A 72,089-nucleotide genomic window follows, 5' to 3' on the forward strand; every position below is an offset into this window, starting at 1 on the left:
GCATGGAGCCTGCTTGGGATTCTCTCTCCCTCTGTCTTTGCCCCTCCCCCCACTTATGTGCTCACTCTCTCTCAAAAAAATAAACTTGAAAAAAAAAGAAAGTCATTCTCTCTACAGAGTATATGCTGAGCAATTTTCTGGTGCATACATTAGTAGTCTCTTGAAAGGAAGTAAATAATTTTAAAAGACCTAGATTTCTCCATAGGTTTTATGAGGAAGTGAAGGATTTCTGCAATTCTTCGTGTATAAACACAGCAAGCATTTTTCCCCTTGAAATTCAAAACAAATGATTTTGGTGATTATGTTGGTTCTTATTGGTTTATATCTATATTGATATCAATATATATAACAAATATACTATATATAATTTATATTTTTTGTTTATAAACTATATATATACATATAACAAATATATATAATTTATAAACAAATATAGTTATATAATTGTTATATATTATATATTGTATGTATAACAAATACATAATTTATAAGTTTACAGTAACTCATTATTAGTAACAAATATTGTGATGCATTAAAACAAATGATCGAAGGCACCCTAGGATCTTACACTCTGAGTGGGAGGTTCCTGTCATCGTCTTCCTTCCCACATTTTAGTAACATTCACATGCCTAAATTTCATAAGATCTTTCCCTAAGAATCAGAAAATATTCTCTTTGTATTCCAAGGGCCACAGTATTGATTTTACTGAAATCTCATTAACAAGACATTTTTTGTGTGAAGGAAACATCTTTTGACTAAGGTGAATTTGAGAGATGTGAAATCAAACTCAGAATAAAATGTATTTTTCACAGTTCACATAATTAGCAAGGGGTCAATTGGACACAGTGCCACTACACTTTATAACACTCCTTCTTCCATAGAAGCATAAATGTCTATTCTTAGATATTTTAGGGTAATATAACCAAGAACCCTGTGCTGCTTACAGGTCTGGCTCCAGGTCTCTGCGGTGTCCCATGGACAAAATTTCCTTGGGCTCGAGCAGCGCTCTGGTCATAATAATCTCCTCGAGCATAGAATTCATAATTAGTACTCTGCTAATAATCTCCTTGAGCATAGAATTCACCAATGTTCCTTATATATCAGCTGATCCCTTTCAATATGTGTAAATATTTCAATCTGATTCAGCTGAACATAACCTGAATTAGCAATTTATTTTTTTTTAAATCTCTATTTATTTTTGAGAGAGAGAGACAGAGCACAGGTGGGGGAAGGGTAGAGAGAGAAGAAGACACAGAATCTGAAGCAGGCTCCAGGCTCTGAGCTGTCGGCACAGAGCCCGACGCGGGGCTCGAACCCATGAACCATGGGATCATGACCTGAGCTGAAGTCACATGCTTAACCAACTGAGCCACTCCGGCGCCCCAGCAATTTATTTTGTAAACAGTGAGCTGTTGTAGCATTTTGTGTATGACACTGTGTTTCTGTTAGAGTGCCTGATATGTGCTAGGCTGCAGAAGTGATCTAAGAAAATGAATTGGATGTAGCCTCTGACATTATTGGCTTGTAACCAAAAGGAATATTTAGGCTGAAATGTACCAAGTTTGCTCCCATGGGACACATATTTGGTGATGTAATAATAAGAGATGCAGTCTCAGTGCTGAGGGGTCAGGGACACTTTTGTCTCAGTCAGTCAGGGAAACCTGTATAAGGAAGGTGACCAGGAGGTGGCTTCACTGGTAGAGAAGATTAAGGTGCAAAGGTTTTGGAAGCCAGAAACTGCACGCTGCATGGAAAGCTGTAAGCGTGGGAAATGAAGTGGTGTATTTGAGAGTAATCGTGAGTCTGTGCAAAGTCACATCCAAGACGAGGGCTGAGGACAGAAGTAGGGCAGGTTGGGTTTGGGCAGATCGGGAAGGGCTGAGGATGCCAGCCCAAATCATCTGCATGTCATTTCAGGAAGTTTCAAAGCATTTTGAACAAGAGAATTGCCTTGTGTGAACTGAGCTGTATAAACACATCTGAATACCGCGGTAAGACTGTGGAGACAGGAGACGCAGGGAACGAGGCTAAGTCAGACACGAGGTGGAATTGTACTTGAAAATGAAAGCCCAGAGTCGTCTTTCATTTCATAGGTCTTTGGCCCATGGTGAAATGAACAGACAGAAGTGTTTTCTCTGACATCACGGTTGCATCAAAGTCAGACGACCTTTCTGCCCTCACATAGCCTATGTTGCCTGGAAAGCACGTTTTCTACCCTTGTTTTGCCAGCATGTCCACCCTGGTAACAAAGTTAGCGCCCCCTAAATGGGGATGGGATCTTGTTATGGGATCTTGCTGCCTGGTGTCTGTCAGTTCCCTCAGGACAAAGGGACACAAGGCTAGAGTGGGCGAGTAATCTTAACCCTGATTCCTTAACTTGGTCAAATCCAACCACACGTACCTGTTTCTGTCACTTTATGAATCGCTTCAACACAAGGAGCTCATTTCTATTTTCTTTGTTTTTTTTAAAATTAATTTATATTTTCATTTTTAGGGAGACAGAGAGAGTGTGTGCAAGTGGGGAGAGGGGCAGAGAGAGAGGGAGAGAATCTCAAGCAGGCTTTGCACTGTCAGCACAGAGCCCAATGTTGGGCTCCATCCCACGAACCCTGAGACCATGACCTGAGTCGAAATCAAGAGTCTGATGCTTAATGGACTGAGCCACCCAGGTGGCCCAGGAGCTCATTTATGAACCAATTTTATTGATACCTAAAGTGCCTGTAACTTAAAACAACATGGAAAGGATATGAGTTATTGAAAGCAGTTTGCAGGAAAGCAATCTAATCTCATAATGATTACAAGAGTGCGGTAGTCCTACTGGATTGCCCCAGGTAAGTACCGTTATAGAAAATATTTTTGGTAGTTTGACTGAATGGTTACTTCACTTGAATATTTAAGAACAAGAAGGAAGTAGTAATAACGAACATTCATTTACAAGTAAAGATGGTTCAGACACTACCTTAAATGATGTGCATGAATGATATCTTTTAATGTCTTCATAATGAGTTCATGGGCTCGATGGAATTAATACACCCATTTCACAGTTCCAGAAATCAAAGCATACCGAAAACTGATTATCACAAAAATCACAAATCAGAAAAAAATGCATTTCCTGGTATTAAAGTGTCTCCTCACAGGAACTTCTTACAAACCATTAGGTTCTTTCCTCTGCATTAATTTTCCATAGGTCTCAGGACCCGCCACTCTCTTTGACTGTCACTCTACGTTTTGGAGACACCACACTGGCGAAGGGATTCTTAAATGCTGGTATTACCAGGGATTTTTTTAGGTATGTAACATATCACTGATGATCATAATGATGCGATAAAAGGGTTAATATTTATTGAAGATTTAACACACAGTGTAAATAGGTCCCATCCATTTCAGAGCTGCAATGCAAATATGAAAACAGTCCTATAAATGGTCACATGGGAATTAGAAGTGTTTATTTTTTTCTTAACTAGAAAACATTCTATCCTTTTGTTGTCTATGTAATTCTAGCTGAATCTTCATGCTTAGCTTAGAAATCATCCCTCCAAGCAACCTATGTGTCGATCAGTGGAGTGGTCACCAATCCTGCCCTTGTTACATTTACACCCTATTTGGCCCATATAGATCACATTAGTGCCACTGCTATTGAAATGACTCCCTCTTCTCCTTTGTGTCCAGTATGCTGTGAGCACCAAGAAAATGGGGGCTCACCCATGTTGTACTATTCCAAGAGACAAGAGATAATAGGTAGTTGATGAACATAGGTTAAATCCATAAAACAAAAAGGTCTACATTTCTGTTGCCTCTTCATCCTTGGGCATTCAACTTACAGACACTTTCTACTTTAGGGAAGCTCAACAGAGCTGGAGTAACATTTTCTTGGATGCTCTCTTGTCTCAGCTAGAGTCGTGAGGGCACACTTGGCGTCGCCCTGAGGGCCAGGTCCCACTCCATCATGGTTGTGAACCTGGCGGCCCATTTTTCTCTCTTGGGGTCCTTCGGAAGCCATGGAGATGCTCAGCATATGCAAAAGCACAGGTTGGAAATGGGGGAAGCTCACCACAGGTAATTTCAACTCCCCATCAACTGGATGAATCATTCAGGGAGATATTCTGAAACTTGCTTCGAGGTGCTGGTATCATTTTTATGGGTTGCCTACCCTGGTGTCCTCACTAGTGCACATCTTTTCCTCTCGAACTCCCTCAATAACCTCTTTACTGCTCCTTTGGATAAAGTCTTAGACAAATGACCTCACCCAAATCCTTGACTCAGGCTCTGCTTAAGAGAGCTGTCAAACCAAGACAACTCAGGAAACATAAAACTCTTTTTAATCTAGAGCAATTTGAGCTGTACCTCCCCAAATTTCTTTTCCCATACTGCTCTCAAGACCTGAAACCATGTCCCATGTTGCTTGAGACTCGACGATGGTACCAGGACAGCCGCAGCGGCAGGATGGTGACATGAATGCAGCAGAGACAGAGTGTACCCCTGAACTGTTTCTTCAACACCTCCTCCCACCCACACCCTCACAGGTGGCCCCTCATACAGCCTCGGACCGGCTCTGCTAGTCACTACACAACTGTCCCTCTGGACACTGCCATGGAACACCAAGGCAAGCTGGCCTAGAGCAACAGAAGGAAGGGGCCACTGCAACCAAATCCTAATCCAGACATCCATTACTATGACTCCCATAGGGCTGTTATTCATCAGTGTCGCTGGGCAGTCTTTGACTTCTGAGTCATCTAAAAAATATTCTACATCCTAGGAGAATGGTACAAGCATAGTTGCAATCGTACATCATTGGTATGAAGAGGAAGAGACAGCCATGGAGAGGTCCAAAAGGAATGAATGCTTCCATCGCAAAGTTGGAGAAAAGAGCGATATATTTGTAACGAACCAGTGGAAAGGGAAATCATCCAGGTGCAGTAGAGACAAGCCAGAGGAAGAAAGGCTGGGAAACCAGCCCCTGAGGCAGAGGGCCAGAGACCGCAGGTGAAGGGAGGGTCAGCGAAGATGACAAAGTCTGTGAGGGGCTCGCTCTGGCCAAGTTTTCCCAGCATCACCAGTGTCATTCACCAGCCACCCCAGACTCCGTTTGCATGGCTCCCACTGCCTCCTGGACTCAAGAGTGCTTCTCAGTACTGAAGTGGCACACAGTCCTTCAAGACACATTTATTCCCATTTGTCGCCACCCCATCTTCCCGGAAGCTCTACTCTGGGTTCCGAGGCGCCTTCAGTGGCTCCATGTTGGGGAACGTTCTTCACTGTTACTGCCTAGCTGGTAGAGCTGCATGGACAATGGAGAAGCTCCTGCAGCTGGAACTTGGGGAAATGTAACCCCAACATTAGCAGTTAGGGGTCCCGGGGAGCCTGGGGGGCTCAGCCGGGTAAGCGGCCGACTTTGGCTCAGGTTATGATCTCACAGCTTGTGGGTTCAAGCCCCATGTCGGGCTTTGTGCTGACAACTCACAGCCTGAAGCCTGCTTCGGATTCTGGGTCTCCCTCTCTCTTTGCCTCTCCCCTGCTCATGTTCTGTCTGTCTGTCTCTCTCTCTCTCAAAAATAAGTAAACATTACATTAAAAAAAAATAGATGTCACGAATCCCTATTTTGTGAGAAAACTGGGTTAGGTGCTATTCCTCAAAGAGTTTTGTTACATCCTGAAAATGCACCTGTAAAGTAAGTATTTGCCATTTTTCTCAACGATTTTTCTGAAGCCTGAGCAAGGTGTCACGACTTGTTCAAGATAGACATAGCCTTCAAACTTAGGCTCAGTAAGGGGGTTAAATAAATAGGTAGGACGTCTTTAGAACCTATTTGCCAAATGCAGAAAATGGTTTCTTTGGAAAATAAGCACAAAAAGTTCAAAGAGAAACCGTCAGAAGCGATGAGAGAGACAGAACTGGAGGTGCAGAGAGACAGAGAGAGAAAGAGACAGAGACAGAGAGACAGAGAGACAGAGACAGAGAGAGATAGAGGCAGAGACAGAGAGACAGAGACAGAGAGACAGAGAGAGAGACATGGAGACAGAGACAGAGATAGAGAGAGAGAGACAGAGAGAGAGAGATATGGAGAGAGACAGAGACAGAGATAGATAGAGAGAGAGAGAGACAGAGACAGAGAGAGAGTACAGAGGAGCAGAGGGCACAGATGAGAACGCCGGGAATAAAGCATCCTTTACCACGAATGGCACAATAAGGCAAAATTAAAACATATTTACTTCTCTCAAACCCTTCTTATTTTTTTCTTATTATCTTTTGAATTTCCTTTTTCCCCTCCTTTCACTCTCTATTTTTTATAAGGAATTATACATGATGTTTATCTGATGTGTGTGTGCACACTTTTATGATTTCACTTTCAAATTTGAAATATATTATTTTTTTCTCTCTCTTTTCTGAGTTCTGACAGTTCTCTTTTCCAATCATGCTGGTCTTTATCTCATTTCTGAGCTTTTAGTTCTTATTCATATTGTTCTCAGAGCTTCTATTGTCTTCTTAAACTGTTTTAGCTTGTTTAAAACATAGTCTTAGCCTAAAATTATGATAAATTTTGTGGGCGAGTTTTGTGTGCCTGTATTATCTTTAGATTTTATGTTCATTATTCCCTTTTTTACTCACAATGGCTTTATTTTTGTAATATATTTCGTAATAAAAAAATTAAAATGCAGGCATATTCACTGACCTCACAAAGCTCAAAGAACAGTAGAAATATAGAAACGTAAGCATGCATGTTATAGCCTCTATAATCCTGGGCATAGCACTGATCATTCTATGTGATCAGTTTTCAATTTTACCTTAATGAAACAAAACAAAATTGTTCAAGTCCTAATGGTGCTTTTCCTGCCCCAGCTCATTTGGTGTTGATATCCTGACCTCAAGAAAACAGCATTTCCTCCCTTTTGTTTTGATCACATCAAACCAAACCATAAGTCAACTTTCAACACTTCCATCTGAGGGCATATCATCAATATTATCTGAACACAGTCTATCATGCTAAAGGCAAGTGATATGTTTATATAAGAGTATCCATTAACCTCTTCTCAAAATTATTTGGAAATGGCACAATTTCCTACTAATCAGTCAAAAATTAAATGTGAGAGAAGACTTTGGAAAAATATATTTTAAGACAAAGCATTAGTTTGTCATTCCCGTCAATCCAGAAAATACGTAAGGTAACTGCACCATCAGGGCAACAGCTATAAAAGGAATTTTTGTTACACCTCATAGTCTATGATTATTTGGCTGTTTGTGTGGTGTTTCATAAGTAAGAGCGATGAAGACCTGAAAATGTTACATCTTTCTATCAAGCAATTGCTGACATGCATCTGTTAGTTTCAAAAACAACTGATAAAATATGAAGAAGAAATCCTGTGTGCTAACTACAGTTTTATGGAGTGGTGACATTTTACTCAGAGGACAAAATACTAAAACGAACTGTACTCAATGATAAGGTGTCGTGAGCACCTGGAAACCAAATCTTTAAAAAAATGTATTTTTTCTCTCAAATAAGAGTATTTCACACTAAAGCAGCAGCGTATGTGTGCATGTGTGTGTATGTGTGCATGTGTGTGTTGACTGCATGTGAGATTTTAAGTTGGTGTATTTTATATTTTGAACTTCTGATGCATCGCAGATCCTCTGAAAGAGGGAAAAATAACAAATATCAATGACAAGGAGAACCGGTCTTGTCTAACAGCTAGATGACTTTTGTATCCCCCCCCCCCAAGGAAGTGACCAGTTAAATAATTTGTAAATGATGCATATCCCTGTAAAATTGCTTTCCTTCTTTTCAAAGCATTCCTATTAGCAAGCTAATGATAATCTTCACCGCTTCAGATAGCCCAAAATGCCATCAATAAAAAATAAAACAATTTTTAAAAAGGCATCTGGAAGCAGAAGGATTATTTTCTTTGTCCCTGGATTGATTGATTACATTATTTCTAACCAAATAATCTATGGAACCCATGAAATGCACACATTTTCTACAGATGTTGTGCAAGAGTGGACCACTTTTAGCTGTGTGTCACTAGAACCAGTGTGCAGGAGGGAAAATGAGTAATCGTCTCTATTTTACCAATGAATGAAGTTCAGCATGTTGGTCTTGCTCAAGGTCACAGCACCTATTTGGAGACAATGTCAGAAAAGTGGTCACTTACAAAGTGAATTTTGAGGATAAAATGATGAAAAGTACTACTTTTTTCAATTGAAAGGTAACATTTGTTTATATATTTTGTGTGTAATTATACATATTAATATACATGTAAATATAAACATTTTAAAACATATTTAAAAATATATTTATATGTATAAATTATATAAATATGTGTGTATAATATGTTTTTAATCTTTCTTGTAATTAGTGTCCTCAAACTTGAATACTGTATGGGTGATTCCAACTATATATAATTATATATATAATCCCTTAATAGTGACTTAAATTATATTTATTTTAATGTTAACGTCACATGTATAAACACGTGTATCAACACCTCTTACATGGGGCTTGTTCAGCTACAAGACCAAAATAAATTTACAAATTAATCATACACAAATAACCAATGCCTGTTAAATTCTAATTAAGAACAATATGTTAGCATGATGGATGATTATTTTAATTGGAAATAAATCACCAATTTAAGACAAAAATTTTAAAACATCTTGTACCGTGTACTATTCTGTTTGACTTTTTTTCTTTTCTCTGACTTCAATACTATTACACTTTATCTTCGTTATACATCTATGTCATACCACATAAAATTGATGTTAAGTCTGTTTACTAGGGAAAAATAAAAGTTAGGGTTCAAACTTATCAAAACCCCATTAAGAAGAAAAACTTTTAAGGATTTGCCATTTAATAACACTAAAACTGTATTTCCACCAACATACCATTAAACTTTAGTGTCAATGCAAAGTATATACAATGAATATCTAATCCAAATTTTGTTTTAGGAGCAAAATATCTATTACATATGTAATGCCACTTTGTAAGAAAATACAGCAAATTGATACCTCTCGGTAGGTGATAGATTCCAGAACTGTACCAATTCAGAATATAAATCAAGTCTGTTATTTGAAAAGCAAGCTTTATTTAAGATTTATTGAGGTATAATGTGCATAGAGTACAATTCACCAACTTGAAGAGTACAATTTCAATAATGTTCATAGTTCTTTTGCCACCAAAACAATCCTATGGTTTTCAGCCATCGCACACACAGAAATCCTATGTCCCTCAGTCAACCACTCACACGGCTCCTGTTCCTGGCTTTCTGTCGTGACAGTTTGACTTTGCTGGATTTTAAGACAAATGGAATCAGAGTATGTGGAATGGGCTGTATGTGTCTCTGTTCACCTAGCTGACTAGTTTTAAGCTGTGTCCATTTAATCTCATGTGTCACTGGTCTGTTTCTTTTCTCATCTTTCCAGATTCTTTCTTCTCCAGTTCTGAAGGAAGAAAGTTGTTATGCATATATGAGTAAATGCTTTTCTGTGGACATATTTATTTTTATTTCTCTAGATCATATGATATCCTCGCTTACTGAGAGAATACACACTGTTGTCAAGGGGGTGGCAGCAGTAAGCATTCCCACACACGGCACGGGAACCTTCCTCCTGCCCTATGATCTCAACTGTTATGGCAATTTGTTATTTTAGATGTCCTGGTAGATGTACAGAAAAATACATTGTGGCTTTCATTTCTTTAGTGACGAATAATGTGGACACATTTTCATGTGTCATCTTGTCATTTAAAAATATTCTTTGGTAACATGAAAACAAACATTTACTCATTTTTAAAAAAAACTTTTTACTTTTTTTTTTTAATTTTAGAGAGAGCATGAGTGGGGAAGGGGCAGAGAGAGAGAGAATCCCAAGCAGACTCTGTGTTCAGTGCAGAGCCTGACACAGGGCTTGATCCCACGAATTGTGAGATCATGACATGAGCTGAAATCAAGAGTCAGATGCTCACCTGACTGAGTCCTCCAGGTTCCCCTGTCTTTTATTGTTGGGTTTGTGCCTTTTTAATACTGGCATGTGGTTTTTTTTATATATTCTAGGAGCAGTTCTTCACTGGATATATATTTAGCCAACATAATCTACACCCATGACTTGTCTTTTACTCTTTACAGTGTATCACTTTAACAATAAATTTTTACATTTTAATGAAGTGCATTGTATCGGTTGTTTTCCTGGTGATTTCTTCATTCTGTACCCTAGCTGGGAAAACTTTTCCAACTCTTATTAGTTAAAACATCCTGTCACTTCTTTTAAGTGTTATATTTTCAGCTCCTTACATTACATTTGAGATCCATTTCTAGTTAGGTTTTACATGGAGTGAAATAAGATTTCAGCGTTTTCCAAATGATCCAAACCATTTGTTGATTATTGTTTCTCATAATGTCTTGAACATTCATAAGATCAATACCAAGTGGTAATATAAACTGAAATCTATTTGTGGACTCTTTTTTTCTGTTCCACTGCTCTACCCAAGTAAACGTATGCCAAAAACGAACTGTCTGGATTTCTGTAGCTTCTTGGAAATCAGCCATTTGGCTACACCTTTTCGAAACTGTTTTAGCTAGCTAGTTCCTCGGGCTCTACAGAAATTTTAGATTCGACTTGTGAATCTATACCAGAATAAACTCCTGGGATTTGGGTTGGGCTTTCCCTGGATATACATATCGTTTTCATGGAACTGATTTCTTAATAAGATGGAGTCTTCGCATATAGCATGAGTCTGCTGGCATCGGCTTATCTGAATTTTGTATTGTTTTTGTTATTTGAGAAAGTCTTTATTGTCCCTTAACTTTTAAAGAGATTTTGCTAATGGGGAGCCTCGGTGGCTCAGTTGGTTAAGCCTCTGACTTTTGCTTTTAGCTCAGGTCATGGCCTCACGGTTCGTGGGTTTGAGTCCCATGCTGGGCCCTGTGCTGACCATGTGGACCCTGCTTGGGATTCTCTCTCTCCCTCTCTCTCTCTCAAGGTAAACAAATAAACTTTAAAAAAACCACGTAATTTTGCGGGGTAAAAAATAAGTTGACTTCTTCTCCAGAACCTTAAAGATGTCTCTCCTCTGTCTCCTGATTCATATGATATCTGACGAGCACATTTTCACTGTCATTCTTACTGTGTCTCTGTGTATAAGATGTCTTTTCTTTCTGCTACTGATTTCATTTATCACTTGTTTTCATCAATTTGATTATGGTATTTATCACTGGAATTTTATAACTTAAGTTGTTTCTAATTCATTGAGCATCTTTTATTTGTGGTTTTCATCAGATTTGGAAAAAAATTCATCCATTGTTTCCTCAAATATATTTGTAATGCCTTCCTTCCTCTGGGACGCTATAAATGTCTGTTACATACATGGAACTGAAGCTCTGTTGATTTTTTAAAGACTTATCTGTCTGTTCTTTATTTTGTATAAGACCTTTGCTTTCTTTTCAAGTTCATGAGCCATTACTTCTGGAGTATTCTTTTAATCTCTATATATTGATTTTTTTTTCAGATGTATTTTTAATTTCCAACAATACCATTTTCTGAAAGCATCATCCCCATATTACTTATGTTTCCCTGTGTATTCTTTTTTTAATGTTTTATTTGTTTTTGAGAGTGAGAGAGACAGAATGTGAGAGAGCAAGAGACGCAGAGAGGCAGAGGAAGGGAGACACAGAATCTGAAGCAGGCTCCAGGCTCTAAGCTGTCAGCACAGAGCCCGATGGAAGGCTCGAACCCATGAACTGCGAGAGCGTGACCTGAGCGGAAGTTGGATGTTTACCTGACTGAGCCACCCAGGTGTCCCTTTCCCTGGATATTCTTGAACATATAAAGTCACTTATAATGAGTTGACTAGTTCTTTGAATACCTTTGATTTGCTAGTTCCATCATTTCTGTGATTTCTATGATTTGTATGTATTTCTATTAATTGTCTCCCAATCATTGGTCCTATTTTCCTGGTTTTTTTTTTTGTTTGTTTTTCTGTTGGGTTTTTTTTTTTTGCATGAGTGATAAATACGTGTTTAGATGCCAGACATTGTGAATTACACGTTAGTGTTTGCTTAATTTTATTGTGTCCCTTTCCAGGTATTCCACTTTTTCCTGGCACAGAGGGAAGTGACTTGGCATTAGTTACATGCCTGTGAGGTTTCCTTTATGAAGGTTTGTTAGGGTGCCCGCCTACTAGTCTGCTTAGGCAACACACTTCGGGGACTTGATCTGACATCTTCCTGTGTTGTGAGTTCTTTCCCCTGACTTACAGAAAGAGAAAGCTGCTAGCCCTCTGCAAGCTCCAGAAAAGGCTCCGCCTCTTCCCTTTGTGGCTTCTTCCTGCCTAGAGAGGTAAGGTACCTCCTTCCAGCACACACGTGGCCAAATAATGCTGATACCTTCATGCAGATCTCTGGGAACTCTCCTTCCGTGCGGCCCGTTGCTCTCCAGGATTCTCCACACATTCTAGCTGTTCTGTTCTTTGGGACCTTCGAAGTCAATCTCCTCAACCCATCATGAATGTCAGGGTCTCTGGGTTCCCCTTTCCTGGTGTCTGTGCCAGAAATCACCTCCAAAGCAGCTACAGTATTTCTCTAGGCTTCGCTTGCTCCCCCGTCCCAGGAATCACACTGCTCTGCCACCTGCTTTCTGGTGTCTGAAAACCACTGTTTCACATGCTGTGGTGATTCGCCTGGCTTTTGGAGATAGGAGAATGAGCACAATTCCCATTACTTTACCCCATTCTGTTGTTTTAACAGTCTGCCTGCACGTCTGTCTTGGCCAGATGAACTAATGAAGAGCTTTCTTGGCACAGTGGGCAATGTTTTCTGGCTCTTACTTCACCTAAGTTTGATTGCAAGCACACAAATTTGGGCAATGCCATATACAGTACAGATCTGTAATGTAATATTCAATATTGGGGAAGAGTATTCGTCAGCTGTACACACAACTTTGTAAAAAGATGGAAAGACTTCATGGAGCTTCAAGTGCATTCCTACTGGGCCAGAGAGGAGGGGAAAGAACACCTCTTTCATTAGGTGTCAAACCACAGCGAATCTATGGAGCTCGGTGTGAGCAAAGCCATTCAGAGCCATACTGAGTCTTGATGGAAGAAATTATTGTTTCATTAATATTAATGTGAAGCAATTAGAAGACAGTTTCCTCTACTATATTATTACTGTTATCATTTTAATATGTACTCATTTAATATCAGAGTGGGAACAGCACCAGGGAGACTTCTATTGTCAGAGTAATGAATGTCTCTTGCTTTTCAAAAATCAATATTCCTTACTTGAATGATTTTTTCTTTCAATCATTTTTTTGAGAGTATATATCTTCTCTAAGTGTCCTTTTGATGAAATAGGAATAATTATATTGGTCTCAGGAGGAGGCCACAAAAATATCATAAAATATCTTCTCAGAGGAAGACTGAAATATGATAGTTTTTTCTTTGCTCTCTAAGGGAGGTTTTTATAGGGCTACATAAGAGGGAAACTGGTCCTTTCGAAAGGGTGATGTAGAAATAATGTAAATAGAGAAACTAAATAGAGAAAAGCTATTGTGCGAATAGTATAAATCAATTAAATGAGGTTTTCTTCTCCAAGGAAAATCTTACAAGGTAGGCTTTGCATTTTCAAACTTAGGAGAAAAGATACATGATATTTTTAGGTAGAAAAGAGAAGAGTACCATTTGAACAAAAATGCATCATTCACCCAGCTTCTAAAATCTCCTCAATCAACAAAATAAACTTATCAATTGATATCATGAAGAAATAAGCACAGTGGAATTCATAATCAGATATACAGTAAAAAATATAATAATAATTACAATATATGAATAGGGTTTGAAGAGCTACAAATAATTAAAATGAAGCTCCAGTTAAAATTTCTACTTGCCACTCGACAACATCAACAACGTCTGCCTCCCCGTCAAGATTATCACAATTACTCTTAAAGGATCCTCAAGGCAAACTCTGTTATATTGGACGCGGCATAAAGGGGATCACTTATCATAATGACAATGGTGCAGAATATTCTGTGTGGGTTCACGACCCTGAGCATCAGCCGGTGACTTTGCAGTGATACATAGCTCTAATAAATAAATAAAGTGACTTCTCTGCTCGGCAGTGTTCTTGTGATAGGGGACACTTGGCGATCTATTATTAAAGAATCATTGTACCCGTGATGTATTGAAAGAAAACACCAGAGAGTCATTTCCTTGGTGATGTACTGCCCCTTCCTAGGGTCTTGGAGATCCAAGAATGCATTTCCAAACCCAGGCCAGGGCCCGTTTGAAGAACAAAATCAATTTTTTTCCCTAATAATTTTAAGATTGCAATGACTGCCTATGATAGCTGTAATCTTAGGCAATCCAAACTCATAAATAATTCATTGTGCTTGCATTGTGTCTATCTATGAAAACCTAGTTAACTTCTGGAGGAAAAGGAGCTTAGACTGAAGGACAGACACAGTGGACAAGATGAAGTGTGATTATGGTCCAGGAGATTTATGAAAGCAGTATGCACGGGCACAGGAAAAACTGTCTCTGTAAGAGCTCAAGCTGCCATGAGGAAGAAATGATACAGTGGAAGGTTTTTAACTTTAAAATAAGTTTGAAACCTCTCTGCCCAAAGCGTATTTTGAGGGTGAAACTCAGAGCACCACAAAACAAATGAGGACAAGATGATTAATTCTGTGTGCTTAGAAGAATATGAGATATGTCAAGGTTGTGGCTTCTGCCCTGGCTGCCCCACGGTTGCTAGGATAGAACCTTTCATAGGCTGGATTATTCTGGGCCAAGATAACCAATTACTGCCATCAACACAGTCAGACACTGACTGCTGTGCAGAAAATGTGGCTCATTACAGTCACTGTGTACAAAGGTGTGGGTTATGTCCTGCATAGAAACGCCTGTGCAAGGTCTCGGGAGGTGCGGACGGCGACGGCCAGCAAGCCTGTGAATCCAAACGAGGCTCTGCTTTACAAGTCCTTGGCTTTGGGGTCCAGCTGAGAGGATGGCACCATTCTTTAGGTTTTCTGGATGAGGATGATTTGGGGTTTTGGTTCCCCCAGAAGGAGTGTCCTTCTGTAATTTTAACAAAATGTCCTAACTCCCTGGGGAAAGGGGATTGCTGAAGTTTGTGGATATGGAAAAAATACATCGGCTATTTAACATCCTATTAGTAAAAAGCACCTAATAGATCTCACCTCCCTTTACGAGGTGCCATATTGATCAGTAACCCCACAGGAGCCAGGAAAGAATTGATGATCCGAGGCTGCAGCCTTAGAAGTTGTCTATTATCTCCCACCGCCCCCACTGCTGCCACACACACACACATACACACACACACACAAACACACACACACACACACACACAAACACACACACGCACACACACACATTACCACTTCTCATCTGCCTTTCCTCTAATCCCTGCGATCCAACTTCTAGGAACTAAGTAGCTTGTTTTCCTCAATTCAGCTTTCTACTTAACACTTGGCCTTTGTTTTACGAGCCTTCCCCTCCCCGCTCCCCCGCCCCCCTCCATTAACCAGGGAAATGGGTTAACATCCCTAGGCCAAGGCCATGCTTTAACTCTGCACCTGTCTCAGGGGACTAGGGCTGGTGTCCTTCAGTATACCACATGGGTTTGTACCCATGGCACAGAAGGGACAGCTGGAGCCGGCCACCCTGAGCCCCTATGTCAAGGTGAGCCCCAACTGACAGCTCATGGAGAGTCACCAGGTTCTTAGAGAGAATGTATGGAGGTTTTGGCAATAAAGGGACCTTGATGGGCTGAGAAAGAGCAGTATTTTTTTTTCTTTTGCCAAGAATATAAAAACCATTTAAATATGCTGGCAACCACTAGAGCTGTTTCAGCACATATGGGCAGGACATCAGCCAATACGGAAGTGTCTTGGTCCCTCTATATGCCAGCTTATTCTCTTTATGGTTCAGCCTTTTTGGCTGACATTCACGATTCTTCATTAGCATCGCTCTTACATTTTCTTAATTGGCAAAATCTCAATTCCTTTCATAACTAGAAGTTGTGAGTCAAATATTTCCTTCTTACATATATATATATGTATATATATATGTGTATACATATGTGTATATATATGTGTATACATATATATGTATATATATGTGTATACATATGCATACATATGTATGCATATGTATATATGTGTATACATATACATGTACATGTATGCATATATACGTATATGTATACACATATATATATTAGATTTGGCTTTAATTTAATTGGGAGTTCTTCTCATGAGATACAGTTTCCTGACTAATGTACCTTCCTGGCACCCAGGACTTTGATCTAGCAATTATGTAGTTTTTGTTTTATATTTCTGTTTTTTCCCTCTATGTTTATTTTCCCTTCTGCCTAAACACAAAATCAACTGTACCCCATCCTAAAGTTTTCCTTTACCCTGGCCAAGACACAGAGAGGTGTCGAGCACATTTGGAGTGGGAACCACAGTGTGAAGAACCCATAGGGTTATTGTAAGGATGTGAAATTGAAGGCAAATAGAGGAGTAATAGTTAAACTACAACAACGGTTCATGTGACAAGTAATAAAAGCTGGCCATTGCATTTACTGAGACAGTTTTTGTCGAAACCAGATATCAGCAAACTACGTCCCATGGGCAAAATTTGGCTCTCTGACTGTTTTTATAAATATAATTTTATTGGAACACAGCCATGCCTACTAATTTATGTCATATTTCACTGTTATTATGCTGCAAAGGCCGAGTTGAGTAGTTGTGACAGAGACCATATGATCTTCAAATCTAGAAGATTTATTACCTGGCTTTTTACAGGAAGTTTGCCAACCCCTTGTCTGAACTCTCTCTCTATGACTTTAGCACTGACTATATCTACCAATCTCGCTTGTCCAGCCACACACTCTGCTATGAGGTACTGAATTTGATATAAAACTGCTTATATTATAGAGACACAGAAAGTGGACTAGTGTTTGCTAAGTATTATATATCTCATATGATCACTTTTCAGTCTTCTTTTGCCCTTGCTAGACTGTGAGCCCCAGGGAATAAAAGAACTACGCACCCATCCTATGCTAACAGGTGATACTTAACAAATACATGTTGAATGTATATTTAATATTGCTCAGAAATATGCCATCTGTTTAAAATATGCATTATGGAGTGAAGATTCGTATACCTCCAAAATTAATATGTTGAAGACTCAACACCCAACGTGATGGTATTTGGTGGTAAAACCTTTGGGAGGTAGTTAGGGTTAGATGAGGTCACGAGGATGGTTATCCTCACAATAGGATTAGGGCCCTTTTAAGAAACAGAGATAAAGATCTCTCTCTTTCACTATGTGAACAAAAGTTATCAACAAGTTAGGAAAGGACCTTCGCCAGAACCCAACTATGCTGGCAACCCAATCTGGGACTTCCCAGTCCCCCAAAGTGTAAGAGAAAAACTGCCTGTTGTTTGAGCCATCCAGTCTATTTTCTTTTCTTTTCCTTTCTTTTTTTTTTTTTTTTTTTTTTTTTTTTTTTTTTTTTTTTTTTTTTTGTTAGAGCAACCTAAGGACATGAAGACAACATGTACTCTAGTAACTGGTTATTTTTTTTTTTTTCACTACTGGTTTTGAAAGAATTCTACTTCTATCAAATAAAGAACATTATTAACTGAAACAGATGATCATTTAAGTTTATTGTATAATATAGCTTTGGGAAGTCAAAGCATTAGTGACATGAAAACACAGGGTTGTTTTTTGTGTTAGGTTGGTAAATTACCCGTATTGAAGCAAGTTATCTAGGAAGAAATTCTACCACTCCTGAGATGACACCCATACCACTTTAGGCACCTATGCGTTCTTGTAAAAAAATATGACAGCATTAGAGCCTGACTGCATTCATGTTTTTCCCCTTGGCTTCTGAAAATTAGAGTACCTATAGTGAAATGTGTGAGACACACTTTGAAGGGTCTTAAAAAAATGAGATCTGTTAAAAAAATTTTAAGGGCCTAAAATTTCCATTTTATATATTAAGATGACAATAATTTATTCACACTAACTACACTCTAAGACATCCTTGTGGATAAAATAACCATTTGTGTATCTAACTCAGATTATTCATTTATCTTTCCATCTGTATCCAAGAAGAATATTTGTTAAAATGATATTTGGATTGCTCACCTATGTTCCATCAAAGGACACAAATGAGAAAAAAAGAGAAAACACAGATATTTTAGCATTTACTTTCCTTCTGGTTCTACTAAATTTTTCTTTTCATAATTAACAAAAGCATTTATTTTTCTTCTGGTTCAATTAGCAATTTTCCTTTCCTGTTAACTAATTATTATTACAACTAATAATGCCAATTGTTTCTTAAAAAAGAAAATAGAATTGAAAAGGTGGGGAAATCTTTGAAATCATACCACAATTTGACAAGGATGTAGATAAAATCAACTTTCAAAGACAGCCATCATCAAAGCTAAGAAAATAAATGTTCTTTTCTATATATTATGCTTTTACTTGAGTATTCAAATTCTCTTTCTTTGCTCTGAGGTTTCTTTTTTCCTCAGATTGCCACAAAGAGATTTGTGTTCAGTATGAGTTAAAACATTTGCAATTATTCACTTGGGCTAAATCTCTCAGCGTATTAAACATCATAAATCTTAAGATGACTATTGATAATGAACACATAAGGCAGAAAGGAATAAACATTTACTAGAGAGTCAATTACGCTCAACAGTAATTGTCATCAAAATTGTCTTAGAGATTTCTGTGTCTATAGTACTGACATGAGGATTTCATGCCAAAGACCCTACTTTCCAGCCAGTTCATTATATACTGTCAGCCATACTACTTGTAAGGACTCTTTTATAACTGGATAGAAACAAGAATTAAGTCAAAGGTAAGCAATCTGTTATCGGTAGAAAACATGGGCTGAAAATATCCAAATTCTTCCCTCTATGGCTTAGTAATTTTCGCCTCTGCCAATCCATGTTACAACTGTTAAATTAACATTTTATGAAAGAATGTTTTATATTATTGTTTGTTACTTATTCAGCATAAGTAATGCTCTCTCCTCAAATGTTTATGAGCTTACTGAAGAAAGAGCTTGGTCAGGTAATTTTGTGCATTTTTATCCAATTTCTATTGCCTATCCCTAAACATATTTCTAGGATGCAAGCTAAACAATCATATTTGCACATGCTTCAGATAAACATGAATTAAAGTTCATCATCAGAAATTTGGCCACACAGTTAAGAAAGGAAATATGGCGAAGGATGTGATTACAAGATAAACAGACATGTGTCTCTGAGAGTCTGTCAGTGCTTAATAGATGCACATCCATACATAATACATTTGCACATCATAACAGATGTACATCCCTACATCTCTGCATATTGTGGCAGGATAAAGTACATCAAGAATAGATTATATTTCCGTGGATTTTTTGCTCAGTAATTTGTAAACCCATGTTCCCAAATCACATTTTCATGTCAAAGTTCACAGCATTCCACGAACACACCTGCTGTGCAAAGTGAAGATGTATTATTATAATGATAACCCAGATTTCTACAATAAGTGGCCTGCCAATGTTTACAAAAGAGTAGTATATTTGATACCCGAGATTTTGTGCAGATGAAATAACACAAGGTTAATCGTTAATATCTGTGCATGAAAAAAATTATTCTTGTACAGGTCATTTAACAAAACAGAACTATCTTTCTCAAATATATTTGGAATAAACATAATAGAAATGATTCCAAATATGTAGAGAATTGTACCAAAGAAAAAAAAAAGCAAGGATCATAAACAAAATAATTCTTTTGCTGAAAATATCTTCACTTACCAGCAAATAATTTAATGCATGGTCATCTGAAAGGACTTTGATTGGATTATTCCTTCCAAAACCTTGAACACTTTGATAAAATACATACATCAGATGGAATCAGTTTGATGAAGAAAAAGAAAACCATATCTGGTATTTAGAAACATTGGCAGCCAATGCACTTTAATTTACATCAGTAAACATCTAAATCATTAGGAATCTACTATGTGCCAGGCATTTTACCTCACATGGATCACAAAATGCCTGTCACAAAATCACAAAAACAAAAGTAAAACCACATATCCCATGCATAGAACTAACAGTAGAGGCAGAAAAACAGAAATAAACAACATAACATCTGAAGCAATGATCTATGTGTGTGATAGCAAAAGAGTATTACCTTCTTTGCAAATTTAAAACTCCTGGTTTTCAGAAGTGTAAATAAATCACAGATATACTTTCCTCAGTGAAAAATCTGTTAGTGACTCATTAGTATGACCTATCTTTATTCAAAGCAAAGATGACAGATAAGAAAATGTACCTTTCTCTAGAGAATTCTTAATTCACGTGTTATCACTTCCCAACATCTTTCACCTTATTCTAGCATTGTTTCTATTTAATTACACGAAGTCTTTGCCAATACCCTGTAATCGAAGTATCAATCTTTGTCCAAAGCCAAATGGGTAGGTAAGCTTGATATCCTACTTACATCCCCCCCTACTTTCATAAATTGTCAGAAAGAAGAGATCGTACATACTTAAATTTAAGACATTATATTTGATGTTGTAGGACATTGCATTTTTCATCAAGTCCACAGCCAAAGAGAAAAGCAGCAATTCTATAAAACCAAATTAAAGGATGTCCTTCTGTGATGTTCTTGAGCTTTAAGGATCTGAGTATCACACAGATTGAATTATAGTATTCAGAGTGTACTGAGGAGACTCCCAGGGAAGATGGCGAGTAGGAGGACCCAAAATTCATGTTGTCCCATGGATACAGCTAGATAAGACTGACATGAGTGTAAATAACCCAGAAAATGACCCAAAGACTGATAGAAAAGACTTTCTACAGCTGAATGTAGCGAGGAGGGTCCTCTGAAGAGGTAGGAAGGGCAGGAATGCAGTCAGTGCTAAACTTCCCGTGTGACTGTTTATAAGAAGGAAGGATTCATTAGGCTTGAAGAAGGGAAAGGAACACACCCTCACACCGAGCACCCCAGGCAGGGGACCCACACAGGGAAGGCAAATCCCAGTAACATTTGCTTGGAAAACTAGAGGAGCCAAGTTCTGAGAGTTCTTACAGTCAGTGAGGCTAAATATTTGGAATTTTAACCACCAGCAGGCTTGGTTCTGGGAGAGTTGGGACGGCAGAGGAAACTGAGTCCCTGCCCTTAAAGAGACAGCATACTAAACAGCCTGGAGACACAGCATGGAAACAGCAGTCTGAGAAACACGTGGGTGTGCAGGGGGGACCTGTGTTAATTTAATGTCTTAAATTTAAGACAGGTGTTCAGTGACCTCAGAGAGTCTGCCGGAGGGCCAGGGATCTTGGGAAGAGTCCTCCGGGAACAAAGGAAGTGACAGGTGCCATTTCTGTCCCGTGACCCCAGCCTAGACACGTGGACACCCGTAAGAGCCCACGCAGCACTAACACTCACCACCTAAAATGCGAACACTATGACTCCACCCACCCTTTCCCCTGTTCACCTGACCCTTCTGCTCTGCCCTTGTGGGGAACCCCCCCCCCAAGTGGTGGCACAAGCCCGGCAGTGTGCAAGCAGCCCTGACAGGGGCCGGTACCTCTGCAAGTGATTCCTGCCCTGGGGAGAGGGGAACATAACCACACACATCTGTCTGACTGTGACCCCAGTGTTCTGGGGACAGGTATCTGGTCTGACTAGAGCCCCACCCACCAAAAAAGGTTTCTCAGGGGAACATACAGGTAGAGCACCGTGCAGTCTGATGCTACTGCATCTCTGGCGAACTTAGTCTGACTCAACTTAAGCCCAGGCGGCCACAGTCTGGTCCACTAACAACAAGGGCAAGACACTGCCCAGAACAGGCAAAGAGAGACACTGCGGATGACCGCACTGAAGGCGAAAGCGGCTCAGTTGCAACAGTAAAGCATGTGCAACACACACAGCAGACACCCCTATGGCACCAAGCTCTGGGAACAGGGGGCGTTGCACCGCGGGGCACTGCAGGACCTCTTCTTCATTAGGCCACGACTTTCGAGAGCAGGAGACGTAGCTGACTCTCCAAACACACAGAAACAGACGTGAGGAGTGAGACAAAATGAGGAGATGGATGAATATGTTCCAAATGGAAAAGAAAAAGAGGACAAAACCACAGCAAGAGACCTAACCAAAATGGACATAAGTAATACGTCTGATAGAGAAGTTTAAGTAATGGTCATACAGGGGCGCGTGGGTGGCTCAGGTCTTGAGCGTCCAACTTCAGCTCAGGTCATGAACTTGTGGTTCATGAGTTCAATCCCTGCATCAGGCTCTGTGCTGACAGCTCAGAGCCTGGAGCCTGCTTCAGATTTTGTGTCTCCCTCTCTCTCTGCCCCTCCCCTGAGCACGCGCTCTCTCTCTCTCTCTCTCTCTCTCTCTCTCTCTCTCTTTCTCAAAAATCAGTAAACATTAAAAAAAAAAAGAATCAAGCATGAGAATCACTCCATTTGGGGTCACATGTAATGTCCAATCTCATCATTACTCACCCCCTCCTCTAGATGGTATTGAACCGAAAGCTTCGAACTAAGTTTACATTTGTTTGTATCAACTATTAATTATGGTCTATGCTCCTAATTTATCATGTTTCCACATTTACAAAATTCCAAATTTATGTGCTTTATTTCTTGTAACCTCCCAATATTCACACTACTAATGATTATAAGACTACCAATCAACTGTTGCTCAAGCATGAGCAGGGGAGCCTGGGTGGTTGAGTTGGTTAAGCATCCGACTTTGACTCAGGTCACAGTCTCATGGTTTTTGAGTTCTAGCCCCACATCGGGCACTGTGCTGACAGAAAGAAAATAAAAGAAAGATAAAGATTTAAAAAATTAAAGTAATGGTCATACTCATTGGATTTGAGTAAAGAGTGCAGAACTTCAGTGATACCCTTAACAAATAGATAGAAAACAGAAAAAAGAATCATTCAGAGATGAAATACTTAATAACTCATAGTAAAAATAAATTAGGAGAAGGAATAAATATCAGGCTAGAGGAAAAAGAAGAATTAATCAGTGCCCCAGAGGACACCATAATGGAAAATAATCAAACTGAAAAGAATAGAGGCAAAAACATAATGAAATATGAAAATAGAGAACTCAGCAACAACATCAACATAATAACATTTGCATTATAGGCATCCCAGAAGGAGAAGAGAGAGAAAAGGGGATAGGAAATTTATTTGAAGATATAACAGCTGAAAACTTCATGTATCTGGGGAAAGAAACAGAAATCTAGATCCAGGAGACACAGAGAGCCCCCCAAAAAAGTCAATCCAAGGATGTCAACATCAAGATACATAGCAATTAAAATGGCAAAAAGTAATGAAAAAGAGAGAATTTTAAAAGCAGCAAGAGAAAAGAAAACAGTTACATACAAGAGAAACCCCATAAGGTCATCACTTAATTTTCAGCAGAAACTTTGAAGGTCAGAAGAAAAGGGCATGATATAGTCAAAATGTTGAAAGAAAAAAAAGTCTGAGCCAAGAATACTCTATCCAGAAAGGCTATCAATCAAAACAGAAGGAGAGGTAAAGAATTTCTCAGACAAACAAAAGTTAAAGGAATTCATCACCACTAAACCAGCCCTACAAGAAATGTTAAGGGGGATTCTTTGGAAAGGAAAGGACATAAATAGAAGTAAGAAAAGTAGGAAACACATGAGCAGTAAAATTAAGTGTATTAAAAAAAATCATTCAATGGAATCACAAAATAAAAAGGATGTAAAGTTTGAAACCATATACTTAAAACATGTTGGGAGAGGAGTAAGAATGGGTCTAAGATGAAGTGACCATCAACTTAATATAGACGGCTAAATGCATAAGATGTTATATACAAATCTAATGGTAACCACAAATCAAAGACCAATAATAGACAAGCAAGTAAAGAGAAAAGAATCCAAATATATCATCAAAGAAAGCCAACTAATTTGTGAGAGAAGAGAGCAAGAGAAGAAAGGAACACAGAATAACTACAGAAACAACCACAAAACGAGTAACAAAATGGCAATAAGTACGTACCTATCAATAATTACTTAGAATATAAATGGACTAAATGTTGTAATCAAAAGACACAGGGTGACAGAATAGATAAAAAAGCAAGACCCATTTATATGCTGCCTATAAGAGACTCATCTTAGACTCAAAGACACCTGCAGATTGAAAGTGAAGGGACAGGGGCACCTGGGTGGCTCAGGTGGTTGAGTATCCAACTTTGGCTCAGGTCATGATCTTGCAGTCTGTGAGTTCGAGCCCCACGTCAGGCTCTGTGCTGACAGCTCAGAGCTGGGAGCCTGTTTCAGATTCTGTGTCTCCCTCTCCCTGTGCTCCTCCCCCACTCATGGTCGCTCTCTCTCGCTCTCTCTCTCTCTCTCTGAAAAATAAATAAACATTAAAAAATCTTAAAAAAAAAAGAAAGTGAAGGGATGGAAAAGCATTTATCATGCAAATGTAAGTGTAAAGAAAGCTGGGGTAGCAATATGTATATTGGAAAAATAGACTTTAAAACAAATACTGTAACAAGAAACAAAGAAGGACACTATATGATCATAAAGGAAACAATCCAAGAATATGTAACAATTATAAACATTTATGCATGCAACATGGAAGGACCCAACTACATAAAGCAGCTAATATCAAACATAAAAGAAATAATCAAAAATTACATGGAGAGGAGCACTTGGGTGGCTCAGTCTGTTAAGCATCTGACTCTTGCTTTCAGCTCAGATCATGATCTCACAGTGTGTGCGATCGAGCCCCATGCCATGAATAGCCAAAGCAATCTTAAAAGAGAAGAACAAAACTGGAGGTATCACAATATCAGATTTCATGTTATACTACAAAGCTGTAGTAACCAAAACAATATGGTACTGGCACAAAAAGAGACACATATATTCATATACAGAGAGTCCAGAAATAAACCCATGATTCACATGATCAATTAATCTTCACCAGAGGAGGCAGGAATATGCAATGGCAAAAAGACAGTCTCTTCAACAAATGATACTGGGAAACTTGGACAGCAGCATGCAAAAGAATAAAACTTTCTTACCCCATTCACAAAAAGAAACTCAAAATGGATTAAGGACCTAAATGTAGACCTGAAACCATAAAAATCCTGGAAGAGAGCAGAAGCAGTAATCTCTCTGACATCAGCCATAGCAGCATTTTTCTACATCTGTCTCCTGAGGCAAGGGCAACAAAAGCAAAAGTAAACTACTGGGACTTCATTAAAATAAAAAAGCTGCACGGCAAAGTAAGTAATCAACAAAACTAAAAAACAACCTACTGAATAGGAGAAGATATTTGCAAATATATGATATATGAGAAATATTCAGTATCCAAAATATGTGAAGAACTTACACAACTTAACACTAAAAAACCACAAATTAGTGGTTAGAATGGGCAGAAGTGTTGGTGAGGATATGGTGAGAAAAAGGAACCTTCATGCACCATTGGTGGGACTGCAAACTGGTGCAGCCATTCTGGAAAAACAGTGTGGAGGTTCCTCAAAAAATTAAAGTTAGAGCAATGAGACGGTCCAGTAATTCCATGATTGGGTATTTCCCAATAATATGAAAATGTGACTTAGATACATGCAATCCTATGTTTATTGCAGCATTATCTACAATAGCTAAATTAGAGAAGCAACCCAAGTGTCCACTGATAGATGAATGAATAAAGAGGAGGTGGTATGTATACACAATGAAATATTATTCAGCCATAAAAAAGAATGAGATCTTGCCATTCGCAACAACATGGATGGATCTGCTAAGTGAAATAAGTCAGCTAGACAAAGACAAACACTGTATGATTTCACTCATGTGGGGAATTTAAAAATTAAAACAAGTGAATTAAAAAGGAGACAAGCAAACAAACAAGATCTTAAATACAGAGAACAAACTGGTCGTTACCAGAGGGAAGGTAGGTGGGTGGATGGGGAAAATAGATGGAGGGGATTAATAGAATATTTATCTTGAGCACTGAGCAATGTATCGAATTGTCGAGTCACTACACGGTACTCCTGAGATGAATGTAACACGATACTGGAATTAACGTTTTTAAAAATGTTTAAAAAGAGGGCACTTGAAGGAAAAAAACGGTCAAAGTAGGTCAACAGTGGTGAACTCTATTCAGGACCATAGTTCTCACATGTCACACTGAAGCAACACAAGGGGAAGTAAGTCATGCTGGCTTTGGAATGAATACACTATGGGAAAGACATCAGGCAATCATTGAAGTTGGACTTTTGCAAAATCCAGGCAACAGAAAGAGCAGCACTTTGTTTTCACGTAATGTAAGAAATGGAAAGATCCTCGAGTAATGTGATCTAACTGCCTCGAGGAGTTGTGGGTATTGTCTCAGGCAGATGATGGTTTCCAAGACTGTTTCTGTTCACAAAATGGGCCACCATTCAAGTAACTGCTCCTGGATCCAATAAGTCGTTGTCAGCAATATCAAATGGGAACCTCAAATGTGATACATTCTTTCACCTTAACTTTTCCATCAAAAAGTAACTCAGTTTTCCTTAAGAATTCAAAGCTGTTTTGGCACAAAAACAGACACATAGACCAATGGAATAGAATAGAAACCCCAGAACTAGACCCACAAACGTATGGCCAACTCATCTTTGACAAAGCAGGAAAGAACATCCAATGGAAAAAGGACAGTCTCTTTAACAAATGGTGCTGGGAGAACTGGACAGCAACATGCAGAAGGTTGAAACTAGACCACTTTCTCACACCATTCACAAAAATAAACTCAAAATGGATAAAGGTCCTGAATGTGAGACAGGAAACCATCAAAACCTTAGAGGAGAAAGCAGGAAAAGACCTCTCTGACCTCAGCCGTAGCAATCTCTTACTCGGCACATCCCCAAAGGCAAGGGAATTAAAAGCAAAAGTGAATTACTGGGACCTTATGAAGATAAAAAGCTTCTGCACAGCAAAGGAAACAACCAACAAAACTAAAAGGCAACCAACGGAATGGGAAAAGATATTTGCAAATGACACATCGGACAAAGGGCTAGTATCCAAAATCTATAAAGAGCTCATCAAACTCCACACCCGAAAAACAAATAACCCAGTGAAGAAATGGGCAGAAAACATGAATAGACACTTCTCTAAAGAAGACATCCGGATGGCCAACAGGCACATGAAAAGATGTTCAACGTCGCTCCTTATCAGGGAAATACAAATCAAAACCACACTCAGATATCACCTCACGCCAGTCAGAGTGGCCAAAATGAACAAATCAGGAGACTATAGATGCTGGAGAGGATGTGGAGAAACGGGAACCCTCTTGCACTGTTGGTGGGAATGCAAATTGGTGCAGCCGCTCTGGAAAGCAGTGTGGAGGTTCCTCAGAAAATTAAAAATAGACCTACCCTATGACCCAGCAATAGCACTGCTAGGAATTTACCCAAGGGATACAGGAGTACTGATGCATAGGGGCACTTGTACCCCAATGTTTATAGCAGCACCCTCAACAATAGCCAAATTATGGAAAGAGCGTAAATGTCCATCAACTGATGAATGGATAAAGAAATTGTGGTTTATATACACAATGGAATACTACGTGGCAATGAGAAAGAATGAAATATGGCCTTTTGTAGCAACGTGGATGGAACTGGAGAGTGTGATGCTAAGTGAAATAAGCCATACAGAGAAAGACAGATCCCATATGGTTTCACTCTTATGTGGATCCTGAGAAACTTAACAGAAACCCATGGGGGAGGGGAAGGAAAAAAAAAAAAAAAGTGAGAAGAGGGGGGGGGAAAGCAAAAAAATAAAAGAATTTTAAAAAAAGAAAAACAAAATGGGGGTTGATGGGGGGTGGGAGGGAGGGCAGGGTGGGTGATGGGTATTGAGGAGGGCACCTTTTGGGATGAGCACTGGGTGTTGTATGGGAACCAATTTGACAATAAATTTCATATATTAAAAAAATAATAATAATAAAAAATAAAATAAAATAAAAATAAATAAAAACCATTGATGGCTAAGCTTTAAATCCCCAAAAAAAAAAAATAAATAAATTAAATAAATAAATAAATAAATAAATAAAAAAGAATTCAAAGCTGTTTTAATAAGTGGTGAATTTCAGTTCAGTTCAGTTCATTTCAGGGAGTTTGTAACTAGGCTGCACGTTGAGCCCAGGCTGAGCAGTTTGCAATAGCTCTTTGTTCCTAAACAGGACTAATCTTGCACATGTATGCACGCCCACCCCCTCCCCGGGCTACGGGACAGGAGTGAGATCATACAGGTTTCCTCTTTGGCTGACTCAATCTTCAGATCTCTCTGTTAAGTTTCTGACTGAACTGCAGAACTGTTTGTGTGCCTTTGCTACTATCACAGAGAAGTTGGCTTTCCCAGGCTGCTCACCACCGGGATCCCCACTGTTTGCAACAACACCCTCATACTTGTAGGCTTCCTGCCTCTCCTCTATAAGGTCAGCTCCCTCCTCAAGATGACAGACCACCAATGTTTGTGGTGGGTCACATCCACGCCGGGCAGAACTCTACGACAGGGCGCTGGAGCCAGGGGGAGCTTGGAGGCTGACGTGAGAACACTGGGTGCCTGGTGTAGAACTTTTGCAACATAGATGTATGGAAGCCTGTGGTTTAAAATCATGGACTCCCATTGTCCTCATCAATTCTGAATAGATATCTGTAAATAACTTCTTCTCTATTTAATACATGCCCTTTGTGATAAATTTTCAGAAACCTTAAATGGTTGTTTTTTTTACATTTTTTACATTTTTATTGATGCTTTGGTGAAAAGACTTGCCAAGCTCCTTGAATAGCCATTTTGGAAGTCCCACACTAAGGCCACTCATATATAGGGATGTGTACAGAAAGTAGGAATAGACAGAGAATAAATCCATGTGCCCTGCAGAAATAAATATCACTTAGTACTATATGAAAATATTAAAATTCAAATATATAGAGATAACATAAATAATAGTAAAAAAAGTCCAACATTTTGTTAAACAAAAAGAGACAAAAGTGTTTTTCGTTTTACTTTTTAAAAAGCACCTGGGTTTTCTTTTTCTTGATAAACACAAAACTTCCTAATTTGTCAAAGTAGCAAGATAATTGAAACCTCCTCATTCTTATTGAGTATAAGTACTTTTAATACTATTCCAATCCAGGTAAACATTTTTTATTTACAAAATTCCTCTTGAAAACAAAGCAGAGCTTGAGTGTTAAGAGTTCACAAGTGAATTTCTAGCAGCATTAAAATATCCTAAAAAAGTGAAAGTAACAAATTTTTAATATTAAGATTGTTCACTTTATCAAAAATAATCAAATACTATTTAATATGGTTGTCTGTCTGCCTTTTTTTTTTTTAATTTTTTTAATGTTTATTTTTGACAGGAGAGACAGAGAGAGAGAGAGACAGAGCATGAGTGGGGGAGGGGCAGAGAGCGAGGGAGACACAGAATCCGAAGCAAGCTCCAGGCTCTGAGCTGTCAGCACAGAGCCCGACGAGGGGTTCGAACTCACAGACCGCGAGATCATGACCTGAGCTGAAGTCGGATGCTCAACTGACTGAGCCACCCAGGCGCCCCTGTCTGTCTGCCTTTCTATTGACAGACCATATACTTTATAGTGAAATTCTTATCTTGGAAATGCTAATTATGATGCAACCAAAGACACGCAGAGGTTTTATGTGTTCATTCAAAAAGAGACTTATAATAGTGAAAAAAGGAAAAATGAGAATTTATACTTTTATAAATTCTAATAATTTAGGGAAATTTTTCATGAGATATATTTTGGAGAATTTTTAAATTCTCCTTCATTGTATGTTTGTATTTTGTGTGTGTGTGTGTGTGTGTGTGTGCTTGTGTGTGTGAACACACAACAGTTGCACACAATTTATTGATATTTGTTTTATTTGTATGTGATTTACTTGTATTTGATGTGTAAAAATTTATTAGTAATCTTTGGGACATAATATTTTTTTCTTGAAAAGGTATTGGTAGGAGCAAGGGTATCACAGTTTCAGTTAAGTATATATTTAGAAACAAAATTAGTGATACTCACTATATGTCCCAAAATCACAAAACATAAATTTGTTTTCATTTAATTAGAAAACAACTGTCTTTACACTCATGATACAATACTAAAAAATAAACAAAGACAATAGATTCTCATACTGATATAAAGTGATCGTTTCATTAATGAAATGCAGAATTGGTGAACATAAGAAGGAAGCAAAATGTTTGTATTAATGAAAAATGAGCACGGTTTTAGCTACAAAAATAGATTCTAAGTAGCCCTTTCAAACGATCTATTTTTCTTTCTGCCTCCCAAACTACTGGAGTTTTCCCCTCAAATTTCTCAAAATCTATATTAAATAGATTTGTATTTTGCCTCCAAATAAAAGCAGTATCTCAGTCCCAGGGTAACATTTTTCAAACTGTGATCCAGACAGCACACCACATGCATCAGAATAACACCGGGAGATACATAGTAAACTTGTCGTTTCCCAGCTCCCACTTCAAACCTGCTGAGTCAGACTCTCTGGAGTCAGGACACCACGATGTATATGTGCAGAGTTTTCACAGGCGATTGTCATACTTGAGAAAGTGCCACAAACAGAAGAGGACCCAGTGGTTACTAGGTATGCAAATGCCAAATACTGTTTATCTCTGATCTCTCATGTTTAAAATGCACATATTAGTATCACCATCTTTGATATTAAAAATAAGCTTTGATGGAATATTTTCTCCTATTGCATGACATTTAATAAGATGGAAGGATTTTAAAATCACGTTTGCATCGCTACAGAGATTATTTAACAACACAAGGTACAGCCATAAAAAGTTTCAAACGGGAAAAACAGATATTTGAATGAATGATCAGATTAGCTTTGCTCCACAGATTAGAATCCCACATTCCTGAAGCATACTGAGTACACCCAAATTATTTTTATTTTTATTTTGTATTGTTTTATTTTACTTTTGGTGGGGGGAGGGGCAGAGAGAGAGGGAGACACAGAATCGGAAGCAGGCTCCAGGCTCTGAGCTGTCAGCAAAGAGCCCCACGCGGCGCTCAAACTCACAAACCATGCGATCATGACCTGAAGTTGGACGTTTAACTGACTGCACCGTGCGAGTACCCCTATCCAATTTTTTTTAAATAATTATATTCATGATTGCTTTCTTGTTATTAAATCACATGTGAATATAACTACCTAGACAAATGAGGAAAATAAATAATGTGGTAACACTTAAATCCTGAAGATAATTTTTCTTTGTTGCGCAAAAACTTCTTATTTGATAGTGTCCCAATAGTTTGTTTTTGCTCTTGCTTCCCTGTCTCAGAAGACATGTCTAGAAAAATGTTGCTACAGCTGATGTCAGAGACCTTACTGCCTGTGCGCTCTTCCAGGATTTTTATGTTCTCAGATCTCACCTTTAAGCCCTTACTCTGTTTTGAGTTTACGTTTGTGTATGCTGTAAGAACGTGGTTCCGTTTCATTCTTTTGCATGTTGCTGTCCAGTTTTTCCAGCACCGTTTACTGAAAAAACTGTCTTCTCACCATTGTATATTCTTGCCTCCTTTGTTGGAGGTTAGTTGACTGTATGTGTGTGGGTTTGTTTCTGGGCTCTCTGTTCTGTTCCATTTGACTATGTGTCCATTTTTGTGTCGGTACCGTACTGTTTTAATTACTGTAGGTTTGGAGTAACTCTTGAAATCGGGGATTATGATACTTCCACCTTTGTTCTTTCTCAAGATTGCTTCGGCCATTCAGGGTCTCTTGCGGTTCGACACAATTGCTAAGATTATTGTTTTCTAATTCTGCGAAGACTAATGTTGGTATTTTGTTAGGGATTGCACTGAATCTGTAGAGTGCTTTGGGTAGTATGGATGTTTTAACAATATTAATTATTTTAATCCATAAGCATGGAATATCTTTCCATATATTTGTGCCATCTTCAATTTCCTTCATCAGTGTTTTATAGTTTTATGAGTGTGAGTCTTTCACTTCCATGGTTAAGTTTATTCCTAGGTGTTTTATTATTAAGAGTACTATTGTAAATGAAACTTTTTAAAAATTTTTTTCATTCTACTACTTTGTTATTAGTGTATAGAAATTGTACCGATTTCTGTATATTAATTTTGTATTCTGCAACTTTACTCAATTCATTTATTCTTATAGTTTTTTTTTTTTTGGTAGAGTCTTTAGGGTTTTCTATGTATACTATCATATCATCTACAAATAGTGACAGTTTTACTTCTTCCTTACCAATCTGGATGCCTTTTGTTTCCTTTTCTTGTCTTATTGCTGTGGCTAGGGTTTTTAGTACTATGTTCAATAAAAGTGATGAGAGTTCATATCCTTGTCTTCTTCCTCACCTTAGGGGAAAAGGTCTAATTTTTTCACCACTGAGTATGATGTTAATTGTAGGTTTTTCATATTTGGACTTTATTATGTTCTCTCTAAACCCACTTTGTTCATCAACAAAACAAAAATGAAACCTACTAAATGGGAGAAGAAATTTGAAAATTATATATCTAATAAAAGGTTAATATCCAAAATGTATAAAGAACTTCTACAACTCAACATCAAAAAAAAAAAAAAACCCAAATAATTTGTTTAAAAATTGGTTGAGGACCTGAATAGACATTTTTTCCAATGAAGACATACAGATGGCTAACAGACACATGAAAAGATGTTCAATGTCACTCATCAACAGGAAAATGCAAATAAAACCATAATGAGATACCACCTCACCCCTGTCAGGATGGCTAGAATCAAAGACAATAAACAACAAGTGTTGGCAAGGATATGTGATATATTTACCCAAAGAAAATGAAAGCAGTATATGCACTCCTATGTCTGTGGTAGAACTATTTACAATAGCTAAGATATGGAAGCAACCTAAGTGTCCATCAATAGATAAATGGATAAATATATTATATGAGATCCACAAAAAAAAATGAGATCTTGCCATTTGTGACAAAATGGATGGACCTAGAGGGTATTGTGCTAAGTGAAATGCATCAGGCAGAGAAAGACTAATACCATACGATTTTACATACGTGTGGGGTCTAAAGAACAAAACAAAGGGAAAAAAGGCAAAAATAAATCTATAAATAAAGGGAGGAAACTGATGGCTGCCAATGGGGAGCATGTGGTGAAGTGGGGAAATGGGTGATGGGGAGTGCCAGACATGGGCTTCCAGCTACAGAATGAGTAAGTCACAAGGATAAAACGTGTCACAAAGGGAATACAGTCAATGTTCTTGTAATAGTGTCGTATGGTGGCAGAGTTTAGTCACATTTGAGTGGACCATTGCATAACATATAGTCTTGATGAATCATGATGTTGTACACCTAAAAGTACATTGTGTGTCAAATATACTTCAGTTGAAAAGTTTCTGCCCTATGTATCATATGACACCATAGGCAATAAATTCAGAGCTAGTAAATTCACTATGTTACACCTTATCACTGTTGTAAAATCACAACTAAACATTTCTATCTGGAGTAGGTGGGATGTATTTTCACATATCTTGTTGATATATGAGTAATTCATTTGGCTAGAAAAGAGAGAAAGACCATTGGACAAATGTGACTAAGAAACACCACCTAAATATGTCCAGCAGATCTGGTTTCTGAGTCCAATGTATCAAGATAATGGCTTCGCCATCTCATTGAACAGCGTAGAAAGTAACTTCATTCACTAGTCCTGAAGAATGTTCCTACACGTACTGGGAATATTTTATTGTTGACATAATAATGATGCAAGTTTTTGGCCAAATATCTGAAATTTAGATTTGAAAGTCCCCCCCCCCCCCCCACCCTTTTTTTTTTTTGCTTGCTTTTTTTTTTTTTTTTTTTGTGGCTCTATAAGATTTATTGAAGTGAAAATTAATTATTATGTAAATTGAATCACACATATGGCAAAATACTGACAAGAGATTTTTAAAAAGTGTTTCCTGGAGTCACTGCTAAGCAGAAAAGAGAGGTATCTAGACCCAAATCCACCAAATGATATGCAGATTAGTTTCACCTGATAGTCACCTCTGGTTCGGTTGTAACAGACTTCAAATCTGTGCCACATTTAACACAGCCATTTTATTTTCCAGACCTTACTATCTTTGCAAGTAATTGATTTTTTATTCTTTGGTCTTAACGAATTTAGCTCTGATATTATATCCATCACTAATTAAACACCTGTGCTGTGCAACTTTGTGCTGATCCATTGTGAACATTTCCAAGATACATTAATGGTTTATGGATTATCCACACTCTTCCTGTTAAAATTAATGGGAGTCACATGGCTAATTCCCTAAGTGCCAGAATGAAAATTGCCCCATACTGTTCAAAAGTCCTCACAAGTTCTCATTTCTTACCTGGTGTGCCAAATGCTGATAAGTAGATTGTACCACCTGCTTTCATCACATATTTATCTAAGTGGGAATGGGAAAAAAAGATACAACAGGACTTCATTTGTCATATAGGGATTCAAACCATTTTACAGGTTGGAAACACATCAGTAGTAGTTACAAAGTTATTGACTGGGGATGAATTAATATTTTAAAATTAATTTTATTACGAAAATGTTCCTAAAGAAAATCTAATTGTAAGCAACACATAGGTCATAAAACTTTTAGACCAGATGCTTCATGAATATGGGAAAGATATGAATCTTAATGTGAAAAAATGTTGGCTTCATTACCAGCAATAGCAGTCAGATATTTGCTATATTGATTATTGAGATTCATTCTTCTCTTCTTCTAAACCTGCTGCTTATTCTTTGACAATTTTGGAATACAAACACATTTGGACTGGAATTTGAGAAAAAGGAAAGTAAACCTTATATTTTACAATTTTACTACATGGGACCAATTTTCATAAAAATTAAGTGAAAAGATGGGGCACCTGGGTGGCTCAGTTGGTTAAGCATCTGACTCCTGGTTTCAGGTCAGGTCATGATCTCATAATTTATGAGTTTGAGCCCCATGTCAGCTTCTGTGCTGACAGCATGGGGCCTGCTTGGGATTCTCTGTCTCCCTTTCTCTTTGTCTCACTCCCACTTGCGCTCGCTCGCTCTCTCTCTCTCTCTCTCTCAAACTAAATAAACATTTAAAAAAATTAAGTGAAAAGAGAAAGTAAAACAATGGTATTTTTCATGTATTATTGAATTTACAATTTTCTGCAGGAGTGTGCTTGTCTTGTCCCCCAACCCCACCACATTGGGTGGACGCCACAACATCAGTGGTGCTTTAAAAATTAAGGAAAATTTTACACGGAGACAAAGAAATCTTCAATGTACAATGTTACAGTTATGGACAATGGACACTTCCCTGTACCCATATCTTTTTCAAGATAAGATATTTTTATCAAGTGAGCAAATTCTTCCTTGTCCCTTTCCGGTCAATTCATGATCTCCATGAAGTAAACAAGATTCCTATTTCTTTAAACATAGATTCCACATACACGGAATTATGCCTTGTGCATTCCTTCACGTCTGTCTTCAATGGTTCAGCATAATGTTTTTGAGATGTATTCTGATTGCCTGTGTCAGTATTGAGTACTGCTGTTGAGTGGGGTTCAAGAGTGGCTATGCTAAAACATTTATTAATTCTATTGATATTTTACTTCAAGTATTTTTTACTACTATGAATAAAGCTCCTGCAAACATTCTTTTACAAGCTCTTTCATGGACCCATGTCAACATTTCTGGGAGGCAAATCTGTAGGAGCAGCATCGCTGGGTCACAAGGGAGGTGCCTATTTATAATAAATGTCCAACCAGTTCCCAAGTATTGTTACCACTTTACACTCTCAGCAAGAAGCCATGAGAGTGCAAATGAATTCCTATTCTAATCCCAATTTGGGGTTTTCAGGCTGTTTAATGAGAGTGATTCTAACAGGTGTGAACTAGCATCTCCCTGCATCTTTGATTTGCACCTCTCTCTCCTTGACTAATTAATTGTAGCAAGTTCATGTACTTAGAGAATATGCATGGTCTTACTGGGCTAACTTCTCTGTCCAATATTTTTAAATTTATTTTTTCTTTAAAACATTTTTTTTAATGTTTATTTTTGAGAGAGACAGACAGACAGAGAGAGACAGAGTGTGAGTGGGGGAGGGCAGAGAGAGACACACAAAATCCAAAGCAGGCTCCTGTCTCTGAGCTGTCAGCACAGAGCCCGACGCGGGGCTGGAACTCACAAACTGCGAGATCATGGCCTGAGCCAAAGTCGACGCTGAGCCACCCAGGCACCCTGACATTTTTTCTTTTCTTTTTTAAGTTATATTTATTTTTGAGACCAAGAGAGACAGAGCACGAGTGCGGGAGGGGCAGAGAGAGAGAGAGACGCAGAATCCGAAACAGGCTCCAGGCTCTGAGCTGTCAGCACAGAGACCTACGCGGGGCTTGAACCCACAAACCGCAAGATCATGACCTACGACGACGTCTGACGCTCAACCGACTGAGCCACCCAGGTGCCTCTTGTGTTACATTTTTAAGTCTATTTTGTATTTTGTTGTTGGGTCAATTAGGTTAAGTTGTTTGACAGAGCTGTGTCACTCTTCCTGTATCTCTAATTGTTGTATCAGGTACTGAAAGAGAAGTACTGAAACACACATGGGAGATCAGAATGGCAAAAACAGATATAAAAAATGAAAAATGCCACGAGCTTTCATTGGGGATTACAAAAGATAACACCCAACAGTGAGATTCTGGGGGTGCTGGTGGTGGTGTGGTGAAAGCAGTTTGCTGATGGGTGGTGTATTTAGTCATGCACCAAAGTTTAGAATTGATACATGATCCTAAAAACAAACAACAAACAAACAAACAAACAAACAACAAAAACCCCAGAAGGTTTCTACATTCAAGTTGTTAAAATTTTATGTGTGATCCAATGGAACAAGATTAATAGTAAATACATTTTGGAGTGTGGCTTATAAATTGTTAAAATGACACAGTTTACCTATAGGTCAAAATTAGCATATGAGGGGCCCATGGATGGCTCTGTCCCTGAAGCATCCTACTCTATCTCTGTACCGGTCTCACGATTGTGGGATCAAGCCCCACATCAGGCTCTGTGCTGACAGTGTGAAGCTTGCTTGGGATTCTCTCTCTTTCTCTCTCTCTGTCCCTCTGCTGTTTGAGCTCTCTCTCTCTCAAAATTAATAAATAAACAATTTTAAATTAACAGAGGCATGTTATTCAAAAGAAACAACCTGCCCAAAATAGAGTCACTCTTGCTAAGCCCATGTCACTGGGCCAAACCTGTTCTGACTGCCGTTTCCACCCTCCCCAGGGATATAATCTTAACTGGCCGGTTATTTAGTTGGATTTTTGTTACTTGGCAGTGTTGGTTTTGAATCACATATCAGTTGGTATCTACAAAGTTAGTTAATGCCACATTCTATTTTTTAAAGATAAACTTACCAGAGTCACACATTACTATCTAAAATTCATTTCCTCTTTATAATTGATTAGTTATTTTATTACTATACATTCTTTCTTGTTTCTTTTCTTTTAACCTTTTGCTTTTGTTTGTTTGTTTGTTTGTTTATTTATTTTGAGACAAAAGAAAGAGTGTGAATGGGGGAGGGACAGAGAGAGGAAGGAGAGAATCCCAAGCAGGCTCCATATCTCAGTGCAGAGCCCCAGGCAGGGCTCTAACTCATGAGAGATCATGACCTGAGCCAAAGTCTGTCGCTCCACTGACTGAGTCACCCAGGCGCCCCTCTTTCTTGTTTCAAGGGTGGCGATAACAAGGTTCCATGTGAGTCATGTGAGTATTTTTTAAAGCTGTGTGTTACTGTTATTTAAGAAAATGCATTATATTCAAGGGTTAGTATATTTTAGTTTCTGCAACATGACTTGGTTTTCATGAAAGAGCTGAAAGTATTTATGTTTTTGTAATCTTTTTAAACAAAAAGACACAAAGTTAGAACAAAGCAAAATACTTGATGCTGGTGTGGTATTATAATTTATGAGGTAATAGTCTGTTCATGAAATTTAACTACACTGTACAAGACCCTCTGGGCTCATGCATTACAAGTACTTTTTTCTCACCTATTAAGTTGGTTATATTGAGTTCTGGAGACGAATTTTAAAGTCCCTTTTGTACTTTATTTTAGTAACACTGGGTTCGATTACTTTCTTGCACATAGCTAAGGTCTCACTCGATGCAGCATAATGATGCTTCCCGCTGGTCTGGGAACCATACAGATAACTGCCTGCCGAGCAAATGGAATCCAGCATGCAGAACGGAGGAAAGCGAACATTGGTAAATGCAAGCCTTGAGAGAGGAGGCTTCTTTTCAAGTGAAATATTCCAAAAGATGGGTAAGATCTGCTAAAGAATAAAGGAGCCTGCGCTTCCTGGGGCCCCAAGCAGTAGGAGAAAATATCTAAAATGTTAAAAATTGTGTAATTATTTTCATCATTTTACAAGTCCCACTATTTCTGTTTCCTCAACCAAAGACAACCAGGTCTTTTTTAATAAAGCGTAATGGAAAGTTAAAGAGCGTGGCACAGGAAGACAGTATCCGGGAAATGACACCTTTCATCTCAGCCGGAAGTTATTTGTTAATAAACCACGTGACTCTAGGGTATGCAAACATAAGATGTCTGAGCGAGACAAAGTGGACTCTGGCATACTTTCTCACACAGTAACATCCCCAACTGAGAGCGGCGACGTACTCAGACAAGTGATTTAATAAAACTGGGATTTTGTGGCAGAGCGGGCTACTGAGTTCGTATAGAAAGAAGAGATCAAAACAAGAGCCAAAAGGACCAAATGCTCCAAGACTAAGGAGGTGCACCAATTAAAGCAGAAAAGATTCTGTCTTTTTGTGCCTAGCTGTTCAGTTCTTTCTACACCATTTATTCAAAAACTTGTCTTTTCCCCACCGCCTTGGAAACACGTGGTCATCATGAACTGAATTCCCAATGTGTTCTTCCCCCATTTTAGAACATTTTATTCTAATTGGTTTATCTATTCAAGCAACAAAATTGGTTTTAATTATAAAACATTTACGTTTAGTTTTATTACTGCTAGGGTTAGCCTTTTTTTTGCAGCCCTGCTTGTGTTTTTCTTCCAAATCAACGTGTTAATTCTCTTATCTAGAAAGTGGCTATCCTGTTTTGGGATTGCATTAAATGAAATTATTTTAGGAAAACAATGACATCTTTATGATGCGATCCTTCCTATGCAACATCATAATATGGGCTTCCATTGTTTAAATCGACTTTCTGTGCTTCAAAACAGTTGCCTTTTTCTTGTCTTGTTAATTTTTGTTTTTGTTTTTAATGTGTTTGTTATTTTAATGCTTTTTAATGTGTTTCTTAAGTGGTGGGGGTTGGGGCGGGGTTCTTCCTTGACATTATTCCTACTGCTTTCTTCTTCCTGAGTAGTTTTTGTTTTTACACATTGGGGGTCTGGTCTTTAAATGTTTATTTCCTAAGCTTCTACATTGTTAAATTATCTTGTGTGCAGTATTTCCATAGATTATTTTCAGCTTTCTAAATACAAAATTACGTGATCTGCCAAAAGATATAGTTGCACTTTTTTTCCCCTTTTCATATAGCTAATTGCTTTATCTTGTATAATTGAATTCGCTAATATATCCAGCACAAAGTTAAACAGTAGTAGAGAGAGTGGTCCTTCCTGTCTCAGTCCTCATGACTTTGATTTTTTTGGGCCGAGGAAAATAAATCACATTACAAATGCAACTTATCAATTTCTGTTTCACCGAGTATGTGTGACCTGAGTGCATGTTAAATTCTCACAAATACATTTTGTCATCCAAGGAGATAATTACAAGATTTTTCTTCTTAGTTCTTCTGATCAGTGGATGATTTGAATGTATTTTTTAATACTGAACCGCCTTGGCATTCATGAAATAAATGCAGCTTTTTCACAGCTTATTGTTTTTTAATGCACTGTTGGTTTGATTTTTGATTGCTAGTATCATAGTTGTTAATTTACATCAATATTCATGAGTGAAATTTGGCAGTTTTTTACTTCTGTGTAATCTTTATCAGTTTCAGGGAACACCACCAATCTTTCAAAATGGAAATTGTCATTTATGTTTGGAATAGTTAAGTAGCACGGGCATTATCTCATCTTTAAAAAAAAATAATCTGAGCCTAGTCCTTTCTTGGTGAAGAGTTATTTGGCTTTTAACAATTTTGTCTATTTCTTTTATCATAATTATTTTATTTCCTTATTTTCAATATTCAATTTGGGGAAGCTTCATTTTTTTCTTCTAGAAGAAGTTTCCTTTGATCTAGTATTTCATATGTACATAAAGTTGTACAAACGGGTCTCTCACAATTTAAAAATTGTTCTGTAATTATTATCACCCCTTTTCACTTTCTTTTTCTTTTATCTATTTTTTACTTATTTTTTTAATTCAAGTTAGTTAATGTATAGTGTAATAATGATTTCAGGAGTAGAATTCAGTAATTCATCACTTACATGTAACACCCAGTGCTCATCTCAACAACCACCCTCCTTAATGCCCATCACCCATTCAGCCCATCCCTCCCCCACCCTTCCAGCAATCCTGTTTGTTCTCTGTACTTAGAGTCTTTTATGGTGTGCCTCCCATAAAAGGGAGGCACTGTTTTTATCTTATTTTATTTTTCCTTGCACTCCCCTATATTCATCTGTTGTGCTTCTTAAATTCCAAATATGAGTGCAATCATGTGATATTTGTCTTTGACTGACTTATTTCTCTCAGCATAATACTGTCCAGTTCTATCCACATTGTTGCAAAAGGCAAGATTTCATTCTTTTTTGATCACTGAGTAGTATTCCATTGTATATATGTATATATACGTATATATATACATATATACAATGTATGTATATATATATACATACATTGTGTATATATATATATATATATATGTATATATATATATACACACACACACACACACACACACACACGCCACATCTTCTGTATCCATTCATCCATCCATCGACGGACATTTGGGCTCTTTCCATACTTTGGCTATTATTGATAGTGCTGCTATAAACATGGGGGTGAATGTGTCCCTTCGAAACAGCACACCTGTATCCTTTGGATAAATGCCTAGTAGTGCAATTGCTGGGTAGGGTAGTTCTATTTTTAGTTTTTTGAGGACCCTCCATACTGGTTTCCAGAGTGGCTGCACCAGCTTGCATTCCCACCAACAATGCAAAAGAGATCCTCTCTCTGCATCCTAGCTAACATCTGTCATTGCCTGAGTTGTTAATGTTAGCCATTCTGACAGGTGTGAGGTGTTATCTCATTGTGGTTTTGATTCGTATTTCCCTGATGATGAGTCATGTGGAGCATCTTTTACTTTCTAATTTATGTATTTGAGAAAGCTAACTATACTTGCACTGTTATATTGTTTTATTTCTAAAAACTAACTTCTGGATTTATATAATATATCTACTATTTTTTTCTTTTATGTAGCATCAATGTCTGCTTTTATCTTTATTAATTTCTGACTTCTGCTTTCTTTTGTTTTATTCTGCCTTTTGTCTTTATGCTTCTTTTTCTTAGTTGTGTAGGTCGTAACAAGTTAATAAAATGAAACTTACTCATATGATTACCACTCGTGTTTGTGATCGTTTTGGGTCCGACGAATCCCTGTGTCCCCAGTCCCTGCCACCTGAGTGCTAAGGACATCTCTCCTCAGCCACTGCTTTAGGCGTCACTGCCGGTGAGATCAGTCCTTTTGGAGGGAGCATCTGAGCCCAGATTTGCTCCTAAGCCTGAACATGCACAGCAATTTTAGCCTTCTCTTGCTGGCACTGAAAATACCCAAAAAAAGAGGGGAAAGTTGAAGGAAGGTGGAAAGAGCGGCTCCCATAAGACTTCTGCAAAGCCCTCTCTTGCCCCTTGAATAGCATACGAATCAGCAATATTTCTCGATAATGCACCGGAGGATAAATTTAACAAAATCTAAAAATCTACATTTGAATGACAGTGTGAGTAACTGACATTACTCAAAGAATAGTCAAATATCAACATGTCTCCATATTAATATTTCTTAAGGAAGAAGACAAAACAGGAGGATGAGTGGGAACAGGAAGGAAGAAAGAAGAGTTCTATGGCTCCAATGAGACAAAACTATTATTCTTCATTTTGAATGATGAAAAGAAATTCCATTTATATGTGTCATTTAAATGGAAAAATAACATAACTTTTATACTTTGGGATTTTTTTTTCATTTCTTATAAATCATATACATAGAATGAGTACGTGTTCCAAGTAAAGAATTTGAAAAATACCAAAATATATAATGAATAAAATTAAAATCACCACTAACTCAACAACAACAACAACAAAATCAATTTTAAAAATTTGTTTTTTGGTTTTTGGTTTTTTTTTTAGGGGCACCTGGGTGGCTCAGTCAGTTGAGCTTCCGACTTCGGCTTGGGTCATGATCTCATGGTCTGTGAGTTCGAGCCCCATGTCGGGCTCTGTGCTAACAGCTCAGAGCCTGGATCCTGCTTCAGATTCTGTGTCTCCCTCTCTCTATGACCCTCCCCCGCTCATGCTCTGTCTTTCTCTGTCTCAAAAATAAATAAACATTAAAATTTGGATTTTTTTCCTTCTATATTTCTATCTAATATACTTGTTAATACAAAACCTTCATTTCATATACCATGTTACATATTTGCTTACATACTGAAAGAGTTTATATCCTTTTTCATTTACTATATAAAGAAAATTTTCATATATCACTAATATTTATCAAATATTTTAATGACTACATTCCATTTCATTATTCTTCAACCTGTTCTCTAAGGTTTATGAAACAGCACTTTCTGCAGATGATGTGACTTCACCTCCTCAATTTTGAAAAATTGTAACTCTTTAATACGTTTTTGGTAATTGCATTGACTAGAGTTTTTGAATCAATATTTAACAATATGCAAAATTATTGATAGGAAATTTGCTTTATTCCTGATACTGAAATGGTTCTTGGATTTCACCATTAGTATTTTTTTTTATTCCTGAATTTATGGCCAGCAACCTGTGTTGTATTTTGAAAAATTTCTTTACTATATTTATGATTGTGACATCAATTCTTATTTTACTCAAGTATTTAATTTATATCAGTAATATATCACCTAACACTGTCGCAGATTTTTGCCATTCTGGAATACATCTTAGTCAATTATGATGAGATCTTTTTTGATATAAATTCTGCTTTCAGAATTCAGGTTGGCTTCTAGCAAGGTGTTCGAAAGTGTATCATTTCAAAGATACCTAATTACATGAAATGCTATGTAAAAATCATCTTCTTTTTCCAAATGGCTTTGAAAATGCTACATAAATTTAATAATTTATGTATACGTGTACTGTATTGCAAAATTGAATCCATTCAATTTTATAAATAACACTCAGGTTATTGCAAATTTGTTTGACTACAAGGTCTTTTTTTTCCCCCTGAAATAATATATTAAAATGCTGCTGATAGTGTTTTAATGAGCATTCTGCAAAAATTGGCTGTATTCGTTTCCTAAGGCTGTGGTATAAAATTACCAGAAATCTGGTGCCTGAAAACAGCAAAAATGTATTCTCTAATAGCCCTGGAAGCCAGAAGCCTGAGACCAAGGTGTGGGTGGGTGATGCTCTCTCTGAGGGCTCCAGGGAAGAGTGCCTCCTTCTTGCCTCTTCCTAGTTCCTGCTGGTGGCCTCATCCCTGGCAGCAAGTTCTCCCACTTGTGACAACATAAGTACAGTCTCAGCCTCCTTCATCCTTGTGTGTCTGGGTCTCTGTGTGTCAATATCCTTCATCTTTCTGATATGAAGACACTGGTCACTGGATCAGGGTTCACCCTCAGGCAGCATGACTCCATTCTAACCCGATGACATCTTCAATGACCCAGTTCCAAATAAGGTCACATACAAAGCTAGCAGGGGGTGGGGGGAATTCAACGTATCTTCCTAGGGGACACAACACTGGCCTAAACCTACCGAATTATATTATCATATCATAAGAATAACTATCACTGATTGGTGGGCTTTCTTTGTCAACATCCCCCCCCCCCCAAAAAAAAAAAAACCTTGCCTTTAGTTTATAATGCTGCTTTCTACTTTCACCTTATGGAGACTGGCATAGTAGGAAATTTGTCAGACATGAAGTTTATGTTGTCAGTCAAACGACATGTCTCAAGTCAGAATAAACTTCAATAACGAATAGAACCTAACACAAATAATACAAATCAGAGAGCTTAAAAAAAGGTCTCAACTTAGGCAAGCTATTACTATGGTTAGGAGTATATTACATTGGAGGATTTAAATTACACCCATTCCATTGTGATGTTGTGTATAAACGGCTTTCTCAAATGGCTCACATTTCATCCCCAAGTAATTTTAAGGTACTTATACTATCCTTATTTTACAGGTAAGGAAATCGATAGTCTCAGGGAAACTGTTGAATTGTCCAAAGTGAAAGTTGGTTTTGAAAGACAAGGCAGGTGCTTTCATCTTTCTCCAACCTGCTTTTACTAGACCATGGTGCCTGGGGCTGCTGCTGTTCAGCAAAGCCAAACGTCAAGACGAGAAGCTGAATAAGGACCGTCACTCCTGCAGCCATCTATCGTTGCATCTGACCGCGAAGGCCCGCTGTGCATAAACACTGCACTTCTTTCTTTCTTGCCAAGTCTCAAATCTAGCGCAGGTTCCTGTTTTCAGTCAGCCAGAAACATACAAGAAAAAGATTCTAGAAAACAATTCCCAGTTTAACCAAGCTGATAATCCAACAGTATAATACAGGTTCAACTTTAGAATTGGATATTATCTTTCAGTTGATTAATTTGAGAGTTGAGGTGTCTGAAATTGCTAAAATCTTAATGACAAGCCACAGGTAAAGAACATGCAAAAAATCACTTTTAAGCTACTATATACTCTGCTCTCGGATTCAGAATATCCTTTACACTAAGGCATCTGTGTAATAATAAGTGTGACTATATCGTTGGGAACCATTTAGTTAATTTAATTAGGCTTAACCTAACACTGCAAAACTGAGATCCAAAAGTTAAATCTTTTCCAAGGAAATATTCTAAAGAATTACTTGTATGGATAAAATAGGATCAAAAAGAAGTCAGATAGCAAATTTCATTAAAGCTATATTCCAGAGATGTGATTCTCTCAATTTAAGGCTACATAGGTATTTTTTACAGTCATTGTCATAATTTAGTTTGGGAAATAAATGCCTCTTTGCTGACTTGAAATGCTGCACTATTTATTTCAAATGTCTTCATGTTGGGAAATTTGTCACTCAATTTAAAAGAAGAATGCAGCACTACAGATAGCAATACTTGGAAATATTACATTCAAACAGAAGTTTAATAATGTATTACTTTTTTGAAATGTTAACTTAAAAATAAGCTCAGAACACTTTCAAATGGAGGAACCAATTTTATATGGTTCCTACTGAGAGAAAACGGTAGTGCTTTGCACATAAATGGATTAGTGGATTATCTAATGAATCTTTTATACGTAGTAAAAGTAGATATTTTCAAGTAAATCTCCCTGAAATGCATAGATAAAAATGGACTCATCTGAGCTTTACAAACTTAACTTTAGTTATTCATGTCTATTAGAAAGAACCCCCTCCTCCCCACAAACACATGCACACAAATATACACAAATATGTACACACACACACACACACACACACACACACAAACATGACTCAGACATAAGAACGAAATGCTGTGAAACAAAGAAAACAGCCAAAATACTGCATATAAGCTAAAAAAGAGTGCACATTTAGAAAACGTACTGACAGTAGAAAACTATTAACCTTTTGCATTAAGCTTCATGCCCATAGCTAGGAATTCAGAAGACGGAAAAGGCCAGAGAAAGAAGAAGTTTAAAGTGAAGAAAAAATACAAAGCCAAATGCACCTATATTTATGCACAACTTGTTTCTTAGCGTATTTTGAGTGTTTAAAGATGGTGCTATGGACTGAACTGTGTTTTTCCAAAATGCATATCTTGAATCCCTATCCCCCAAAGTGATGATATCGGGAAGCCGGGTCTTTGGGAGGTGGTTAGGTCAGGAGGGTGGGCCCCTCATGATTAGATTACTGCTTCTGAAGAGCCACAGGACAGTCCAGGCTTCTCTCTCTTCATCGTCTGGTGAAGACTCAGGGAATAGGAAGCCATCGTCTCCGGGCCGGAAGGAAAGCCCTGGACAGTGACTGAGTCAGCCGGTACCTTGACCTCAGACGTCCCAGACTTCGGAACGACGGAAAATAATGTCTCTTGTTCACCCACCCAGTGTCTATTATTCTATTATGGGAGCTCACGCACACGAAGATGGCTCAGAAGAACCAACTCCTATGTTTAAATTCAGACTGCGCCTAGATCAGATGTCCTGTGAGTGGATTTCATTTCATCTTAGATTTTGATCTCTTCCAGCCACTGAGGCGGCCCCAGATCCAGTCCCAACCAGTTGCCTTTGGTGACAAGTAGCTGGTTAAGATATCTGTTGTGCATCCCAGCTGAGCGATGTGATTAAATTCGACATGGTCCTTGCAGTACGTGTCGTTGCTTCCGGTGCGGTGAAGACGGCGAAGGGTGTGCTAGGCCAGCCGCACATCTTCTGCACACAGGTGTGGAGGGAGCAGGTTGCTCCTCAGAGGCAGAAACTCAGAGGGACTGCTGACCACCTTGTTCTCAACATCCAAAGGGACAGCCCCAAGGTAAAGGGTGGAGACTGGCCACATTTGAAAACTGAAGGGGAAGGAATTGGGAGGAGGGGGCAGAGGCCATGTGAAATTCCTGGCAAGAGCATTCTAGGCAGTGGCCTTGATCTCTCTGGCACAGACCCAGTAACTCTGCGGCTGAAATGTGCTCTCCATTAGTACTGTGCTGACGGAGGAAGGTGGGCTTTAATAACATGTGTGCATTCTGAAAGGAGAGCATCATTGGTAGTTTGAAGTAACTGATACAAAAATGTTCAGTCAGATTCAAAGTTCCAGTTGAATTGTCTCAGAGTTCTAAAATGCCATTTGCTAAGTAAAGGAAAAAAAAAGATGCACTGCACCTTTTATGCCTATGATCCTGACAAATTCCTGGAAGCATTCACTTATGTGAAGGTTGGATTCTTGGAGCTTGAACTGACTGGGCATTTCAGCCAAACTGTTTCAATACTTTGTACTGTTCAGTACAGTCACTAGGTAGGCAAAGCCACTAAATTACTTGGACTACACATTTTGGGAAGAGATTTGTGAAATAGGGAATAAATTACAAATAAGAAAAAAACAGGTTTTAGTTATAAGTGGAAAAAATTAATATCCTTTTTCCACCTACATTCTCTATAATGATGTGCTCTCCTACCTTCCCATATACTAATTATGTTGATTTTTGTCCTCTATTTGAATGACTGCATGTCTCTGAGAATTGATTATTTTATCTTGCACTACACGTCTATTCTTACTCTACTAACAACTAAATAATACTGAATTTTGCTACTGATTAATAAAAATAAATACTTTTCCAGGACAAATGCAGTTTTCTGAAAGAAACCGTGACCAAGAAAGATTTAATTTGAGCCTTTGGGAAGTATACTCTATCAAAATCTATGAAATATATTTATAAGAGTAAGTTTTACAAAGCTGTTTATCACAGAGAATAAAAAAACTCATGGAGAGAGAAAATTCAACTTGGAATTTTAGCATTTAGGAAAATCATTGTTGGAAAATGACTTATTCAAACAAAAATATTTAAGTAACGGTGTTGGGTAGTAACTTGTTCTGCTAATGACGAGACTCAATATATGTACTGATAACATTTATGAAAGCATCGTGATTTGTCTGAGAATTTCGAAAACTATTAGGCTCCATTGTCAAAACCTCTAATTTGCTAATTGGAAATGATGAGAATTGCAACATCCATGTCATAGTGACTAAACGACTAAAGTTCCTAATCTTGTCAAGTTTCACTGACTCTTCTTTTACTGCTGCAAATTATGGACACATGACAAAAAGTGATGAGACTGAAATAATCTTATCAAGCTTTCCATAAGCAGTTATTTCCTTATATTAATCAATCATCAATCTCTCTCTCTATAATCTAGTTTGTGTGAGTTTATTATGTTCAGGGAACAAATAAATAGACTTAAAATTTTCTATGTTCATCAGGCATTCTAGTATACCATTAAACATGTCAGCCCAAGGCAAGAAGATGATTTTCTTTTAGTAGATTAGTATATCGTGGATTGTCATGTTTAGAGGCTGTGTACCAGCCTAAAAATAGTATGAAAGTTAGTTATTCTTGTTGAATTATCTGTTGAAAATTTTCCTATACAAATAGCTCCTCAATTTCACCATTACTAATTCCTTTAGGTCCTGAAAAATTAGATAGTTTAGCTAGCTCTATTAAAGGGCAATAAGAGAGTACTTTATGCCTTGGCCATATAACACTAAATTTATAAAGCTAATTTGGTAAGAATATGATTTTATTTTATTTTTACAGGTGTCAAGTTGGCTGCCTTCGGGCATAATTTTACGGTCAGAAACATTTTATGAGCCCAGAACAGTATCTTGTAAAAAAATTAGGTCAGCATTTAAAAACCAGATTTACACAAAAACACTAATTTTCAGTGTCTCTTGATCAAGTATCATATATGGCAATACATTACCTACAATCCAATAAGGAAGTAACTGGGGAATGTCTTCTTCATTCAAATTTAAATGGCAAAGGCATTGATATTTTCTGAAAAATTTTACCATATTCCCTTTATCCCTAAAGCACATAAACAAACATATATAGGGGTGCCTGAGTGGCTCAGTCAGTTAACCATCTGACTTCAGCTCAGGTCATGATCTCATAGCTCGTAGGTTTGAGCCCCGCATCAGGCTCTGTGCTGAAAGCTCAGAGCCTGGAGCCTGGTTCAGATTCTGTGTCTCCCTCTCTCTCTGTTCCTTCCCTGCTCATGCTCTGTCTCTCTATGTCTGTCTCTCTCTTTCTCTCTAAAAATAAATAAACATTAAAATTTTTTTTAAAAAACAAACATGTATATATTCTAGCCATTTCTCTCATTATTATGAGAGTGCTTGGACTTCATAGGCATTTAGTTGTGACTCCTACAATATGAATAGATGCACAGACCACACACCCTGTAATTGCTGGAATCACAAAGGTAAGTATTATTATCACACACACACACACACGCACACACATTTCTGATAGTTTACAGGGATGCAAAAAAAGACAAAGCCTTTGAAAGGAGAAGGGTGAGGACTCAGGGAAAAAACAGAATTTTTGTTTCCAATTTTCTGAGCCCTTCTCTTCATTTGCAGGAAATATCAGTATTAGGCTTGCCATTTGCAGAGAGCTGATACAGTTTCTCTTCAATGGGTTTAGAGACAGTCTGTCAACAGTAGGCTGGAATATCCTTTTCTGTTTGATCTAAAGTTGACATTTCCTTTAGGCTCTGTCCCTTCAATTTACCCAAATGTGCCAGCGCAAGACAAATGTAGGGGCTTTTCATAGCATTTTTTTAGCAAATTAAAGAAATGGTCATTCACAATCAATATATTAAGCCAGTGTGTCAACTAAGTTATGGCCTTTTACATTTGTATTTGCATGAAAATACATGGCCAGAAAATGGTAGCCATCTTTTACTAACATAAAGGTACCAATAGAAAAAAAAAAAAAAAAAGAAGGTATACATGTGACAGATATCCCTTAACAATCTTTCCACATCCTTTTTTTTAAAGATGTTTATTTATTTATTTTGAGAGAGAGAGAGAGAGAGAGAGGGAGAATCCCAAGCAGGCTCTGTGCTGTCAGCACAGAGCCCATGCAGGGCTCAATCCCAAGAACTGTGAGCTCCTGACCTGAGCCGAAATCAAAAGTCTGACGCTCAACTGACTGAGCCACCCAGGCGCTCCTTTTCACATTTTTAATACTGAAAATTAGCATCATATGTAAAGAAATAGATGGCATTTATTTTATAGTGGAATGAGGAGGGACCTCAGAGTCTAAAATGTATCAGCTCTACTAACTGCAATGTAATGATCAGGTCACTAAAGTTCAAACTATTCCCATGGAAAATTGATCTAATTTTACACGGCAGTGGGTTTCCAAAGGAAAATTCTTTGCATTTGAAAATCAAAACACTGAATCTGACACCTGTTTTTACAATTTATAATTTATATAATACTTCCGCTCAAAACCCTCGTGTGATTCAATCTTCATAGTTTTCAGCTATATTCATCAGCCTAAATTAGGAAAAAAGTAAAATTTCAAGTAGAGCATAACTGAGTTGCCCATAAGCCTTTTCCTTCCCTTAGATGATGCCAACGGCAGGCATTCTTGAACATTCAGAACACTGACTGCTGAATTATGGTGATCCTCTATGGTTTCTGAAAAGCGACAAGGCTGCATTTCAGCTTCCTCAGTGACAAAACGAAAAATTTGAATTAAGTAGTGTGCATGTTTCTTCCACTCTAAAATCCTATGCTTTAATTATTCTAAGGTAGCTATTTGACTGGACCAAGGAGTCTATTTGCATCACAGAAAGTAAGAGAGTCGGGATGTTCAGTACATCAGTGTTTTTTCTTCTAGCCTCCCGTATCATCCTTAGAGCTAGAGTTTAATCACAGAAACTCACAAATATGGCAGATGGTAAGTTTCTTCTGGTTTTGTAACAAATGAAGACAAATTTAGGTGGCTTAATCCAACACAAGTGTATGATTGCATAGTTCAGGACATTGGACATTCGAGTTAGACCTTCTAGGCTGAAGTTGAGGTGCCCGCTGCACTGGTTCCTTTTGGGGGGCTGAGGGGACAATCCATTTTGTTGCTTTCAACTTTAGGGGCCACCTGCATTCACGGTTCACAGCAACTTTCTCCTATGACTCCAGCCTCTTGCCATTTCTCCTACTATTCAAGTTCTGACCTTCCTATCTCCTGATAATAGGATCCTTATCATTACATTGATCCCACCTGGGTAATCCAGGCCATTCTCCCTACTTCAAGATCCTTAATTTAAGCACATCTGTGAAGTTCCTTTTCCTATGTAATGGGACATAGTCACAGACTCCAGAGGTTGGGACATGGACAAGATTGGGGAGCCATTACTGAGCTCACCACACCCAGGACTGAAACAGTACCATTGTTCAAAATTATAGAATTCTCTTAAGGAGCCAATTATCTCAACAGTCTTCTAGGTCCTTTTACACATTGTCACTGTGCCACTGGGATTTCCATACACTTAAAACAGGACTCTGAAATGGACTCAAACCACTGTCCCTATTTCTATCACCAGCTTCCGAAGTAAATAGAGTGTGCGTTTTGATGTAAGAAATTTAACAGATGCTTTTTTTTCAGGTAATCCTCCTCACTCTCAAGAACTGGCACCATTTTGATGATTTTCAACATAAATTAATTTTGCCCATTTTAGAACTTTATGCAAACTGTATGTTATTTACATAGCTTATTCATCTGGCATACTATTTTTGAGATGAATTCACATTGCTGGGCATATCATTAGTTTTTTTTTTCATTTTTATTGACTAGTATTCCATTAAATAAAAACACTACAGTTCATGTAACCATTCTACTGAAGGATATCTGGGCTGTTTTATTTATTTATTTATTTATTTATTTATGTATTTATTTATTGTTTTATGGATAAGTGCTTTACAAACATTCTTGTAAATTTCTTTTAAATGGTTATAAAACGAATAAGTGGATATAAATAGAGGTTTATGGTTAGATTTATGAGAAATTACTGATTTTTTTCCCAAAAGGTTAAACATTTTACCCTTCTGACAACAATGGGTTAGAGGGAGTTGTTCCACATCCTTTGCAACATTTGGTATTGTTAAAATTTAACTCTCTGAGTGTCTGTGTATTGGTACCTCATAGTGATTTTAATTACATTTTCCTTACAACCAGTGAAGCATCACTGTTTAATGTGTTTTTTGACCATTTAGACATCTTCATTTGTGAAGTGTATTGCAATATTTTGGTTATCTTTCTGGAGCATTTGTCTTGTTACCACTAAGTGGTTTTAGAAACTCTCATTTAACATAAGGAAATATACAGATTAAGAGAAAAAGACCTAGCATGCAAATACTAATCAAAAGATGGGATAGCTATGTTAATATTAGTCAAGTCTAGTTCAGAGTAAGAAATATTAATAGACGATATAGAAACATTACATAGTGATAAGAGTGTCCATTCACCTGAAAGACAAAGATGAAAAGGCAAGTAAATGCACACAGAAAGAATCTTTGTGACCTTGGACTGGGCAAGATTGATTGGACACAACATCAAGACAGTGATTTATTCTTAAAAAATATATAATCTTGAAATATTGATTATAGCAGGGTCACAGGATTAGTTAACATAGCAATTAACATATAAATATCAATTGTTCTCTTACAGAAAAATGAACAATTGCAATTTGAAATTAAAAACACAATACTAAATACACAAGCACCGACAACAGTAAAAAATAAATACTGAGATGTAAATATGCAATAGGAGGAAAATTACAATACTATGATAAAAAGAAATAAATAGCTGAATTACTGGAGAAATATTCCAAATTTAGGGATTAAAAGATTCAATACTGTCAAGATGTGAATTCTTCCCAACTTGATCTATAGATTCAATGCAATACCAATCAAAATTCCTGTACATTATATCATGGATATCAACAAACTGATTTAAAAGCTCTATGGAGACACAAAGGCCCAGAGTAGTCAGCAGGATGTGGAAGGAGAAGTACAAAGTTAGCAAACAGACACTATTCAACTTCAAGATTTGCTGTACAAAGTAATCAAACCATCATGGCATTGATGAACGAATAGACAAATAGATCAAAGGAACACAAGAAGGCAAAAATAGACCCAAATAATTATAGTCAACTGATCTTAAACAAGAAAGTAGAGGCAATTCAATAGATAAAGACTCGTCTTTTCAACAAACGGTGCCGTAAATATTGGCCATCTATATGTAAAAAAGAGAAGAATCTAAACACAGATCTCATACATTTAACAAAAACCAACACAAACTAGATTATAGATCTAAATGCAAAATGCAAAACTATAAAACTCTTAAAAGAAAACACAACAGAAAATCTAGGTGGTCTTGGGTTTGGGGATGGCTTTTTAGACACAACACCACAAGCAAGATCTGGGGGAAACAAGTTGATGAGTTGGATTGCATTAAAATTAAAAACTCTCTGGGGGCACCTGGGTGGCTCAGTCTGTTGGGCATCTGACTTTGGTTCAGGTCGTGATCTCACGGGTTCATGAGTTTGAGCCCCGCGTTGGGCTCTGTGCTGACAGCTCAGAGCCCTGAAATCTGCTTTGAATTCTTTGTCTCCCTCTCTCTCTGCCCCTCCCCCACTCACACTCTGTGTGTTTCTCTTTCAAAATTACATAAACATTAAAAAATTAAAAACTCACTGGAAGACAGGATGAAAAGATGAGCTAAAGTGTAGGAGAAAATATTTGCAATGCACATATGATAAAGGATAATGCCTAAAATATGCAAAGAACTCTTAAAATAAAAGAAACAAGAAATAAACAATTAAAAAACAAGCTAAGGATCTAAACATTGACCTCACCAGGTGGCAAAGGAGCATATGAAAAGATGCTCAAAGTTACCATTAGGGGATTGTAAATGTAAACAACAACGAGATACCACTAAACACCAACTAGTAAAAGTAACATGTAAAACATGTAAAACACATGTAAGACACTTGCACACCAAATGCCAGTGAGGGTGTGGAAAACGAAAACTCTCAGTAGAACATTCAGTTTTGCATAAGGCACCAAGAACTGATACAACATTCACTGTTCTGCCCATGGCGGGGTTACCAAATCAGCCACAAAAATTGCAAGAAAATATCAGTAGTATCTTCTCTCTCTACCAATGAAAGGAAAGGAAACGTCTGTCACTTTAAATTGCTTTTGTTTCCATTATTATGCATATTGGCAGACACACATACAGGATGCATCTACAAACACAAAGACATTGGAACCCAAACACTCCAAATACCAATAGATTAATATATACTAATCTGTATTAAAAACTTCCTATTCCAATTAATTCCAAATTGGTAAATATTAATGTACATTTCAATACTGGTAGTCAAATTTCATTCGGAATTCAAGTTGAACTTAGAAGCTGGATTGGTAAATATGACATCAGAATTAGGCAGTTTGAAATGGTCCTAATGATTCATCTCAGCAAAATCTGGACATCCGTTGTACATACTCCATTGTTCAGATATATATATATATAATTTATAATTGTGGATTTTAGAATCTCCTCCCATAGAAAGAGCTAAAGATGAAATTCCCTGCTCTGAAGGTATTCTCTTCTTTGCAGCTGTGAGCCAGAGTTATGTTGACCTTTTCCGTCACTTTCCACAGTGTGCAAGACCCTGGTCTGGTGAAAGGGTCACTTTCAGCAGGCAAACTCCCATCCTTTGTCTATTCTACTGCTCATGTGGCATGAAGAAGCCTTCGAGAGGTGATCTACACGCTTTTACAAGTGAGTGTCCCTGAAGGTCTTATGTCCCGGGATCAACTAACTTCTTACTTGGGGATAAAGGTGGGGGAAGGGCTCATTCTTTCTAAAAGAAAACATTAATATATATCTGAATAGAATAAAACTTTCTGAATTTCAAAGAGACATGAGACTTAATCTTTTTCTTTTGCTTTTCTTTGGATTTCTGTATAGTACTTGAAAGCAAAATAATTCAAAATTGTACTGTAGAATATATTACCTCTTTCCTTCATAAATCATTAACAATGCCATTCTAACTTTTTAAAAGGAAAATTTGTTTTAAGTTGCAAAGAATGAAGTCTCTCATGAGAAAAACATACATTTGGAGAGTTTAAATCATAACAAAAATCTGACTAGAATCTTTAAGAACAATTTATGTATAGGACAAGGCTGTGTTTTATAAAATGAACTAAATATGCCACAAGATCCATAGTAACTTTTGTGTGGTGATAGGTAGAGTAGAAAGGAGCAATGTGTATATGCAGATAGTGTTTTTATTATCCTCTAGGATAAGCAGAATACCATACTTAATATATATTTTCTGCTTTAAACTATTTTTACATTAACAGAATACTCCATGATTGAAAATTTCCCTTTAATCCTATACTAAATGTTACAAAATTTAAAGTTAGCCATAATCTCTATGTCCATTTTAGTAGAGTATATTTTTTTGAATTTTACTTTTCAATCAGATTTAGTGAACAGAGGGTCCTGATGGACAAAGCACTTCCTTACCATTCATATCTCTGACAACATCAAGGTCAGGAAGCATTCGGTCTAGATGGTGATATCGCAGTAACAAAATTCATTTTGACATTGCATTGCCAGAGCATTCTGTTTCCACTCTGCATGAGAACCATTTAAAATAATTTCTTTCTGTTGGCTGAGCATTATTTTTCTTTCCTTTTCTTTTTGTCTATTTACTTGCTTTTTTTTAAGGTCTGGGAAGAAAAGAAGGTAATCAGACAACTTCAATGGATATAATTCAACAATTATACAAAACACCACTGCCAGACATAGAGGTTGACCAAGTGGCTAATTATGATAACATATGTTTTCACGTATTTGTTTGGAAGCTTAATATAGTGTTCATTTCAGAGCAGTCCTGCTTTGCAATGACATGGTCTTAATTAACCAGACCATTTATGCCAATTTTAATAATAAGAGAAAATAAGATAATTCCTTCCAGCATTGGGATTTCGGTGGAAAAGACATCAATTTTCTCACATCAGTGTAATTTCTTAGCATTTCCATAAATGGTTACCTTGGATTCCAAATAAACCCCTGAGAAGATACTTTGTCACCCATACAGTGAAGTAACGAAAAGCAGCTGACTTTCTTTGCTTTGGTATCTACTTTAGAGAGAAGAAAATATATATCAATAACTTGATGTAGGGCTGCTGAATGCCTTTTTTTTTTTTAATAAAAATTACATTCTGAGTCCGCAGTTATCCTTCCTGCTGTGGATTACTCAGAAGAAGATGCAACCAGGGAAAGAGCATGCAAGGAGCACAGGCGAAGTCCGAAGGAAGGCCAACTCGGTGTCTCAGGTGAACGCAGTATCAGCTCCCATTTCCTCTGTGCCTTTTGAGAACATTAGGTTCAATAGGCCAGCACGAAGCATTGCTCTTTCAAATAATACAGTACTATACCATAGAGTGTCTAGTAGACGATCTAAACTAGAAAATGTTCCTGGAGCTCCCGGGTGGCTCAGTCAGTCAAGCATCTGACTTTGGCTCAGGATATGATCTCATAGTTCGTGGGTTCGAGCCCCATGTCAGGCTCTGTGCTGATGGTGTGGAGTCTGCTTGGGATTCTCTCCTTCCCTCTCTCTGCCCCTCTCCTGCTCATGCACATGCCCTCTCTCTCAAAATAAATAAACTTAAAAAATAAAATAAAATAAAATAAAATAAAATAAAATATAAAATGTTCCTTAGTTACTAAAAATACAAAGAAGCAGCACACTGAAAGGAAATGAGGGAAAACAAAAGAGGTTCAAGGATGAAGCTTGTATTTATTACAAAAACAGTTGTACCTGAAATGATAAAACTGAAAGTAGTTGAATCTTCAGAGCATTAGAGGCCGATGTGTTGCCCAACAATACAAAAGAATAGTCCCGCATTCGATCTTTTTACGTAAACTTTCCAGCAGGTAAAAATCTATCCTTGACCGCTTAAACATGAAGCCATTGCTACAATTTCAGATAATTTTGCATATTTTATTTGGTTTTATATTTTTATGAATTTCAAGTTTACTGGGACTCTAGACAAAAAAAATATTTCATTTGTTATTATAATCTCTTTGATCTGCATACCTGAGATCTACACTCAAAACATACCATGAATTCACTCTCTTCTCTTCATCTCAACTGTTACCACTCAAGGCATCATGACTCCTCCAACGGAGAATTATCACGGCCCCCTGAGTACATATATTATCCATCAATACATAATATATATCTTATATATATATATACACGTAATATATGTTATATATATGTGTGTCTTTGTATATATATATATACACAATTGTATGTATTATATATTATACTATTATATATTATATATTTATACCTATATTATAGATAATATATATCATATATTTATATGTAATATATTATAGATAATGTATATATTATATATGTGTATGTATATATATGTATATATATGTGTATGTGTGTGTATATATATACATGTATGTATACATATATGTATATAATTATATATATGTGTAATTCTTTTCAGACTTTCATGTATAAATCCATTCTCCCACAACCATAGAATAATCTTCAAAAAATATAATTTGGGGGGTGCCTGGGTGGCTCTGTCATTAAGCATCCAACTTCAGATCAGGTCATGATCCCACAGTTATGAGTTCTAGCCCTGCGTCAGGCTCTGTGCTGACAGCTCAGAGCCTGGAGCCTCTTTCGGATTCTGTGTCTCCCTCTCTCTCGGCCCCTTCCCCCACTCACACTCTGTCTCTGTCTCTCTCAAAAATAAATAAACATACAACATTTTTAAAATATAATTTGGGTCATGTCATGTACAAGCACAAGTAGTTTGAAAGGCTTGCAGCTATACTAGTAATAATAATAATAATAATAATAATAATACACTGAGCTAACAGAGTACTTACTGTGTGATCTCACTCTGGTTTAATCTCCATCCTAATTTTGGTCAACCCCCCTGTTCATCCATTGGTAAAGTACCAGCTACTTTATCTTTTGTGAGTTCTTCTCAAATATCAAGGGGAGCCCTGCTTAAAGACCTTCTTATATTCACAGTCCCTAACCAGGATTGTTCTTCCTGGACTGTCCACACTGAGGCATCCCTCTCCTGTAGGTCACAGAAAAGGTACCACCTTTTTCCAAGAAGGTTTTTCTGACCAGGTCCCCCTGGTTAATAACCAAGGCAGAAATGTATCAGTTTATTTCATAGAATTTACCATCATTTGTAATTATATATACACATATTTTCCTTGGCATTTTTATTTTATGACCCTTACCAACAAGCACTCAACTGGGTCTGCTCTTTCCTGAGTCCAATTCTTGAGGTTGTATTTGTTTGTTTGTTATTTTACCCTTTAATAACTACCGATAAATTATTTCAGGTGCACACTTTCCTTTCTTGATATAATACAGACTTGTTATGATCAGGCATTTCACTAACATCAAGGCAGTTTCCATAAAACACGAGAAATCTACGAAGACAAAATTCACTGTCAAATACCTTGCTCCCAGGTGCTGATGAGTAAATACAAATGAACTAAATTTAAGGCAATGAAAAGGGTTATGGTGTCGATTCTAGCATCAGAGTCTATGTTATAGAAAAATTCCTTTTTTCATATGTTACTATTATTTTGTTCCTACTCATACAAGAAAATTTTTTTATGTTTACTATTTGTTTTTGAGAAAGAGAGAGAGACAGACAGACAGACAGAGCATGGGTGAAGGAGGGTTAGAGAGAGACAGAGTCACAGAATCTGAAGCTGGCCCCAGGCTCTGAGTTGTCAGCACAGAGCCCCATGCGTGGCTCAAACCCACCAACTGTGAGATCATGACCTGAGCTGAAGTCGGATGCTTAAAAGACTGAGCCACCCAGGAGCCCCAGTTTCTAGTAATTTTTTGATCCATGTGCCCTTTGTTGTCATAATTTTCAGTTCACTACTATGAATGATTTGCTTGATTTTAAAAGTGTTAAAAAATTTAAAAGGTTTTGGCAAAAGAAGTATTGTGGGGTCAGGTACGTGATTATCTTGTCTTCAAAGATAAAAATAAAAATGTATGTTTACAAATATACATTATAAAAAATAAAGTAATGTAAAAAATAAAATAAAAAAATAAATTTAAAGGAACATTTTGCACATTCTGTTGATAAGCTCATGGTAAGCTTCCAATTCCTTTTCGAGTTCATTATAGATATCAAGGAACCAAAAATCTTGAGATGTTTTAAAAGTCACTTAAATTTGGGGCACCTGGGTGGCTCAGTCAGTTGAGCATCTGACTCTCGATTTCAGTTCAGGTCATGATCTTGTGGCTCATGGGTCCAAGCCCCCAAGCGGGCTCAGTGCTGACAACAGAGCCTGCTTGGAATTCTCTCTCTGCCTCTCTGCTGCTCTCTGCTCACGTGCATGCACGCTGTCTCTCTCTCGCTCTCAAAAATAAATAAGGGGCGCCTGGGTGGCGCAGTCGGTTAAGCGTCCTGACTTCAGCCAGGTCACGATCTCGCGGTCCGTGAGTTCGAGCCCCGCGTCAGGCTCTGGGCTGATGGCTCGGAGCCTGGAGCCTGTTTCCGATTCTGTGTCTCCCTCTCTCTGACCCTCCCCTGTTCATGCTCTGTCTCTCTCTGTCCCAAAAATAAATTAAAAAAAAAAAAAAAAAAAACCGTTAAAAAATAAATAAATAAATAAATAAAATAAACTTTAAAAAAGTCATTGTAATTATTAGCACTTCTTTACACACTCTCTCAGTCATCCATAATTATTTTTCATCCATACCTGAGATGAAATTCTATGGAAATGTACCTAGAACGTGAGAAACTCGCTGCTGAGAGTTGATGAGTTCTAGTACCGCACTGTCTGTACCAGGGAGACCATAGGGTTTAGTAAGAAACTATATTACTGAAGTTAAAGAGACTTGAGGTTTTGTCTCGATTAAAAATGAGACTATAGAGAATTATTTTTTTACTTCTCTGGGTTTTAATGATGACGCTACTCTTGTTTTGATGATCATTACAAATACTCTGCAGCTGTGAACAGCACCAGTGTGGATTGAACAAGAATCCCTCTGGTATTGGATGCTGTGCAGAGGAGGCTGGGAGGAAAGCTCTCTGTACTAGGAGTGGTGCCTTTCAACCCTCAACTACCAGCCCTGGACAGCCAAGGACGGAAGGACCTCCTGCCCCTTCAGGTGGCTCCAGTGGAGACAGCGAGGGCTCACTGGCCCGGGGGGCCTGTGGACAGAATTTCAGGGCCCAGGGGCCTGGCTTCTCTCCCCTCACTCTCACCTGAGGGTGCCAGGCTCGGGAAGTTTATTCTGCTGCTGCAGGTGGAGCCAGGGGGGAACATGTGGGATCCCTAGTCGCAGCCAGAGCATAACAGAGACAATAGTAGCTCTGCAAGGTCCTGAAAACTGAATTTTCGCTGGACCCGTAGCCCCCAAATCAGGGCAGGGCCTGCGTGCCGATCCAGTCAGAATGACTACCTCCTGAAATGGGGAGATAGTAGGATCCAGGGTATCCTAACCTAATATCAAAAATACGCAGAATACAACCAAAAATCATTTGTCACACTGAAAATAGGAAAACAATAACGTGAATTAGAAAAATCAACCAACAGGAAATCACACTGACATGAATCGCATGGGGGAATTATCTTGAAGGATCTTAAAACACAGCCATAAAAAAAAAAGTATCACTGATCAATGACAACTGTCCTTGAAAGAAATCAACAAACTGATAACCTCATCAAAGGAATAGAAGATATATAGGAGAACCAAATGGAAATTAGGAAACTGAAAACAAAATAACACAACTAAAAATCTCCCTGAATGAGGCTGATGACAGAATAAATACGATGGGAATGAACTGGTGAACAGGAACCTAGAACAAGGAACATTGTCCGGTCTGAAAAACAGACAGGAGCCAACACGAGAGAAGAAATGAACAGAGGGTCAAGGATCTTCGGGGCCATAACCAAACATCCGACACTGTATCACATCCAACACTGTATCATCAGCATCCCAGAAGGAAAGGGGAGGGAGGGGTCTGCAAAAGGGTTCCAAGATATATGGATTGAGCTTTTTCAAAATTTGCCAAAAGACAAAAACATACACATTAAATGACAGAACCCAAACAATGTAAACCTAAGAAAGTCACAATAAGAAATATAGGAGCTGGGGTGCTTGGGTGGCTCATTCACTAAAGCATCTAACTCCTGATTTTGGCTCAAGTCAGAAGCTCACAGTTCATGGGATCGAGCCCTGCATTGGGCTCTGTACTGACAGCATGGAGCCTGCTTGGGATTCTCTCTTTCTCTTCTGCTCCCCTACTCACTCTCTCTCTCTACATAAATAAATAAACTTAAAAAAATGTAATAGCTAAAACTTGTGAAAACTAATGGCAAAATAAAAATCTTGAAAGGAGCCAGAGAAAAGCAATATATTACTTATAGGGAAATACAAATTTTAGTATCAATAGATTGCTAATCTAAAAGCAGGGATCCAGAAGAGACAACATTTTTCAAGTACTGGAAAAAAAAATCCCAGAATGTTTCCTGAATATTCTTTATCTAATGTAAATATTCTTAAGGAATGAATAGGGAAATAAAGACATCCTTGGATAATAGAAAGCTAAGATGATTATCAACTAGCAGACATGTCGCTAAAGAAAAGCTAAAGGAAATTCTCAAAATGGAGAAGAAATGGTAACTGAAGAAGGATTGGAATTTCCAATAGGAATGAAAAACAATGGAATGTGTAAAATTACATATAATACACTCAGTTCAAACATAATGGTATAGGTAGGGTGGAAGCAGAAGAATAGAAAAAGATATACCATGTTAAAATTAACATGAAAAATAAATAAGAGTGGTTCTTTGAATATCAATATAGTAGACTTCAAAATAAAAATATGAGGGACAAAGAGCAACATAATATAATAAAAAAGGATCGACCCACCAAGAAGAAATAGTGGTATATCAAAGGATACAAAAGTACAGATTTGAATGGTTACATGCACCATGAAGTTCATAGCAGCATTATCAATAATAGCCAAACTGTGGAGAGAGCCTTATTGTCCATCAGCTGATGAATGGTTAAAGAAGATGTGATATATATACATACCACACACCCACATACAATGGGATATTACTCAGCTGTCAAAAAGAATAAAATCTTGCCATTTTCAATCATGTGGATGGACCTAGAATGTATTATGCTAAGTGAAATAAGTCTGTCAGAGAAAGACAAATACTATATGATTTCACTCATATGTGGAATTTAAGAAAGAAAACAGATGAACATATGGAGGTGGGGTGGGGAAAGAGGAGAGAGGGAAACAAATCACAAGAGACTCTTAACAATAGAGACCAAACTGAGGGTTGATGGAGGGAGGTGGCTGGGTGATGGGTACTAAGGAGGGCAGTTGTTGGTATGAGCACTCGGTGTTATATGTAAGTGATGAATCACTGGGTTCTGCTCCTGAAACCAATATTGCACTGTATGTTAACTAAGTAGAATTTACATCAAAAAAAGAAGAAATAGTGATATAGCAATCTATCAACACAACTTCAAAGATTTGAAACCAAAAAAAAATTTAAAGCAGGAATAGACAAATCTACAATGACAGTTGGAAACTTCAATGCCCACTTTCACTGAAGAACAGAACCACCAGACAGAATGACAGCAAGGTCATAGAAGAATTCAAAACAGCAGCAACAAACAAGATGTCAGTGGCATATAGAACTCTCCACCTAACAAAAGTAGAAAACACATTTTTTCAAGCATCCATGGAAAATTCACCAAAATAGACATTATCCTCGGGCATAAGACACACTGCCACAAATTTTACACATTTGAAATTATACAGAGCATATTCTGTGACCACGATAGAATACAACCAGAAATCGAAACTGGAAAGAGAACAAGAAAATGTGCAAACATTTGGAGACTAAACAACACATGCCTAAATAATCCTTGAGGAAAACACAAAGCCTTGTAGGACATTAAAAATACACAGACTGATGATAACTAGAAATGCAATACATCAGAATTTATGGGTTGCAGTTAAGGTGACACTAAGCAAAAATTTTATGGCATCAACTGTTTACTTTAGAAAAGAGGAAAGGTCTCAAATCAATAATTTAAGTTCGTACCCAAAGAAAACAGAAAATGAAGAGCAAAATACACATATAACAAGCAGAGCAGAAATGTATTAACATTGAAAAAAATAGAGAAAATCAATCAAAAGATTGGTTCTTCAAAAAATTATTACTTGATAAAACTCTAGCAAATTGACAAATAGGAAAAGAGAGAAAAAAATAAATCACCAATAGAAGGACTCAGAAGATATTTCCACAGATGTCAGTCATTAAAAGAATAAATGTATAATGATATGAATAAGCTTATGCTCATAAATTTGACAATAAAAAATTCCCAACGTTAAGCTATTTATTTAACCACAATAATCAGTAGAGTGTGGTACAGAGGCAGTTCAGGCACACGTGTCAATGGCATGGAACAAAGAACCCAGAAGGAGACTCATACAAGTCTGCCCAACTGATTTTTCATTAGTGTGAGGCAGGTATTCAGTAGAGGAAAGAGTCTTTTCAATAAACAGTAAGGAAGCAATTGGACATCTATAGGGAAGAAAGAAAGGAAGAAAAGAAGAAAAAAAAAGGAAAGAAAGGAGAGGAGAGGAGAGGGGAGGGGAGGGGAGGGAGAGGGGAGGGGAGGGGAGGGAGAGGGGAGGAGAGGAGAGAAAAGAAAGAAACTCTGCCTAATACCCACATTATAGAAAAATTAACTCAGTTGATCTCAGATTTATATTTAAGATGTAAAACTAAAAAAAAAAAAAAAGAAAATTGAGTAAAAAACAGGGGAAATTCTTCAAATTTAGGGCCAGGTGAATTGTCTGTAGACATTATTATTGTTATTACTATTAGTTGGTCTGTGTGAAAAACATTAAGAAGATGAAATGACGGGGCACCTGGGTGGCTCAGTCGGTTAAGCATCCGACTCTTGGTTTCAGTTCAGGTTACTATCTCTTGGTTTTGTGGGTTCAAGCCCTGCATCAGGTTCTGTGCTGGAAGCATGGAGCCTGCTTGGGATTCTCTCTCTCCCTCTCTTTCTGCCCCTCCCCCACTCATGCTGTCTCTGTCTCTCTGAAAATAAATAAATAAAGAAACTTAAAAAAAAGAAAATAAGATGAAATGACAAGGTACAGACTGGGAGATAGTATTTCCAAACCACTTATTTGATATAGGACTCGTGTCCAGAATATATACAGATTTCCCACAATGTAACAGGAGAAAAATCTAATTAGAAAATATATAACAGACATGAACAGATATTTTATCCAGTGGCAGACAAGCATAGAAAACGGACCAATCCCACTAAGGAGATGGGAATTAAGACTGAGACTAGAAACAGCCACACTCCTATCGGAACGGCTAAACGAAAAGCCTACCACTTGCTGGTGAGGATGTGGGGAAATGGGAACAGAACATGCTGCTAGTGGGAAGGGAAGATTTTGTCACTTTCTTAGAAAATCTGAACATGCGACCACCTGTATGACTCGGCAATTGTGCCACTGAAATGTTTATCTCAGAGAAACGGAAATTCCTCTCACATAATATGTACAGGAATGTTAACATCAGCTTCCTTTGTCTGGAAACAACTCAGGTGTCCTTCAGTGAGTGATTAGTTCAACCAGGATACATCCTAACCGTGAAATACTACTCAGTAATAAAAAGGAACAGAATATAGATATGTGAAATGACTTGGATGCACTGCAAGGCTATTATGCTTAATTAAAAAAAAATTTTAACATTTATTCATTATTGAGAGACAGAGAGAGACAGGACACGAGCATGGGAGGGACAGAGAGAGGGGGAGACACAGAATCCAAAGCAGGCTCCAGGCTCTGAGCTGTCAGCACTGAGCCCGACGTGGGGCTCGAACCCACGAGCAGCAAAATCATGACCTGAGCCGAAGTTGGACACCCAACCGACTAAGCCACCCAGGTGTCCCATGCTTAATTTTTTTTTAAAGCAAATATTAAAAGGTTACATACTGTGGACTTCTCCTTAAACAAAATTCTTGAAATAACAAATTACAGAGTTGGAGGACAGATTAGAGATTGCCAGGCTTAGGGAAGGAATTGGGTGGTGGAGGGCAATAAAGGCATAGTGTAGGGAGCTGTGAGGTGCTGGGTCCATTCTGTATTTTGATGCTAGTGAGAGAGAATTACATGACTGTACACATGCAGCCACATGTCATGTGAGCACACACACCATGCACATGTGAATGTCCATAAGGTTGGCGAAATATGAATAAACTTGATGTCTGTCTCCTGTGTTTAATATTATACTACAGTAATGGAAGATTTTACTGGTGGGGAAACTGAAGGCAGGGTATAAGGAACCTACCTATACAAAACAGTCACAGCTTCTTATCAATTTATAATGTTTCAAATTAAAAGATAATACATTTAGTAAATAAAAATATACATGATAACGTGTAAAAATAATATGAAATGGATCAAATTTTGAAAAGGTATGAGGTAGTTATGTATTATGACATGTAAAACTAAAGAGATCAAATAGTGAATGTCAAACCTGTAACTTCTACAGGGACACCTGGAAAATAATATTTGTAACCTTGGTTCAAACAAAAAGCATGAACCACCAAAAAAATCATATATTTTGATGAACTGATATTCATTTAAATTGTTAAAATTTGCTCTTCAAAAGATACAGTTAAGGACAGAAAAACATGAAAACTGAGATAGAATATATTCAAAATACCTACCTGGTAAAGGATTTAACATGTATACAACACATGTGCTAACATGATATATAGTCACACACATACATGCACAAATACACACACACACACATATATACATATATAGTTATATGAAAATTACGTGATGAGACACTTTACCAAAAAGAAACAAATAACAGACAATGATATGAAAATATATTGAAAATAATTAATGATGAAGGAAATGCAAACTGAAATCACTATTAGATACCAATCATACTTATTGGAAAGGCCAAACTAAATAAATCAATAAAACCAAAGCAAACCAAAACAAAACAACAAACAACAAAACCCTAGCTCATAATACTGAGAACTGGAGCACATACAGAGCGCCTGACACCTGCACATTGCTAGCGATAATGCAAAATGCTAAAGCCATTTTGGAAAACAGCTGGACAACTTTTTTTTTTTTAATTAAGATACTTACCATACAACACAAATCCTACTGTCCCCTACTTACTCAAGAAAAGTGACGGCATATGTCTACACAAAGACTTGCATTGGAAGAAAAAACAAAACATTCATCAACTTGTGGATGGGTAAACAAATGCAGTATATTCCTAAACGGAATACCACTTGATAAATAAATAAGCAAATAAACAAATAAATAAATACAACTCATCTAATTGACAAAATGGGTATATCTTCAAAGCGTTATGCTGGGTTAAAGAAGCCAAAGACAGAGGATTTGTATGATGTGGTTCCATTTATGTGATGTTCTGAGGAAAGAGGCAACACTCGGGAGATGGAACAAGAAGTGGTCAGAGGGGGAGGGTCCGAAAGGGCATTAAGCAACTCTCTGGTCTATCGGAAATGCTGTGTTTGATTGTGGTGGTGGTTACAGCTGTAAATGTTTGTCAACACTCAGAACCGTATACCTCAAAAAGGCAATTTTCCTTGGATGTTAACTAGACCTCCAATCCCAGGAGGGATTGTGTGCACTCGTGAGTGTTGGCCGTACATTTTTCCAAGGCGAGAGCTCACGTGTTTGCAAACACATATGGTATCACGTAAGTATACATGTCTATCTGGTATCATACAAGAGGAACCCCCTAATAGACCTGGCTGGAAGCGAGGGGGTGCCATCCTAACAGATGTGTTTGGTGCCCCAGTGTGGTCTACGGTGATCCTGGACCACATCCTGAGACTGGTTGTCCCGGCAGCATTTGGACACGGCCTTAGAAAGCGTTCTGTAGCCTGGTGATGGCTTGGTGGACATGTTAAAGCAGGTGCATTTCTGTTGTTTAAAACATTGCAGCCTGAGCTAAGTGTGGCCCGACCAATGAGCATTGCCGAGGAAATGCCAGAGTGGGTCACGGCTCCCGTGCATTGAAGACAACAGGGCTTGATAATAAGCCTTTTAAAGCTAGCCAACACTGGATAATACCTGATTCTTTCTTTCTCTTTCTTTCTTTCTTTCCCTTTCTTTCTCTTTCTTTCTTTCTTCCTTCTTTCTTTTCTTTCTTTCTTTCCCTTTCTTTCTCTTTCTTTCTTTCCTTCCTTCCTTTCCTTTCCTTCCTTCCTTCCTTCCTCTCTCTCTCTCTCTTTTTTAATCCATCAAGTATTCAGCCCAGAAACTCTTGCCTATAATTTCTGTCTGATGAAAACCCTACAATAAATAGTTTCTTTTAACCTGCCTTCATGAGGGCACTCGATATACCACAATATGATTAGTTATACATCATCCTCTGCAATGATGTTTGTTTATTCTTGTTAATATACTTACCTTTTTTGGTTTTATTGCCCACGGGACAGTAATTGACAGCTACTTTTCATATTTGCTATGCTTCAAATTTCACATTTTATTTATTTCCAATCTACGATTCCAATCTACTACTCTGACAGTAAAAAATTAAGATTGATTGCAGGAGCAAAGCATAAAAGGGAGCAAGTCTCAGCATTTTTGACCCGACTGAGAGAAAAACTGTTACACGAACCACACCAAGGACCTTGTTAAAGATTTGCTGCTTATATTTTTCTTATTCCCAGAAGATCTAAACCGGGTTTGAATTATAGTCTCACGATCACTGGACTGTAACAATAAAGTCAGTTTTTCCAATTTACAGTAGCTTCTCTGCAAAGGGATACTCTTTGAAGGTGGGAAGAGGCCGGTGTCTAAAGGAATTGCTGAGTCAATTATTTGAACACATTCCGCACACGGCACTACAGGAAAGCACTCCAGAGCAAGCCTTCTTGGGACCGAACAGTAGTACTTCCTTAATCATGTAGCAAAAGCACACAGTTGTCTCTCAGAGACAGGAAAGAAAAGCTAATTGGACAGGTGACCCTGATTCCTAGCCCACAGCTTGATTTACATGCAGATAAAGTAAATTACCATTTCTCTTATATTCTTTGAGGAAAATTGAGTAGATTTTCTTGGCCCCCGGGAGCCCTTCGCATCCATCTCGAAGGCCGACTAGCCCACCGACTTCCTGTGTTTTGGGCCTCGAGCATCGTGCTGTCTGAGCTGCCCTCGAGTACATGTTGCCCTTTCTAGACCACCGCAAGCCTCAGTAGGTTGAACTTCATGGTGGTGAGGCTTCTGTTGCTTTTTAGCTTCCAGCAAGGACAGAAGACATCGAGTCTCACAGTATCTGCAAGTGCTGATGCTCAGGGAGACCCCCGAAAGTGTGGGACATAGAATGCCTGAGGCAAGTTCACTATACTTAGACCCTTAGATGACACGTCAGTGTTACTGGAGGGGCCATAATGTTCTTCCTGGGGCAGCATTTGAAGACTGCAAATTACTTACTATTAAATCCGGCCTATGCTCTGTTCCTTGGACGATACTCCAACCACCCTGAGCCAGCATTTGAAACATTTAAAGTTTGAAGACAGTCTCTGTGGATGCACCCAGTATATTTAATTGACTCTCATTCCATAATTTACTGATTTAACAAATGCTTCCTGGATGTTTCCTGGGTATTAGACTTTGTAGCAAAGCTACATAAAGACACGCAATATATCTTGGAAGAAGTGCTGTAAAAACCAGCCCTTCAGGTGGCATTCATCACTGCATTCCTCCTCGCATTCAGACATGGGTTCCCAAGGCCACAGAGACCACGCTGCTCCTATCAGCCTTCGGGGACTACGTGTCCAGCAGGCACTGTCCGTCCAAGAAAATCACTTCAGTTCATAGAAAGCTACAGACAGCCCACCCCGAACACACATGAGATCTGCCCAGACGTTCCTGGGTCTTAGGGGCAAATATTTATGTTCCACCTGTGTCTGTCCCTCTGCCTGTCTGTGCACGTCTACATTTCTCTTGTATAAGCAAAACTTGTATCAGAAACTGTCCTCAGGTAGACTTTCCTTGACATTAAAAAAAAAGAATAAAAATATCCAATTTTTAAAAGATAATACGACGCCGCTGACTCTGAAAAGAAGCTAGCAAGAAAACATTTTCTGATTCCAAAACTTATCTTGCAGGAACAAATTTCCCTCCCAGGTGCAGATTTTTTAAGGGAATTGGGAAAAAAAAGCAATTTACCTAGAAAAATTATTATATGTTGTACTATCATCCAAGCTATTAATGTTAATATAAACATTTCATTTTGATTGTTAGTAATAGAGCAATAAAATTCCACAAAAAGAAAACCAAAGGATGTAAATAGATTTCATTTGCATGCAATGGCAAATAGACAATTTCCCAGAAAGTATGAACAATATTTCACTGATTACAATATTTTACAACAAGCATCCCCTCAAAATCCTGTAGTTTATATCACACTGGAGATACTGGTCATACGAAGAAAAAAAAGAAAGAAAATATCACCTTCAATATTATCCTTATGATAACCTGTTGTGAATTATGACTTCTAATTAATGAAGATGGAATTTGCCGAGTTACAATCCATGGGAAGGAAGCATTAGAAGGAAAGACCAGATCGACACATTGAGCTACAATAACCTATCCAACAGGATGGAAGAAATATAGAGGAAAGAGAAAATATTAAGAGGATCTAAATTAAAGTAGATGCTAACTGTTTGTTCTCAGGGAGCATCATACCTTTGTGGCCATTAAAATATTTTATACACATTGAATTGTATGGAGAAAATAAAGTGACTTATGCCCTCTTTTCTGTATCACACATTCAGAGCTGACCTATTGTATTTAAGAGCACTCTTTGTTTCAAATGAACACAGCCGCCGGGGTTCAGTTCATGCCCCAATTGCGGTTAAAAGGAGGACACCTCTCCTAATTAAAATGAGCCAAGCTGCCTGTCAGATGGGTCAGCTGCTTGTATTAAGATGTTTATTTTCATTAGAAGTATGCTTGTTTTTGAACAAAGGCATGTTTGCTAATAACACACCAAATACTTCATTCATTTTCATGTTTTTGTTTTTGTTCTTGCCATGGCAACCCCCCTTCTGGTTATCTTGTGTATTGAAGGCTAGGGTTACCGGGGAAATGCACAAATGCAAGCGTTTTTGGTAGAGAAATTTTCGGTAGGTAAGTGGGGGCTTTGATCAGGTAGTGGTGGTGTATCCCTTTTGCCCTGCAGGCTCTTTTCTGTCACGCCCTCTGTCCGGCCTCGGAGCTGGGCCTGAGACCGGTCAGTAAAACACGGGAGCATCTCCTCCAGTGGCACACCTGCGGGATCCCTTCTGTCATCGGTGCAGGCTCTACGTCAACGTTTCGGCACTTCTGCTGCTCTATGTCGCCGACCTGAAAGGCTTTAAAGGTAAGAGTCTGTAGTCCACCAGGAGAGAGAGAACCAGAGTGGTGAGGGGGCGGACTTGTACCTCACGCGTGACGAGACAAAAGCCAGCGGTCGGTCCTCGCGGATGGACGTGCATTCTGGCTCCTCCCTCTCCATCACCTGACGGTGACGGGTCGTGGCATCTCACCGGGCCAATCCAACTATCCCCAACCATCCTCTGACCCATACTTCTGAAATACAACCTAAGCCTTCAAAACGAGTTCCCAGCTCGCATATAAGTAGGGCCAAGGGAACATTTTCTCTCCTGATGCAGAAAAGCTCAGTGCTTCATTGCACGTCCTGTACATCAAGAGGTCTGGATTGACTTCTACTCAATGTACAAAATTTCCATCTTTTTAACATTCTCATTTTCCCCTGCTTCCTGTGTGCCATGATTTTGAGAGTCTTATCAACTAGATTAGCCCTCTTCTGAAGTCATTCCCGCTTGATCCAACCTCCTCTCAATAAAGCAGGATTGTGACTGCCCCTGTACTTAGCATTTAAGTACTTTAAATGCAGGCTCACTTTGCATAAGAGTTATTGATCTGATAAAGAGTCACAACGTCAGATTTTTTTCTTTTTGGAATGGCGGCTTTATGCCAGGAGCTGCATTTATAATAAATGATCTCTTCTGGTGAAATTTCTATTGTTTTAATTTTTTTTCAGTTTATTTATTTTGAGAGAGAGAGAGAGAGAGAGAGAGAGAGAGAGACTGACAGAGAGAGCAAGTGGGGAAGGGGCAGACAGAGGAAGAGAGAGAGAGAATCCCAAGCAGGCAACGCACTGTCAGCGTAGAGCCCAACGTGGGATTCGAACTCATGAACTCTGAGATCATGACCTGAGCCGAAATCAAGAGTCTGACGCTTAAATGACTGAGCCACCCAGGCTCCCCTCTATAGGATTAACTATCGTGCAAATAAGGAAATATGATTTCAGAAAGATGGTGTATAGCAGGTCAGGCCTCCTGGTCTGAAGGAATCTTTGCTGACTCGGGGGTTTGTACTCTTACGGTGCTGATTCACCTTGAGTGTTATATCCTATAAAACCTCTCAGTTTTCACACAAGCGCCTGCAAAGCCTCACCACAATATTTTGTGGTTTGGTGGTTACTTACCTAGATGCAAATGAAGATGTTTCCACTCACTTTGGTTATATGATTCTATATTCAACCTTGGTATACTCTGCCCATAAATCAACCCTGTTAAGATATTTGGCTACCTGATTTATTAACCACTCTTCTATCTAATCCTGCAGTTCTCGGCCATCGGTTCGCCATGTAAATCATCAATAAGAGGAGAGAACGTCATCCCAGGTGCAGGCCCCAGAGTGGGCCCTGGGAGAGTGTTCCCCATCTGCTCGTGCCCGTGACTGGTGACAAGACGGCCTAAACCCGCCCCCTCCCGAAGGGATAAGCAGGCAATTAAAAGTGGAAAATGCAGAGGAGAATGCAGAGTTCATGCACAGCACAGAGCCTTCTCCAAGCCTTGACATTGCTTCCACACTTAAGGGCAAGAAATGGTCTCAGACACAAGGTTTCAAATCTTGAACCATAATGTTCCCTGAAATACCTCTTGTTTCAGGATCTTCAACAAAGTCTTGAAATCTAGATTGAAAGGCAAAACATGGGGCACCTGGGTGGCAGCTCAGTCGCTTACACATCCAGCTTCGGCTCAGGTCATGATCTCGCAGTCCGTGAGTTCGAGACCCACGTTGGGCTCTGTGCTGACAGCTCAGAGCCTGGAGCCTGCTTCCGATTCTGTGTCTCCCTCTCTCTCT

Source organism: Panthera uncia, chromosome D2, assembly GCF_023721935.1.
Source record: "Panthera uncia isolate 11264 chromosome D2, Puncia_PCG_1.0, whole genome shotgun sequence".
Taxonomy (NCBI): domain Eukaryota; kingdom Metazoa; phylum Chordata; class Mammalia; order Carnivora; family Felidae; genus Panthera; species Panthera uncia.